This window comes from Leptodactylus fuscus, chromosome 6 (genome assembly GCF_031893055.1).
Source record: "Leptodactylus fuscus isolate aLepFus1 chromosome 6, aLepFus1.hap2, whole genome shotgun sequence".
Lineage (NCBI taxonomy): Eukaryota > Metazoa > Chordata > Amphibia > Anura > Leptodactylidae > Leptodactylus > Leptodactylus fuscus.
In genome coordinates this window covers 119,247,168-119,319,256 of record NC_134270.1, presented here as the reverse complement: position 1 = coordinate 119,319,256, position 72,089 = coordinate 119,247,168, and the positions used below count along the sequence as shown (strand labels likewise).

The 72,089-nt window shown below is 43.2% G+C and overlaps 1 protein-coding gene across 3 annotated transcripts; it reads right to left on the bottom strand.

The window, feature by feature from the left end:
- Positions 1-13,665: 13,665 nt before the first annotated feature.
- GPATCH8 (G-patch domain containing 8) lies at positions 13,666-66,631 on the bottom strand. Of its 3 annotated transcripts, none has more exons than XM_075278248.1 (8): positions 66,535-66,631; positions 48,073-48,147; positions 39,811-39,883; positions 29,063-29,130; positions 26,212-26,298; positions 22,774-22,917; positions 19,554-19,684; positions 13,666-17,899 (listed from the first exon to the last, which is right to left on the bottom strand). In XM_075278248.1, exons 1-8 carry the CDS (start codon positions 66,580-66,582, stop codon positions 14,323-14,325), a joined length of 4,203 nt encoding a protein of 1,400 aa, XP_075134349.1. In that variant the 5' UTR covers positions 66,583-66,631; the 3' UTR covers positions 13,666-14,322. The 3 variants fall into 3 exon arrangements, with proteins under 3 accessions (XP_075134349.1, XP_075134350.1, XP_075134351.1); XM_075278249.1 differs by having other exon boundaries at positions 13,666-17,896; XM_075278250.1 differs by lacking the exons at positions 39,811-39,883; positions 48,073-48,147; positions 66,535-66,631 and adding an exon at positions 32,974-35,335 and having other exon boundaries at positions 13,666-17,896.
- Positions 66,632-72,089: the final 5,458 nt, after the last annotated feature.

Sequence of the window (72,089 nt, the reverse complement as noted above, 5' to 3'; positions counted from 1 at the left end):
CAAAATTGGGAACCCAAGTCTCCTGTAATCACCTTGGGTCTGAATCCCAATCATCACTAGCAAACCCTTCGGGAGGGTCACTCCAAACCAGGAGCCCCTATGACTTTAGAACTAAACCGCTCCATTTCAATCCAGAATACCAACCAAAGCAATCAATCAATAGAACTAGTTGACCATCTCCTTAACTTACCCATTTCAATACACACGATACCAATCCACCACCACAACAACAGACATTATGGAAATCTCCCATTTCTCCTCTTATGATGATCCTCCATCAGCTCAGGTGATTCCCTACCTTTGGACCAACTAATTGTTCCATTCCAACCATCACAACCTCCCCCTCATTGATCATCTTGTCATCATTCAGAAGAATCTCCACGGACTCTTTTTTACCCTTTCTCTTTGAACTAACTATGCCTCCAATATTATAATCCTTCCCAACACAACAATCACCAACCACTGCACTACCATCAACCACTAGCTCAACCACAATTACAGGAATCTTACTGTCTCTCCTTTTGCCCCCATGGTCCCACCATATGGCTTTCAACTTTTTTTGAATCTCAACACTTTTATCAGACAACTGACATTTATGTGACACTTCTCCATTACTGAAACTAACAACCACTCTACCACAACTAACCACTCCACCACCAATGACTTAAGATCCACCCTACAACCTATCCCTGTTGAAGTACATCTAACGTTGAACTTCAACCGAACCCAACCTATGACAAGGGCCCAGTCATAGATACATTTTTTTTCCTTGGTTAATGGAGAATCTGCAACTTAGCGTCCATATGAGAACTCCTACCCCCCCCCCCCAAGAATCTTATATCGATGTGTTCTTTATATGGGACAGTGACCAAAAATCTGCAGAAGACCTCATCAGTTCGCTTATCTAGAGTCATCTAGGTCTATCTTTTACCCATTATTATGCCACCACGATGATAGAATTTCTTGATCAAATTATATCTAAGACACATGAAGGGTCCTCCTTCACTTCCATCTTTTTCAAGATGGTAGATGTAAATAGCTATCTGGATTATAAGAGTGCACATCATACCCCTTGGCTAAATAATATTCCTGTTATGGAATTGCTAGGAAAGCAGTTCCCCAGTAGCTGCTGGAAACCCTGGGGCAGGGCACAAGAGACAGTGAGCCATAAGCTGAAGCCCCCCACTGTCCCTTCCTATTGCCAGACCCTATCCTATGTAATAGGCGGCAGCTCGAAGACGATCCCTTCCTATATATGTGACACACAAAACGCAGACAAGACGAACAACAACAAAGGGAGGTCAGCTAGCCAGGGTTCGGTAACAGTAGAGCAATGCAGTGCCAAATCGAAGTCCAAAAGAATAGTCAATAGGAAAAGCCAAGGTTAGGATTAGAATACAAGTAATAACAGCAACAGAAAAAAGCAAGTACGCACAAAGCAATAGCAAGCACCAGTGTGACTGTGAGCCAAGACTAAATAGGGAGGAAGAACCCGCCCAGAACCTGATAGGAAGGCAGGCTGTCAATCACAGGACATGCAAAAATTAACCACTTAATGGACAGAGGCACCAAGGGCAGAAGATGGGTATGGTGCCAATTCAATTACAGAACTAGAGCCGTGTTCACACGGTGCAACTAAAATCTCTAAGCAAATTATCAAACTGCACACGCCTCCTGCGCCGCAGCATGCGAGCAGAGGTTGGTGCAGAGACCTGAACAGGCAGAGGTGTTACAATTCCATTCAGCCAAATTAGGATCTGTAAAAACTCCTTTGATGACAAAACAATGGAAAATACTCCTTAGTGCCCCACATCTGAAAAAATACTGATCATCCATTTTTGACCTTTTAGAGACCAACCACCCTTCACTTGAAGTAGGCTCTGGACCCAGGTCTCAACCAATCAAAGCTGCTTTCTTTCCACTAAGGAGGTCCTTAAGTGTGGCCACCCTAAACAGCCTCTGCTGTAGCAATATCAAACATAAATCAACATCATTCAGCTCAAGAATTACCAAGGAGGAATTCTCCATCAGTTCCTATCTCATCTGCAACTCTGTTTATGTAATATAACTGCTGTAATGTCCTTGTAAACTACAATACGTGAGAAGAACAATGCAACTTCTACACAGCAGAATGAATAGCCACTCATCCAACATGAACAAACGATTCCTTAAACACAATTTATCCCAAAATTGTGCTCATAGACATAACTATGACTTCAATTGCATTTCCATCATGCTGATCGAACAAATTCCAATATCAAGTTGCAATTGCTCTCTGAAACTGCACCAATATGAGGTTTCTGGATTTATAAATTTGTCACCTGACCCGTAGCGGACTCAAAAATACTGTAAAATCTTCCTTTTAATTGTACTATGTATCAATATTTATTAACAGCTTATAATTATCATAATTATCATTCATTATAAACATCAGTTACTATAACCATTGTCACGTTTTTTGGGGGTTTTTTTGTCATGTTGTTGGTTTGTGTTGGACACCCTTCTATCCTCCATTTTATCCCTTTCTTGTCTCCCCTCTTCGCTCCTTTTTTCATTATTATTACTTTTATTATTCATTGTTGTTAATATATATTATTATATTATTTAGTCTATTATTTCACACCGGGTGAACTCACTGAGTCGTCATCTCTCCCCCCAAATCCCCCAAAGTCAGTTACAGGCGTCCACCCCCAATACCCCTCTCTCCTGGCTGGAATCCAATCAGTTTACCGCCTTTCTCTGTAAACTTTCCTTGCTGCTACTGCTCACCTTTTCCCCTTTGGCCCTGGAGAGTATCTTCCTCCAAGATGAGCCCCCGATGCATTCCCTTACTCTCCTTTATGGCGTCTTACTATTGATCGCTACTCCAGGTCTCCCCTCTTACGTCTCCTGGGAAAGGGATCTTGATTCGCGTCTCTCTCCTGCTGATTTAGTTTAAAATATTAGAAAAACACAAATCAATCATCGCCCCCTAAACTGCTTCAACATCCCCAATATTCGATGGGCCCTTTACTGCCCCCCTGTAGGCCTCCAGCGCCCAAAAGGGAGTGTTATCGCCCACTTTGTGAACAATTGCTCTATATAAACCAAATGGTACACTTTAAATATGTTCCTCTGACACCCAATATCCTATCAATTCTGGTAATATCCCACTCCATCTGCCCCCAGTTTACTGTTCTCCACCAGCTACCACCACGGTTTAATGTCCTCCTCAAGCTAACTGCACAGCTTAATGTCCTCATCCATCTACCCCCACCTTTTAATTTCCTCCTCCAATTGCCCTCAACTAATGTCCCCCTCCAGCTTCCCCCAGTTTAATGCCCCTCTTCATCTTCCCCCACAGTTTAATGCCCCCTCTCTCTGCCCCCAAAGTTTAATGTCACCCTCCACCTGCCCCCCAGCTTAATGTTCTCCTCCATCAGCCCCCAATGTTTAACATCCCCCTTTATCTGTACCCAAAGTTTAATGTCCCTCTTCAACTGCCAAACTTTATAAAAAACACTGATACTTACCTCTTCTCACTCTTCTTCTGCTCTGTCTAAGGTCTCTGCTCCCAGCAGCTTCAGGGAGCTGCAGACGCGATGTAAGTGATGTCATCACATTGCACCTACAGATCCCGGGGCCGGAGCACACAGGGAGCAGAGTGGTGAGGCAGGAGCTATCCACAAATGGCTCCTGCTTCACCACTGTATTCAACTCACCTGCATCCTCCAGATGCAGGTGAGTTGAATGTTTCTATAACTTCTGACCTCAGGAAGGCAGATACAGGATTATTCTATTCCCATCTCATCCATGAAAATCTACAATGGGAATAACCCTTCAATCTCCTCCTTTCCTATTAACCCATTTTATATCATATTACATTTAAAACTTAGAAATATATAAAGAAATCTTGTCTATGCAGCTCAAAAGCTCAGCCAAGTGTTCCCTCCATCCCAATGTCTTGTGTCTGGCTGTAAGACTACTGGCTGGAGCAGGAGCCTCCCTGCTGTGCTCAGCACAACAAAGATTATTCTACCTCACACCTCAGTGGTCTCTCTCCAGCCAAAGCCGATCAGTCGGAGATTAACCCTTCAGACAACTGTTTGCTGAGAATCATGTATACGCAGCAGTCGGACAAATAGTGGAGGTAACTATATTTCTATTATTTTATTCATTCCGAGGTTTAGTGCTCCTTTAAAGGCCTAGTGGGGCTTCCTTGCAGCAATATGGTCTTGGATCTAACTGTGACCAATGCAAAACCTATACAAAGTTTACATAGCTCTTCGATGGCCATTTTCTCTGTATTTTGGTCCTTCCACTATCCAAAAATATTCTTGGCCTCCAGTGCCACTGCCTTTAGAGTGAGCCTTTGAGATCGGATATTTAGATTATGGATTCAGCTTAGGAAGGGATAGGTGTACCGTGTACTGTGTTCGGTATACATCACCTTGGAATCTGCTGGATATAGTATTTAGCACTATGGCCATGCTTTATTCCTATCATAACCAGAGAGACTATGCTTCTGCTAAATAGAGCAGGAAAGATCTGTCTTTATCACTTGAGGCCAGCGCTGTATGCTACCAGGCAATAGATTAGTTAGGTTATTAATAGTCTTGTGTGCACGCAACCACAAGACGACAAAGAAACGTTCGCGAGAATATTCTGAAGCCAATTTAAACATATGTAAAATAAAGATACATACATCGGTTACTACAATATTATTCATATGATGTCAGGTTTGGCTATGGTATCACTAGTAACCATTCATATTATAAGTAGTGAATATTCTGTATACTTCATGTACTAAAATTAACGATTTTCTCACATTAATAAATATTACAACAATCTTTGACTTTGTCGACTCAAAAGAAGGAATAATAAATCCCTGTATCAATAACTCACAGGGCAGAATTTTGTCTTTGGTTCAAAATATAAAATCAAAGAGGTATCTGCTCCTCAGGGTCAGAGAACAGTTCATGCAGAAGCATATTATACAGAATTCTCCATTTATTACTTCCATAGGTGTGATGTAGCTCTATACTATAATGCCAAATGAGGCAAAATAAGCTATTTTGGCAGCCAAAGTGAATACTCAACAATAAAAAAACACAATAAAAATACAACTCCAAAAGAAAAATTTTCCCACAATGGAGGGCCTTAGCCTAAAAGGAGTGGTCTAAATATTCATTATATTTATTGATTATAATAATATTTATTACCTGCACACAGGATATCTGATCACTTGGGGGTGAAGTCCAACCAAGAGAATGGCGTCTGCTAGTGCCCTATGTGAGCACAACAGAAGTTCATAAATTCAACTATGGGACTACTGGAGTTTGCTGTTCTAGAAGTTTCACAGAGGTTAAAGGGGTATTCCCATGTACATAATCATATCTATATTTGTAGGTAATTAAAATTAAATTAAATCACCAAATTTGTTTGGGCTTCGAAGCCCCCTCGTATTGCCCATAACACGCTTGCCTGGTCCAAACGGTGAGGAGGTCTGGCGGCCCCGGACTCCGCGAGATACTATTTGGCGGCGGTCGCTACACGCATCCTTGATTGGCACCACTCGGCTAGGACTAAGCTCTGGGTCGACCTTGAGGACTCATTGAGCCCCGTTCCCCTCACTGCACTTCCCTGGCTCCATGAGAGATACTGGGCCGATGATAAACTGTATCCGCTTCCCTACGTGGCGCGTCAGACTATGGGAGTGTGCCACAGGTATAGTGCCATGCGCCTTCTCTTCACGAATGATGGTCCAATGACTCCCATATCGGGTAACCCGGACTTTCCTGCAGGGTTGAGCTCTTCCTTTTTATCTCACTGTGTGGGATCTCCCACCTTCCGCTTCAGGCAAGTTACTTCAACTTCCTCGCTTCTCTCCTGCTCTGAGATTCTGACTGGCTGGGATCAGCAAGTGAATAGGGCCCGTAACGGCCTATTAAAAAAAAAAAAAAAAAAAAAAAAAAAAAAAATGCAGCGGTAGCGGCTGTGACTGGGTCGCCTAATGGCCCGGGTCCTGTGGCAGCCGCCTCCGCTGCCTCTATGGTAGTTACGCCACTGCCAATGGATATGACCATGAATACAGAACCTTTCTAAGGTCAGAAAATCTACAATGATAGTAACTGCAAGGTGGATGGAATACTTACGAATCCCATGCCCACTTTGCAGTAAAAACTGCAGAGTGGACACGCTGCGATTTCCAAAATCGGCATGTCAATTATATCTACGGAAACGCCTGCGGCTTACCCATAGATATAATTGAAACAGAAAGTCTGCAGAGGAAAAGTCAGCGAACTTTCTGTTTAAAGCGCTGTGGGAAGAACCACGATGTGCTGCCACTGCGTTTTTCCCCGCAAGCGCTTTATAACTGTGAGTCGTCCTGTGGGGCCTTAGCCTCAATCTTCTTGTTTTCAGACATCTTGGCTGTAAAGCTGGTAGCAAAGACATAACTAAAATTAAACAATACAAATAACAATGGTAGACAGCACAGAATTTCTGTGTACACCCCACCTTATAGCTGCACAACTTTCTCTTTTCTTGCATGCAAGGTATTTAATATCTATACTCATGTAAAAACGGGAGCAAAACAAGTATTATGTTGAGCTGAGCTTCATACACTATTTCAAGGGAAGCTGTACATGAAAATGTAATCCAATCTTCTGGCATCATGTTATAGAGCAGAAGATGGATATACGGCGTTGATGGAAAACATTCCTTTATGACTTGTTATTCCAGACCTTGGAGTCCCGTTCATGGAGTGGCTCAATAATTCAGAGAATGAGCATGTAAGTAGAAATGGCTGTCGCTCACTTATTGGGACTGAACTCCTAAGCACAAATAAGCATGGATTTCTATCAATAAGGCACAAGTTGTACTGGATCTTTCCCCACAAGGTTGTATATCAATCTGCTCAACTCTCCCTTGGCTGCTGGCAGATCAGACTGTATGTTCAATGTGTTTGGCTGACTTTAACAATTAATAGTCAAATGTATTCTTATTACTATCGTAGAGAGTATGGAGGGATCCGTGAAGACAGACAAAAGTAGAACATGACCTATCTTTTGACATTCTGTCTTACAACCAGGAGTGAACCTGCCTTTTTTGCCGCCCGAGGCGGATGACAGGGGGTGGGGCAGAGCGAAGGGGGCGTGACGTAGCGGCGTTAGCAGGCAGAGAGCATGCACAGAGAGGACCTGATCTCTGGCTGAGCGTGAGGGGAGGCCGCTGGAGCAGCGCTGCTCCAGCGGCCTCCCCAATCCACCGCTCAGTGACGCTAAGCCAGTCCAGGACTGGCTTAGGTAAGCAAAAATGCCGCCCTCCCCGGGGCCCTGGCATAGCGCCGCCTGCCTCATTTAGAAACAGTGGAATTAATGTGGCCATGTGCCAGATGATTTTCGCTTTTGTGTGACTATAGGTTAAGGCCCCATGCACACGGGACAACCCAGTCAAGAGACTAGAATTCATTGCATCATAGTAATCTTTTTTTTTTTTTTTTTTTTATGTAGATTGTGAGCCCCATTTAAGGATCACGATTTACATTTTTTTTTCCTATCAGTATGTCTTTGTAGATTGGGAGGAAATCCATGCAAACATGGGGAGAACGTACAAACTCCTTACAGATGTTGTTCCTGGCAGGATTCGACCCCAAGACTCGAGCACTGCAAGGCTGCAGTGCTAACCACTGAGCCACCGTGTTACCCCTAGTGCATCATAGTGATCTGTCCCTACCCCACAGCTTCACAGTCTGTACTACATTTAGTCAGACCTGACTGGATTTGGGCTGTGAAATCCAACTGATGAAATACTGACTGGAGTTTCTGGTTCACATTGCCCAGTGTGCATGGGGCCTAAAGCTGGCCATAGACAACAGACAGGCTGTGATGTTGCTAATCGATGATGGGATTGTTCATATGAAATTTCCCACCATCAACATTAACTAAACTGCTTGGCCAAGGGGGAGTTTAGTTGTTTAGTGTTTAACCCTTTAAGGACTCTTATTCTGTGAGTCAATATGATTACAGTGATCCCATACTTACATAGTTTACTAGGTGTTTTATACATATTACACAATATTAACATTTCAGAAAAAATATTTGTTTTGTATCGTCGCGTTCTGAGAGCCATAGCTTTTTCATTTTTACATCAATGAAGCTGGTTGAGGGCTTGGTTTTTGTGAGGGGAGCTGTATTTATTTATTACTGAGTTACATAGGACTTTGTCATCACTTTTAAGTTCATTTTTGTGCATTTCTTTAGTTTTTCAAGCTGTATTATTTGTTTACATAATATAGAAGGTAGACATATTTAGAACTTTATTGTGTGCTTATTTGGAATTTTTTTTGGTCCCATTAGGGAACTAGATCATGGGGTCTTTTGATGGCTGGTAGAACACACTTCAGTAGTAAAGTGTTGCAGTATATTCTGGCTGTAAGACGGGCAATCAGGTCCTATGTAGGACCTGATGAAGAAGTAAAGATGGCAGACCCAGGAGCCTTGAACAGGCCTGGGTTGCCATAGCAGCAAATCTGCTCCCCCAATCACAGCACGGGGAACCAAAGAGGGCAGCCACAATAGTAAACAACCACTTAGATACTACAGTATAGACCATGGTATCTAAGGGGTTAAACACCAGGCATAGTTTTCTCCAAATGCTGATGTCACAGTTGAAACCACTGCTTACGGTGCACAGTTACTGAGCTGGCACTGAGTGACATCCCGTGTTGGATTTGGATATCTACGGCACACCCTAACACTATTGGTGTACAAGCCATAGGTTGGAATTGATGGACTGATGTCTTCATCCAACCTCATCTACTATGTAACTATGTAAAAAAAAGTCAGGCCACTTTCCTGGGCCCATTAGACCAATCATTTATGCCGATTTCTGGCCCTGCTCAGGGGTGCATTGGGGCCACCTGGTGGCTGAAGAGGATCTGGAGTTGGGGATCAGTAAGCTAATGGTGAAAGTTACTAGCTGGAGTTAGAAAAGCAGCGGCAATATTTACCTTCCTGCTGCACTCTATATGTACAGCGTAGAGTGGATAGGAATTAAAACAAAATGCAGTGAGTCTGTACAAGATGGCAGATAGATTGGCAGAACGGGGAAAAAAGAACCCCCCACCAAGTTCTAAAGCTTTCTGGCCCTGTAGGCCACCTTATGCCCACGACCCACAGTTTATCTGTGGTAGATACTTTACACTCTGCTCCAGTTTCAGGCGCACATACGTCACAGCAGTGGGTGAGTGTGACCCTGGGAGCAGTGAAGAAAAGGTGGAGGACAGTAAAGTTTTATAAAGTTTGTTAGAACGTTTAATGATTAAAAGTTTCATCAATAATCCACGTGGGTAATATGGAGCCACCGGTGGAGGACATTAAACTATGGGGTGACTGGTGGGGAGCTTTTAATAGTTATTTGAATTATCAAATAAATTTGTATTGTATCAAATTTTATCAATATGCCACCCATTTGCCCAGCCGAGTCTGAGACCACCATATTAGAGGGTCTCCTAATTATTTTATGGAAGCCACAAAACACTCACCCATTTCTCTTATTCAAGTTAAAAAGGTTTTTGGCCATTCCACCATATTATGAGCTAGTCATTAGAAAACTGTTTTTGTTGCATTTTCACATAAATATATCATAGCAAAAAAACTGAAAGTCCCATAAGAAGGAAAGCTTTTGGGTAAGTTAAAGAGGATTATACTGGTGTAGACTGATGATACAACAGTGTGGTTAGAGAGCAGCTGGTGTCTTAGATAAGAGCTCAAAAGTTCCTTCGCGGATCCCATCTCGCCATTACTGTTAGATCCAACCCACCCCACAATTTTTATTTTTTTTTACAATGCCAAAAATAGCAATGGCTTCCAGAAGAAGAAATAAGGACTTCATACCAGTTCTTGAGGAACTTTTTTTGTGAGCCAGTTTTAATAGTTAGATGTGGACACTTAATGTGACAAAGATCAAACAGTAAACTTACCAAGGTTAACAGGGTCTATTCATCTGTGCTGTCTGGATATCCTGCATCCTAAATCCCCATGTCAGAACCTAGAAACATTTGCTATCCCTTTCCCAAGTACCCTGAATTACACAATTTATTCTCTATGGGGTTCAGAAATGTTTGCAACGTTTCAAATGAGATGTAGACCTCCTCACCCAGGTTACAAACAGCCTGTAGTCTTTGAACATGTGGCAGGGACATTACTTGGAAGGTTTCCTGGCTTTCCTGCTCCAGCTGACAACTGTTTTTGCTAGTAGTATAGTGCCATACATTATGTAGTGGTTGTGTCTGGTACTGCATGTAGCTCATTCCCATTCAATTGAAACTGCAATAGCTGGTACAGTTCATATAAAACTGACGACATAGTCCCAGCAGAAAGGTCCATGACCAGTGATCTCTTTGATTTTGGCCATTTAACTCTCCAGCTACTGTCCTCAGAAGCGACCATAAGCATCATATGGGTTTACTTTTATTTTCACTTTGTAGTGAAAGCGCCTATGTTTCAAGATCCATTCTATTCCTATGGCCTTGTGAAGGCTCCCAGTACTATTACTAGAACATTACTATTAACCTCTGCCTGTTGCAGGTCTTATTAGTAATGCAGAAATCTCACCAAACATTGCAGTACAGTGGTGTGCAGGTTTCAAGTTCCTGGGGAAAGGTGGGGGCAGCACATAGTAGAAGTTGTACTTTCGCAACAACTAGAGCCAGATTGGAGACTGCTGTCCTGTGTCTCAACACTATAGCCCCCTTTTTACTACATGGTACCAGATCCCTCAGCTATGTAATGTGTAGCTCTGAATGTATTTTAGGGTCATTGTTTTGCTGGAAGGTGAATCTCCTTCCCAGTCTCAAGTCTTTTGTAGCCTCTAAGGGTCCATTCACACAGTTTTCTGGCGCGGATTCACGTCAGAATCCACACGGGGGAAAAAAATCCTCCCATTGACTTCAATGAGTTTCTTTTTTCCGCCAGGAACCCATTGAAGTCAATGGGGGGCTTTTTTTCTGCACGGATTTCACATCAGAATCTGCGCACAAAATCTCCGTGTGCATGCAGCCTAACAGGTTTTCTTCCAGGATTGCCCTGTATTTAGCTCCATCCATCTTCCCATCAGCTCTGATCAGCTTCCCTGTCCCTGCTGAATGGTGATGTTCAGGACGATGAGCCGTGTTACTTTTCTACCACACATACCGCTTTGTATTTAGGCTAAAAAGTTCAACTTTGGTCTCATCTGATTAGAGCACCTTCTTCAACATGTTTGCTGTATCCCCTATATGGCTTGTGGCAAAGAGCACTTTTTATGTCGTTCGTTCAACAATGGTTTTCTTCTTGCCACTCTTCCATAAAGGCCAGACTCGTGCACTACACAACTTATGGTTATCCTGTGGACAGATTTTCCCACCTGAGCTGTAGATTGCTGCAGCTCCTCCAGAGTGACTATGGACCTATTGGCTGCTTCCTCTGACCAGCGCTCCCCTTACTTGCTCTGTCAGTTTAGGTAGACGGCCATGTCTTGGTAGGTTTGCAGCTTTCTCCATTTTTTGGATGATGGTTTGAACACTGCTTCTTGGGATACTCAAAGCTCAGGATATGTTTTTATAACCTAACCCTGCTTTAAACATCTCCACAACTTTACTTCTGACCTGTCTGGTGAGTTCCTTGGTCTTCATGATACTATTTGTTCTCTAACAAACCACTGAGGCCTTCACAAAACAGGTATTTATACTGAGCCTAAATTACACACAGTTGAACTCTAATTACCGTAACTTTCAGACTTTAAGGCTGCGTTCACACGGATTTATTTGGTCAGGAATCCGCCTCAAAATCCTGACCAAAAAACGCCTCACTATACAGTCCTATGTAATTTTTTTTTATTTTTTTTCCACTAGCAGAAAAACTCTCTAGTGGAAAAAAAAGAATGAACATATCCATTCTTCAGGCAGATTCCACCTCAGGAAATCAATACAAGTCAATGGGAAGCGGAAAAACCACAGGCCACAAGAAAATGGCCGCTTATTTACTGTGTAAGAGACCATTTTTCTTGTGGCTGCGGGCATGCACAGGCGGCTGTGCCCGAGGCCTACAAGTTTGACCGCCTGCGCCGGAAGACGACGTGTGAAGAGGCCGTTCCTGAAGAAGATGGAGGCGTCATTGGAGAGAACTCATTTGCATACAGACAAACTGGGATTTCTACCAAACGATGTAACGGAGAAGACATCTAAAGGTAGGAGAAGAATAGACTTTAAGGCTATTCCTACGTGTCAATGAGAAAAAATTTGTTTTAATGGTAGAATCCCTTTAAATACTAGCAGAAGGACCCGGCTTCGCACGGGTATATCCCATTTTTTTGTTTGTGTAGTGGCCACATAAGAATTATCCAGTTTAGCACTGGTGTATTTTGTATGTCGTTTGTGTGTTTCCATAAGCGTCATGTGATCATGTGTATCTCATTTTGGATATCAGAAAAAACCTGTTATGGATACCTGGAGTAAAGATGTGTGAACTAACAACACTGATTGCAGAGGAATGGAAGGAACTAAAGAAAAAAAATTCCAACTGCATTGGAGCGGGGTGGCACTTATTGAGGGATGCAAAAAGTCCTCTTAGTCTTGGAAGGTCTGTTGTCTTACGGTATTGGAAGGGATACTCTCCTCTCACCAACCCCCTGCCACTCTGATCCCATTCAGGTTTTGACACAGAGTATGCGGTGTACTACGGTGTATCACTCTTGTGACCAGTGACTGAGTAAACCTCACCAGGCAATCTAAAGAAGCAGCAGCAGAGGGGAGATTATGCCTTTGTACATTTCCTACTGCTTGCTGAATAGTTTTAATCATTTTGTTTTGCTGGAAAAGATATTTGTATAAATAATTTGTAATTCAGGGCTTATTTACAGCTGACGCTGGGTTCACACTAGCGTTCGGGTCTCCGTTCTCAGCTTTCCGTCTTCTGCATGTAGAAGACTGAAAGCTGTCAGAGCGGGTCCGGCCGTGAGCGTTTTATGCTCTCCGCCGCAAAACCGTTTTTTTTTTTTAAAATCGGACACAGAGTACTGCATGTCCGACTGTGTCCAATTTATAAAAAAAAAAAAAAAAACGGTTTCGCGGAGGAGAGCATAAAACGCTCACCGCCGCTCATGGCCGGACATCTTTCAAACCCATTCAAATGAATGGGTATGAAAAACTCCTGCAGGTTTCCGTCTCCTGCCTCTGTTTTGTGCAGGAAACGGAAACCTGCAGAACGGAGACCGGGCGCAGATGTGAACGAGCCCTGAGGCACAATGACAACTGGAATCCATTTACCTTTCAAATACACTGAGATGCAGACTTACAAATGGATTACAAATGGGCATCAGGAACTACCTATTTCAATTCCCACATTGAAAACTACCCACTTATAGATTCAGAAAACTGACCCAAAGACATAATTGAGTAAAGATTGGATTACGCTAGGTTCACACCTACATTGAGGATTCCGTTATTCGAGTCCATTTGGGGGGACCTAAACAGAAACCCAAACCACTTAAAGTATATACCCGCTTGCAGGACTTTTCTCTCGGCATATTTCCCCGAAGGCTAATGAATCAGAGACAAGAGCCCGGCCTTAGCCTGCAAAATTAAGTATTTGAACAAAATATGACAAAAAATGTAACACAAACCGTTTGTTCTTTTTATTACACTTTATAATATTACATGTTTTCTGCAATCCTGAAAGGTTCTCTTTATTACTTTTTTGTACATTATATCATACATAAACCTCAACAAAAAAATGAGTCTGAAAATATACATGCCACAGCAGCAGAATTACATTTTGTTGCAAACTAGCTGAAAACTATAGTTTTGCCCTTCAGATTATTATACAACTACAGCAAGAGAAATTATGATACAGAGTGCAGATGTCATACTAGACCCCCATTGTGGACTAGGAGGAGTATACAACGTCATTAGCTACGTTGACATCTTTATTATCCCCAAATGTGGGGAAAGGACAGTCTCTTATTTCTGCTTGTGGTACGGTGTGGTATTTATACAGATATTATAATATAGTAGTTTAGACAGGGTATAAAAGAGAAAATGTTCACCTTCATGAGTATTTTTCTTCCATATAACTTGGATATTAGGTCCAGATCTCCCAAGACAACAAATGTAAAACAAAACTGCACCTGGAAAATCCACTGAAGCATAGAAGAATTGGGACAGATGGAGTTACATAAAAGTCGGTAGGCACCTGCAGGGGCCTCTACTCTACTGTCCTTTACAGTTGTGTTTGGGCAAGCTTCAGTCCTCCTCTACTGAACCAAGATCTGACAGGTAAAAGTGTGCATATCACGATCATCTCAAGTCCCATGACTAGGTGGATGTTGCAGGTCTTGGCCTGAGAAGATCGGATGAAGAAGAGGATGGAGGTGCAAAGCGGTGGCTGCAGCAGCTGTGGCTGGCCTTGGAGCAAGCAGAGTAGGATATAGGGCAGCATGGGGAACATGATGAAGGGTCAGAGGCCCGGCAGGGTGCAGAGCAGAGGCAGGGATTATATGTATGGGATGGCTAGCTAAGAAAGCAGCAGGGTGGGCAGGGATAAGAGAGTGGGTAAGGTGGGAAAGAGAGATGGGAGCCAAATGCGGCTGAGGGATGTGGTGGACCTGTGCTAATGGCTGCGGGTGAGGAGGGATACCAATAGCTGCTGCTGCAGCGGCATGCTGGAGGATAGCATGCTGAACAGTGGTTATGGAGGCAGCAGACACTGGGGGAGGTGCCTGCTGGATATGTATAGGCTGAAGGGTTGGTGTTGCAGGCTGCAGAGCTTGTGGGACAGCTCCAGCCGGAAAATTCTTAACTTGCTTGGCCAACAGCTGCTGTTGTATATGCTGCTGAGCTGCCTGCTGTAGCTTGCTGTATTTTTCCATTTCTTCTGGAGTAAAGGTAATGGGCTGGCTTTCCAGAGGAGCTAATGAACCTTCCTCCTCTTCTTCCTCCTCTTCTTCTTCCTCCTCTTCCCTATCAGGCTGAATAGAATTTGGCTCAACTGTAACAGATGGGTAAGTTGAAGAATGAAAAAAATCTGAATCAGTTGTTGCCGGCATCATTCTGCCATGGAGTGGTGGAAATGGAAGACTTCCATTACCCAAAGGGTTAGCTGCTGTTCCTTCTCCAAATCCTTCGGCTGGTGGCTGGAAGCAAACAGACTCCTCTTGGGACAGTGGTTCTGCGACAGGTGCAGGAGGTTCAGTATCTGGCACGTTCTCTACCTGGGACAAGGTCTTCTCTTCTTTCTCGAGCTCCTTATCTACAGTAACTGGTGTCTCTACTGGTTCAGTTTCACTTTTTTGAGGCACTGAGCCTTTGGACCCTGCTGGTAGTTTGCCTATTAATGGGAGCTGAGCAGTTTTAGTACCAAGAGCAGGAGGCAGCTTTGGGCCAAAGTATCCCTGAGGTGGGTCTTTTACTTTTGATCCTGACTTGGAGTTTCCATCATCTGTTGTGCTTGCAGCCTTTTCTAAACGTCGAGACTGGATTTTTTCTAGGAGTTGTTTTGCCGTTAACGAACATCTCCCTGTATCTTTTTCAGTACTACCGCGGGGCAAGTTAGCACCACTTGCTCCTCTCGTTTCTGACCCTCTACTACCTTCCCTTCGGCTGCCGGAACGAGAATAATGCGGGGACTGTGATCGATATATCTTAGAGCGGTTAAAGTCCCGTCTACCACTTCTACGGCTGTCTACACTGTCCCTTCCATGAGAACCTTTTCCAGAATGACTGCGGACGCTTGTACTCCGATCTCTACTGTAACTACGGCTGCGTTTCCAGCTGTGACCAGTTAGGCTTCGGCTCCTCCTTTTGCTCCGACTCCTGCTACTGCTACTAGATCTACCTCTACCCCGACTCCTACTTCTTCTTGAACGACTTCTACTTCTAGAACGGCTACGACTGTAATCAGAGGAAGAGTATTTATGTCTAGTGGAATGTCTCTTAGAAGCCACAGAGTCTGAATCTGAACCTGGTGACCGCCTCTTAGATCGCCTCCTTGATCCACTGCTATAGTCACTGTAGTCACTATCTGAATAACTACGATCATGACTATATCGGCTTCTATCAGAAGACCCTCCTGAACTGGAAGAGTAGGACCGCCGTCGCTTTCCAGATCTCGATCGACTTCTGGATCGGTCACTTGCAGACTCATATTCATCACTGTACCTAGATGTGGATTTTTTCCTACTGGCATCATCCTCGCTATCATACTCTGCACTACTTTGGCGGTTTCTGGCCTTGGTAGGTGTATTTCTGTGAGATGAGGAGGAAGAGGATTGTGCAGGAGGAGGAAGCGATTGCTTGGGCTCTGTTTTAGCCTTTTTGTTCTCTGGCTCTTTGGAGGAAGTATGAGGGTCCTGTTTATTACTTGAATTCCCCACACTGTCTTCTTTAGTTAGCAGCTTTCCTGGTGTGATGTCTCTTGAGTGCCCCCCAACTGCAGGAGCTGTACATTGCTCAGTATCTTCTACCTTCAGCAATGTTTTGGAAGAACTTTTTGACTTCTTGTGCTTATGCTTCTTCCTTTTCTTTTTTTGTTCAGTTCCTTCATCTCCATCTTTGTGTTTTCGTTTTCTCTTGCCACTCTTCTTGTGCTTTTTTTTCTTCTTCTGTTTGTGCGACTTTCGCGTAGCTTCACTTTTGTTCTCTTCAACAGGTTCAGATTTTACATCACTAGAAGAAGCCGTAGACACTTTAGGTTGTGCTCCACAAGTATGTACAACTGGGTTAGATTCCTTTTTAACGGTGACATTCAGGTCTTTGCTTAAATCTGTATCATTCACACTTTCTTTGCTTGTACCTGGGTTATCTTTAGGTTTCTCCACAGCTTTGGCCTTTCCATCTTTGTTTCGGGAAAGTTTGAAATCAAAGTATAATGGGTTACAGCTATAGGAGATAGAAGGTTCTGCCTGAGTAAATATCAAAAGCTCAGAGGGCCACTGCAGTGTTGTGCTCTCATCCTTGCTCAGGACTGGAAAAAAAGGACCAGTTGGGTGCTTGGGCCTTTCCTGCGGTTCTTTCGCAGGTGTAGGAGAGGTTTTCAGAGGTTCTTCTTTTGTAATAGTGTTAAATGGTTCTTTATCTACTGTATCATCTCTCTTGTCAACTTTGGCTAAAACTGGAGAAGCATTGCTTACAACTGGTTGAGGAACAGAAGTTTTGCCATCAGCAACAGTATTTTTTTCACATTTGCTTTCAATCTGCTTGACAGACTTAGGCTTGGTAGTGACAGCTGGTTTCTTCTCATTCTTCTGAGAGACATTCTCCACCTGCGTTTGCTCTGTGGATCTCATGAAAAGCAAAAATTGGAAATTTGGTTTCACTTTGCAGTGAGCAGGTGGCATATAGTGATAGTACTCTGGTTCACCAGCATGCGTCCCCCTTTCTTCATGCTTCATTTTCTTCAGCTTTGATAACGTGCTTGCAAGGGATGCGCCATTATCTTCTTGCACTTCCTCTTCTTCCACTTTACTTTCATTCTCTTTGCTGTTCTCCCCCTCTACTGACTTTATTGAGCATAAGAGCTCAGCAGGTGCTTTCTCTTCATCTTTTTCCTCTTCTGTCGATCCCACCTCTTCACCATGATCCTTGAAGACAGCCGCTGAGGACTCTAACTTCAAAGGTGTCTTTTTCGCAAAGGAGAAGGAGAACCCAACTTTCTGAAGAGAGGATGGGGCAGAGGTATTTTTAAAGCCAAAAGTTATGGCTGGGGAAGTGGGTTGAATAGGAGCACAGACAATAGCTGGGGGCGGTTTCTCTTCTTGGACAGGTTTAGGACTGTCTTGCGTTGCTGAACAAGTGCTGACTGGCACATCATCATCTTCCGCAGCTTCCTCATCCACAGCTACAGTAGTAGTCTTGAACATGGGGCCACTGCCAGGGGCGCTGCTAGAAACAAAATTTAGATAAAATGTATGTATACATCTGTATGCTACCTATACACTGATTTAAGGTCATGTTGTCCAATATGTAAACAACGTACTAAAGAGCAAGAGATAATAAGATTGATATATAGTTTTGAAATAAAAGATTAGTGGTCTGTTGTATGTCATCAATTTCCATCCCAATTATTTATTGGACCAGGTACTGATTCACAGATACCTCTTTATCTACAGTGTCAGCCTCTGATTAGGGCCACCCATGACTCCAGAGCCAAAAATAAGTAGGGATGTAAATGAATACATTTTTTCCACAAAACTATGTATGCACATGCTCATATCTCACTAACAGGGTTCTGGCAGATCAGATAGCATACTGAATGTTGCAAGATCAAACATATAAACATTATAAACTGAATGAACACACAAGTCTGAGTAGCTTTAAAGTGATCCATCACAGATCAAAAGGGTCTTACAACTCATTTAATTACTAGAGATGAGCGAGTACTGTTTGGATCAGCCGATCCGAACAGCACGCTCGCATAGAAATGAATGGACGTAGCTGGCACGCGGGGGGTTAAGCGGCCGGCCGACGTCAAAGCGGATGTACCAGGTGCATCCATTCTTTTCTATGGAGCGTGCTGTTCGGATCGGCTGATCCGAGCAGTACTCGCTCATCTCTATTAATTACCTATCCCCAGGATTGGTCATCAATGAGAGTCCACCACCCAGGACTTCCACTGATCAGCTGTTTGAAAAGGTAAGTGCCAAGCCATCTTAACCGTTTACATCGTACACCACCATATGTTTCATAGTGGCCTGGACAATGTAACTGCAGCTTAATCCGACTGACTTGTGAAAAGCCATAGGCGTCAATGGGATGAAACTGCAATTAACATACAATGTAAACTATGAAGAAGTCCCAATACTTGTATGACCCTTCTAAATAACTAGTCAACTGGAAGTCCATTGTGTCAGACTTCTCTGATCTCTTAAAGGGATCCTATAATTAAAATTCAATTTTTTGAAACCAACACGTAGGAATAGCCCTTAAACAGCACTGGGGGTGTCCCAAATGCTGCGAGAGAAATCTCCAGTGCCGCCTCCATCTTCTTCAGGAACAGCCTCTCTTCGAGTCTTCTTCCGGCACTCGCTTCAAATTTCTAAGCCTCGGCCTAGGGCCAAACCAACTGCACATGCCCGCCGGCCACGAGAAAATGGCCACTTACAATACTGTGTAAGCGGCCATTTTCTTTTGATCGGCAGGCATGAGCAGTAGGCTTTGCCTGAGGCCTAGAAGTTTGAAGCGAGCACTGGATGAAGACATGTGAAGAGGCCGTTCCTGAAGAAGAGGGAGGCGGCGTTGGAGAGTTCTCTTGAAGCATTGGGGACGTCCCCAGTGCTGCTAGAGAACACATTTGCATACCGACAAAAACTGGTATTTATACAAAACGGCGGCGCGGAGAAGACTTCTAAAGGTAGGAGAAGAGTAGCCTTTAAGGCTATTCCTACGTGTTAGTCACAAAAAAATTGAGTTTTAATGATAGGATCCCTTTAATGATGACATACCCTGAGCATAAGGCATCTATAAAACAAGAAACGGACAAATACCAAAAACAAAACAAAACATTGTTTTAGTATAAATTTAAATCCTTTCCATTCACCTTTCAGACTGTTTCCTCTGCTCTGCCAATTCAAGAAGACGTCGCAATGCTTTCTCTTGCTTGCGCTCATCTTTCCGTGAACGGGAAGAAACATTTCTAGCAAATTCTCTCTGTTTCAGGTCCTTCAATCTCTGCATGTAGAAAAGGTTATATATAAAAGACAATTTTTAGCATAAAAAAAAACAAAAAAAACTTCAAAAATAGTAAGTAAGCAAACAAGGTATGAGTAAGGTACAAGGTATGATCATTGAAGGCAGTGGGGTCAGTACGTTTGGGGAAAAAACAACCAACTTAATGTATGGAATGTAGTTTATTGTAACATTAAGTACTTGTTTGCAGTACTGATACCAGGTGCCACTTCTGATGATCTACTGAGATCCTAAGCGTTAAAGTTTTCCTTAAGTTAAAGTAAATCTCTTAACTTGCCATTGCCATCAGCTAGAAGTCCTCATAGTGAAATTCTTGTTAGATCCCTCAGACAGGCTGAAGGCCTCCTCGTACACAGATTTAGGTATGTAAAGCCAGGTTTAATCTCCAGTCTAAGGCTTATGTACTAAGCTGTCTGTGATGTCTGCAAGTTATTCTGGGAAAGTGAAACCACCATGCAGAAATACAGATGAGTAAAATAATAAATGTGTGGCCACCCCAAACGGGATACCATCTGCTACAATGGTCAGACATGGCAGCTAAGACTTAAAGGGGTTATGCAGGGAGAAATAGCTCACCCCTGCAATGTATAAGCTTTATTCCGAATATTTCGGGTCCCTGGAGCCTAAATGATTACCTTTTCAGAAAGCAAAGGAGCAGTGAAGTCCCTAAGCCAAACCACCAGCTCAGACTCCTTCATAAATGGCTGAAAGCCAAGGTCAGGGAGAAGCAATAAAGCTCCTCTAATTCTAACAACTAGCGACTGAATTCATATGACAAACATGCAAACTATACATTATACAATATTAATAATTGTATGGGGGGTGGGGGAGGGGGCAGACGAACATACTTTCTGCCTCCCTGACTGTTCTCTACAAAAGTATTCAGGGAACTAACAGAAGTGCTGATGGGCTACTGGGTCATTTCCATGCTGGTGCTCAGATGCAGCGGTGCCATCACCATGCGGCAAAGCACCCATTAAATTAAGGACCCACTATAACTAGGTTGCTTAAAGTGGCTAGTGAACGTATTATAAAAGTTCATTAAAATGTATATTCCAAACAAAAGATGATACATTTCTACAACTTTCAAGAACTTGGCGGGAAAAGTACAATTTTTACAACAGTGAACATAAATCTAATCCCTCCCTATATTGGAAAACTGATCTGAGTGGACATACACTCACCGGCCACTTTATTAGGTACACCATGCTAGTAACGGGTTGGACCCCCTTTTGCCTTCAGAACTGCCTCAATTCTTCGTGGCATAGATTCAACAAGGTGCTGGAAGCATTCCTCAGAGATTTTGGTCCATATTGACATGATGGCATCACACAGTTGCCGCAGATTTGTCGGCTGCACATCCATGATGCGAATCTCCCGTTCCACCACATCCCAAAGATGCTCCTCTATTGGATTGAGATCTGGTGACTGTGGAGGCCATTGGAGTACAGTGAACTCATTGTCATGTTCAAGAAACCAGTCTGAGATGATTCCAGCTTTATGACATGGCGCATTATCCTGCTGAAAGTAGCCATCAGATGTTGGGTACATTGTGGTCATAAAGGGATGGACATGGTCAGCAACAATACTCAGGTAGGCTTTGGCGTTGCAACGATGCTCAATTGGTACCAAGGGGCCCAAAGAGTGCCAAGAAAATATTCCCCACACCATGACACCACCACCACCAGCCTGAACCGTTGATACAAGGCAGGATGGATCCATGCTTTCATGTTGTTGACGCCAAATTCTGACCCTACCATCCGAATGTCGCAGCAGAAATCGAGACTCATCAGTCCAGGCAACGTTTTTCCAATCTTCAATTGTCCAATTTCGATGAGCTTGTGCAAATTGTAGCCTCAGTTTCCTGTTCTTAGCTGAAAGGAGTGGCACCCGGTGTGGTCTTCTGCTGCTGTAGCCCATCTGCCTCAAAGTTCGTCGTACTGTGCGTTCAGAGATGCTCTTCTGGCTACCTTGGTTGTAACGGGTGGCTATTTGAGTCACTGTTGCCTTTCTATCAGCTCGAACCAGTCTGGCCATTCTCCTCTGACCTCTGGCATCAACAACGCATTTCCGCCCACAGAACTGCCGCTCACTGGATGTTTTTTCTTTTTCGGACCATTCTCTGTAAACCCTAGAGATTTCATCTTTATTCCATTTTTTTAAAAGTTCATCTTCTTACAAAAAATAAAGTGTGCAAAAACTCCCCAAAGTGACTTAAAAAATCATCACTAGCTCTGGCTGACGAGTTTCTGGGCGTACTCGTACAGGGCTACGACTAAGGGGCGAGTACGCCCAGAAACGCGTCAGCCAGAGCTAGTGATGATTTTTTAAGTCACTTTGGGGAGTTTTTGCACACTTTATTTTTTGTAAGAAGATGAACTTTTAAAAAAAATGGAATAAAGATGAAATTTTAAGGAATACAGGAGTGTGGACCTCATCTTTTACATGTGATTGGACTTATTGTGCTCCAGGAGTCCGGAGCCATTTGGCCGTGCACCCAGTGGATTATACCTACATACCAACAGAAGCGGTGAGCTACAATCTTTCCTTATACTTTTTGAAATTAAACCCTAGAGATGGTTGTGCGTGAAAATCCCAGTAGATCAGCAGTTTCTGAAATACTCAGACCAGCCCTTCTGGCACCAACAACCATGCCACGTTCAAAGGCACTCAAATCACCTTTCTTCCCCATACTGATGCTCGGTTTGAACTGCAGGAGATTGTCTTGACCATGTCTACATGCCTAAATGCACTGAGTAGCCGCCATGTGATTGGCTGATTAGAAATTAAGTGTTAACGAGCAGTTGGACAGGTGTACCTAATAAAGTGGCCGGTGAGTGTATATTACATACAGGACTCCCAGTGATCAGAAGGAGTTTCGTCCAATGTTCCGTATGGAGCATTGGTCAGTCAGTGCAGGAACTACTACATAAAATTTAATGGGAGTGCGGGAGATGGCGCTTTAGAGATATATATGCACGTTCCGCTGTTTTATGTGAGCAGGTTTACAACGTATTTAAAAGGGAGGTTATGGTTGGCTACTCACTTAGAAAACAAGCATCTTCCCTTACCTGTTTGTGTGCGTGGTCATAGGAGTTTATGTGGTTGTCAAACTCCTGGTGCTTCTGATACTGCTTGTCACACAACTCACAGTAGAAGTTAGCCCGCAATTCTTCCAAGGCTTTTGCAATGGCTTTCTCCTTATCCACAAAATCCTGTACAGTTAAAACACATCTATGATTGGTATTTTCCATTGGAATTAGTTTATAAATATGACAAAATACATTCCAACCCCAAGCATAATAGCTAAAAACAACAGCTAAAAACAAACCCCCCTCCTTACACAAACACATACAATAACGGCCAGCAAAGCCCTTATCAAGTCTTGGCATTGCAAAAATAAAGTTTTGTATTCCTTTACCAGGGTGTGTCTAAGCATGTCAGGAATACATATACTCATTTTGGAAATATACAAAACTGTGTATTGTGGTGTGTTAGATTACAATGCCAGGAATAGCTATCAGCACTTAACCAAAGCTTATATAATTGGATGAGCAAACACTATACAGTCGACTCTCGATTTAACGTATTGGTATATAACGTATATAGGCTATAACGTATATTTTCTCAGGTCCCGACTAATCTACATGTATTTTTATCCCGTTATAACGTAATATGGTTTGCATATAACGTACTTTTTTGGACCCCCGCAGCCAATTGCAAGCCACATATAACGTAGAACGTTGTGTACAGGAGGGTCCCACCCAATCGCATGCATTTTCTGCCGCGTATAACGTAGTACGTTATACGTGCGAGCCTCTGATGAGTCTCTCACCACAGTGCCCTCTGGGTAGATTAGTTCACCGGAAGAAAGTCGTACGTGTCTCGTGTCGTGTGAAGTTCCGGTTTTGGTTGTTTATTGGCGTCAGAATGCCTCCCAAAAAGAGGACTAAGCTTACTGTGCAGCAGAAGGTAAGCGTGACATGGAGTTGCACACTGGTAAAGATGGTTTTGTGTTTATTGCATCGCGATTTCATTACTGTACGTGTCTATTCTCATCGATCAGGTTGAAATCATACGGGAGTTGGAAGGCAACTCTAGCCTCAGACAGACAGATCTCGCAAATCGCTACAATATGCCTCTGACGACGGTTAATACCATTGTGAGAAACAAAAAGCATATCCTAGAGCAGAGCGAGAAACTCGGGAAGATGTCAGGAAAATGTTCCAAATTCCGCAAAGCATGAGGAATTGGAAAACATTTTGATGAAGTGGATTAACCAAGCACGAGCTGCCGGAATTAATATTGATGGTTCGGTTGTCAGGGAAAAGGCAAACACTTTAGCAGCAAAAATGAATGTGAAAGACTTTGTTGCTTCCAGTGGCTGGTTCACGAGATTTAAGGAACGAAACAGTCTTTCGTATTGTGTTGCTGCTGGCGAAAGTGGGGCTGTAGATGTGGCTACTGTTGAAACTTGGACAACGGAGCAACTGCCGAAGATTTTAGAGAAATACGACCTAAAAGATGTCTTGAACACTGATGAGACTGGTGTATTTTTTAATTTGATGCCGAATCGCACTATCGCTGTAAAGGGGGAGAAATGCCACAGGGGCAAAATGAGCAAGGAGAGGATCACCGTACTCGTTACCACCAATGCGGACGGCTCGGAGAAGATTCCTATACTGGTGATAGGCAAGTAAACTAAAATTACAGTACAGTACTGTATAAACGAGTTTCACTAAATTTAATTTAAATGTTGAATTACTGTAAATTTGCCTTGCAGGCAAGTACAAGAAGCCACGTTGTTTCAAGAACGTACGCACACTGCCGTGTGAGTACAAAAACAACACCAAAGCTTGGATGACGGGCGATTTTTTCGTGCAATTTTTGAGAGCCTTCGACGCAAAGATAGGTACACGCAACAGGAAAGTGGCCCTCTTCCTGGATTGTTGCCCCGCGCACCCACAAGAAGTGGAGGGTTTACGCAACGTAGACCTCTATTTTTTCCCGCCTAATTGCACAAGTAAATTGCAGCCACTCGATTTGGGTGTAATTAAGTCCCTCAAGTACAATTACAGGCGTTTGCTCGTGCAGCGGGCACTTGCGCTGATGGAGCGCAACCAATTGGATCAGTTAAAACCGGACCTTCTCCAGGCCATGCACTTCCTGGTAGCTTCGTGGAACAAAGTGACCCCCGCTTGCATCAAGAATTGTTTCCAGAAAGCAGGGTTTGAAAGTGCTGGAAACCACACTCAACCTTCAGAGCTAGAAGCAGCTGGAGCAGCAGTGATTTTGTATCAAAATGAGGAAGAAGAAATGGAGCAAGCAGAAATCCCAGGTGACGCCGAAGAAGTTATTGATACACCAAGCTGGGAACTCATCGCAGGGTCTGGTTTAGATTTCGAAACGTACGCAACCATGGACGATGAGGTGATTACATCAGAAGTGCTTTCTGTTGAGGAAATATACGAAAACGAGCAGGAGGAGGAGTGTATTGTTGAGGAACCAAATTCTGATTCTGAAAGCAGCAATTCCATTTCCGAAACAATCGTGCCAAAATATTCTGATGTTCTCGATTCATTTCAAAAGGTGAAGACTTTCATTAGCGCTTTTGATGTCGGTGAACATATCATTAATCAGGTAGCAAACGTCGAGAGTGCGCTGTATGGGTTGCGCACCAAAGCTGTACAAAAACAAACCCGTATTGAGGACTTCTTCTGTCCTAAAAAGTGAATGATACGGACACACACACACGGACATACAGTACTGTATAAATAAATGTAAATAGTTTTAATTTGGCTTCTGCGTTCTGACATTCTTACATTCGGCGTTATGTGCATGACACACGCATGTACGTACAGTATTTTATAGGGCCGAAAAAGGTGCTATCGTGAATAACGTAGTCGGGGTCCGGCACAGTGAAATACGTTATATACGTATAACGTATTCGCTTTATAACGTATTTTTTTTCCCGGTCCCAGCAATACGTTATATCGAGAGTCGACTGTACTACTAAAAAGGGGACAAACAGGTCTGCATGGTGCTGAGTGGAACTGAACTCAATCAGTCATTTATTACCTTGCCATCTTGTGCATGGTGATAAGTGTATTAGAAGGAAAACCTTGGAAAGACTCTCTAGAACCCAGCCCTGCAGATCGACTCAAGATGACCCTAACCTGATGGAGTTTCCAATGTGGATTGAAGCCTCCATTGCTAAGATATCAGTCAGTCTCAATTTACAAACTGAACCCTTTGGAGCAATAAGGGAATTGCTTTTGCGCCAAAGAGGTAAGCAACAGTGACCTTGCCGCTTTAAAGAGCTCATTTGCATATTGAGAAAAACAGCGATCTCTCTCGCAATGGAAACATCACTTCATAAGGGAAAACAGTTCTATTAAGGTGACACTAACCTGTCTGTGGGGCTAGGTTGATATGTTGGGTTACAGTGACAGACTCCCTGTAAGACAGCTGCTGCAAATGTCTTATGAACATTAGGGAAAAAGCATCACCTTATACTTTTGCCTTAGTTCCTCAGTGTCTTCTTTCTCCACCTCCAAGACTCGTCTTCGTTCTGTGGCATCTTCTGCATAGTCCAGCTAAAACACATTAGCAGATAATATGTAAAACTGGTAAAAACTGTAACTAGTTAAAAATATATAGATAATTAAAAACCGTACAATAGAATTTGTGGCTAAAAACTTTCATAGGGCCTTTACATTATTACATTTCTTTTTGTCAAGTAACAAAAGGGCAAAGTCGCTGCAGTCTCCTCCTATTGAACAACAGGATTCAGACGGACCCTTTTTCATTGTACAACAGAATGTGTAGTAAGACAGACAGTCTTAAAAATATAGCCAATTCAAATTTGGGGGAGAAAACAAAAATAACCACAAACTACCCTTTAACAGTAAGCAGGACTTGGTATGTTCCTGCCCAGGCAATTCATAGTTTTCATTGTGTTGCTCATTTTGCCCAATGGCTACGTTGCAGGGAATGGAACATTTTCTTTCTAGTCACAGCCTGTTGCTCAGGGTCTAATGTGGTAACCTTCTAAAAAGACATTCCAACACTTTAGAAAAAATAAATAAATGCACTGCTCATCCCAATATAATACAATGAAATATGCTTCTCAGCTAAAATGTAAAGAAACAAACATGAGATGCTTAGTATATATTTTGATGTAGGTGTATAAGCCCAATATCCACTTCATGGCGATCCCTCAAGCGCTCGGCAAAACTACCCTCAAGCACAGAAATGGCAATTGCTATGCAGCACTGCACCACGTCAACAGATCTCAAAACAAATTGTCTCCATTATAGGACAGAGATAATTGGGGAATCCAGTTTGGCTGTTAGGTTTCCCCTATACAGAGGTCACTGTGAAGGGGTTAGAGAGCTTATACAAATTCATCAAAATGTATACTCCTAAAGAAAGATAATACCTTTCTGCAAGTTGTAAGATCTTAGTGGGAACGCTACAATTATTACAATGGTGAACATAAACATAACCGCTCCCTATATGCGGAAGCTGCCAAATCTGTGCTGAGAGGACGTATATTAGCACACACGTCTCAACTCGAGAAACAAGCTAGCGAGGTGTACAGGGATAGTAGCGAGTCCTTAAGTCAAGCCTACAATACTTACCTAGCATACCCAAACCTGCACTCTAGCAGCTTGGAAAGGGGCCAGAACAGCCATTTTAACTTCAGCTAGACCGAAGAGAGATTCAGTAGATCTGATTACGAGGCCAAACTTTACTGCTTTGGCAGCAAAGCAGGGAGAATAATAAATTTAGAATGGATGGCGAGACCATATTCACACCTAGCCAGGCAACAGGTGTCACAGGTTAACATCCAAGTATGATACAGGAGGTATATAGAGATATCTATCAAAAGCTTTATGATTATAGCAATGCTTATGACCCCTCTGGGCCCACAACAAATCTTGCTGACACATGACTTCTGATATTGACTGAGGAGCAGTTCACCCAACTAAATGCCACAATCAAAATAATTAAATACCATAAAGTGCCCGGACCTGGCGGTTTTAGTTCAGAATTTGACAAGGCCTTCAGACCGCAGATTTCTGGTCCCCTTGCAGCTTATTACTCCTCAATCCAACACAGAATGGGGAATATGATGGGACTTTATAAATAGAGAAAATAATTAAGTAAAAATGGTGTTTATCAAAGTCTGACTCATGCCAGGGAAGGGCTTACCCATGCCAACACAATTGCCCTGACACAAGAGGGCTTCATTAAGGACAGAGCGGCGGTATCTAATCTCAGGAAAATGCTGGTGGTACTGGATGGGAATAGCTCCAGCCATTGCTGTTGGGCAAGAGAGAAGATGTGGAGAAGGCATTTGATAATGTCTGCTGGCTGGACTATGTCCTAGACAAATTTGTGATCTGGGGGATTGATCAGGGTCTTCTTGAAGGGTTATACTCCAGCCTACAAACAGCTATATACACCATGGCATGCATCAGCAGTTGGAAAGGGAGAGGGTTGCCCACCGTCCCCCTGCTGTTTGACCTAGCCATCAAGCGCCTCACCGTTTACCGATTAGGCCTTTTTATTCCTGACTAACCCAGCTAACACTCTCTCCCAAACGCAAAAATATAGTGGAGTTTGGCAAAATATTGGGTTTCAGGTTAATCACAATAAAAGGGGAATTTCTTTGATTGGACCCCTTTCCCCAGGATAAGTATCTACTGTGGGTGTCAGGGACATTAAAAATAGTACTCACATGTATAACAAATCCTGGGATAATCATTAGGCATGTTGAATTATCCCCAAAAGATTAGGGAACAAATAAGAGATGTGCAAGTCATTCCTCTCAAATTTGATAGGTTGGGTACACGTCATGTTATTATATCTACCCTACCTGTCCTCCTGAAACACAACGATGCTAAAATATTAATTTTACTTATAGGTCAAAAAGAACCAAACATAAATTAGCCAAATTAATGAGAGAAAAAAATCACGCCAAACACTGCTAAAGGTATATTGGTGTACTTATTAACCCATTACTAGCACTAACAAACCTTTCTATAAAAAAAAAAAAAATAATAAAAAAATAGTATAGTAAGAACTAGAGATGAGCGAGTAGTATTCAGTCGAATACCTCACCGCCATAGGTTTCCATGTAAGCGGCCGAACACCAAGGGGTTAAGCGCATAGAATAATATTGGGATGTGCATTCCAGGTCTAGTTTCTAAAGTACTAAATGAGACTATCCACAGCAGAAGTTGCTTTATATTGTACAAATTTGTCCATGACGTAACAGGTTTTTGAGGTTTATTTTGTAATTTTCAGTATTAACCAAGCGACAGATTAAAGAAGCTTTTCAAAAAGACCTACCTCCATTTCCATACGTCCCATTCCCATAACATCATATTTAACCACAATTGGAATCGGGTCTGTCCTGCCTGGAGAAGAAACAGATAAGGGCTAAGGTTAAAAACAGAAAATCTCGAGAGGTGAACTGGTTATTCAATGGGTTTGAGTGGTTAGACAATTTTGCCTTGAAGTGCAGAGACCAGAAAGCTACAGTGGACCAAACAAGAGTCATTCTCACAGCTTACTCCTTGCAAGACTCATGAAGGCACATAGTTCAAAGCAGGGGATGGCCTTTCCCTTCTGAGATTTTTACCACAATGAAATGCTAGATTAACAATACTCTACAAAGATGAAAAGGACAACAAAAGATTATTGGCTGTAAGTAGCAATACACTACAAGTGCACAATGAAAGGGAAGGCAGCGCTGACCCAAATCTCTGCATCTGAACCGTTCATGGCATGCTCTGTAAGCTGTGAAAAAGACTAGATGCAAATAAAGAATTGACTCAACTAAATCAAACTAGCAGCAGATTGAATTTTATTTGGTTTTCTTGCTTCGAAGAGTATCCGAAATCCACTCAGAACCAGCCAAAGCAGGGTTGGGAAGGGGTAATGGAGGGGTGGGATAAAATAGGGAAGAGCAGACAGGCAATTCACTACCGCATCTGATCTCAGACTGGTGCAGATTCCAATTTAGATTACATCACAATGGGATGTAAGTCCAGGACACAGAAGGGAAATGGGGGACAACTTACCTGAACATGTCACCCACCTTGAGCAAAAAGACAGACTGTTAATACATGGTTGCCCAGGTACCTGATATGTATGTGGCACACACCTGTACTTTATACCATTGGGCTTGTGTTTTCAGTACAAACATTAAGGCTCAGGTTCCATTCAGAGATATTATCTATAAAGGCATACATAGAAGCTGTGGTTTGAAAACCATTTCATAGTCTATGGTGCAGTCCCAATCGATCAACATAATAAAAACACTCAGCTCTATGACAAGTCAGATCCTCTACCTACACTGCACAGGTATATGGCAGCATAGTGTGGGTAAATACACAGGCTGGTCAAAATAAATGGAAAATGGCGGATGGGAACACAAATCAGTGTAGGGTGGTTTCCAACACAAAAGCCATTTTGAAGGTTGCCATCTTGGAAGCCAGTCAATTTTTTTTTTTTTTCAAATGGAAGGGCTGTATGTGACCTACAATCTAACAGATACATACATATATATGACCCTAGTAACATGCTACACACAGAACAGCAACCCCAACTACTGTCTTCCATTTACATAACTTTTGACTACCTTGAACAGTGGACAAAGAACAACAAAACAAAAAAAAACAAGCCACTCGCCTACACTGTGAGGTCATTTATGCTATGAAACTGGAAGACAAGCTACAGGAATTTACTTATTTTTTTTGTGGCTGCAAATGTTTTATATAGCCCTTGGGGGGGGGCATCATTTCATAAGACAGATACCTCAGAGATCTGATGCGAAGTGACAAGCTTTCAAGCTACTGTATGGGATATTAATATGTATACCACTCCCAATACTCTTATACAGCAGTACCCTGTTGAGAACGTGGTGGGCACAAAAGACAAACATGAATTATAGAGCTAATGCTGTATCTGGCATCTCCGGCAATGGCTCTATAATGAGTTTACAAACTTGGGCACCAGTCAACAAAATAACACAACGCAATAACAGCGATTTAGTGCCAGATATCAGAAGCAATTCTCTAATATATGTCAAATATGAACACAGAGTCTTCTTCATATGACTCAACGCCATTGTCTCATTTAATGGAAAATGAAATGATTGAATACAGATGAGCAGTATAAGCAAACTGCACTTCAAGGGAAATCAATATTTCATGGCTGGAACCACCAAGAACACTTCAATTCCAGACGGCCATTAATAAGGAACCTTTTGCACCCAGTAGAAAGCTAAAATGGATTTTGCCTTTAACATTCTTTTATTCAACAGCTGTCACTGGGGACATGCACCATATACATTACCCTACTTATGAGCCTCCTCTCTTTGGTTTCGAGTAACCTACATGGAACGTACGCAAGTGTCTGGCTACTTGTACAGTAACATAAGACTGCCATACTAGGCAGAATACAGAATAGTGGTTTATGAGCCCAATGGTATAATACAGAACGAACAGTGGCCACACCATGAGGGAAAGGACTGAAGAGTGTACCATGCCTGAAAATAGTCTCTCCTACAATACTATTTTCAGATGGAAATAGCAGTCACACCTCTGATTTGTATTAAACCCACCAATGTTCCAGAGCTTGTTTCATGAAGATGACCTCTGTCTTATCAGGGCCATATGATCATCCTAGGTCACTGCACTGGAACACACACTATGAGCCAGAATTGACAGCCAATATGTTTGAGCAGCTCCCGTTTTAGCAAACTGAAGCAGCCATACATCTGTATGAATATACCATGTAACACTACAGCGCTGCAAGGAATATTGCCTGGCTGCTGCATGGGGCGCCAGGAGCAGGACCTATGGCGATAAGCTGCTCGTCTGACAGCAGCATCTTGATGAATCAACCTCCTATAAGCTTAGATTTGGGGAAATTACATTTTAATGGAGATGTTCAACTGTCTTTTTTTCTTGAAGTTCAGTAAATTCAGTACAGAGACAGGGTAACGGGGCTAGATAAAGTTAGACGCCTGTCCATACCATCCAGACAGCTTAGATAATAGAAAACAAAAAAAAATTGTAATTCTGCCTCAAACTAGTGTTCGTGTCCTGGATACCAGACTCTTCTATATTTCTGTATATAGGGCACAGAACAGAATATTTCAGCTTCGGGTCAGGTATATTTAACCATCTACTTTTCGGTCCTTTATTCTAAACTAGGAGAAAAATGATAGGTTTCAGACAAATGCCACTAACATCCAGGAGGCCAACGCTGGTCACACTTAGCCGAACATACTAGCTATTTTAGCCAGAACCAGCCATCCATCCATATTTGGTGAATGGTGCCTTGAACAACAATGACCGAGTAGTTAAAAAAACTAATTTGACAAAATGACCACTTGATCTCTTGTCATGACTGGTGGCCTGGTCTGGTGTTCCTTTAATGGGATTTGGAATGGTCATTTGGTATAAGTGGCTTTTTCCTTCTAAAGTACCTTATAACTGAAAAAAAAATCCAACATGGCAGACCAACTTATAAGTGATATATGCCAACAGCTGAAATCTGTCATGCTTGTTCATAAACAGCTGCCAGACCCAGGACACTGTCCGCCAAACCTAGGACACCTGTTCCAGCAGAAAGATGCCCAAAGATTCGACACTTATCCTCCGTCCAGTGGAACAACTCCTAAGAGAAAAAGAAAGCTGAACATTTCCTTCATAGTCATTGTTTAAATTTCAAGATAAAGCCTTTATGTGCCTCAATTTTGAAGACCACTTTGCAAACACCTTAAGTCCTTTTCCTCTGTTCTGAGTCACAACCTGCGTCCTATCATTACCCAGTTATTGCAAACGCTAGTATTCAATCATGTGGCGCAAAAAAATAGAAATAAAAATCAAACTCCACATTGAACAGTGTTAGAATTTCTGAAGATTCACTCTGTCTCATTTATTTCCCAGAGGCCTCCAGCTAATGTTCAGAAAACCAAAAGGGAGAAGGGAAGAGGAAAGGTCAGGAGGGGCGAAGGGCAAGCTGCAATTATTTAATTTAATGGAAACACAAAATAAATAAAACCAACACCCCCTTCAACATGTCCCTTATAATGGACGAGGACCAGACATGTGTGCATGGAAAGACAGAGGAAGAAAGGACGGTCCAAGCAATATATGAACGCTACGACAGAACAGAAAGAGAGGAAGCCTAACATTGGTGCACTGATGACAAAAAGGTAGTCAGTCTGAACAGAAAGTTTCAATTACCACGGCTAAGTTTACCATCACCACAACATGTCCAGGGGTATTATGCTGTAAAAAAGAAACACGGTTGGTTAGGCAGCAATCACGAGGTGAGAGGGTGGGAGGTGGCTAGCAGGAAGAGAAGGCTTCTTCAGGAAAGGAAGGGAAGAAAAGCAAGAGGTCTCTACAGCTTGTTCTCTTCACCAGAGGATAGGAGGGGAGGGAGCTACAGAATGATGGAGAGATGAAAGATCGGACAGATGTCACGAGCTGCTGCACCTATAGGGAAACCACCTCGGGCATCAATGGTTTTCATCATGACACAGGAACCGAATGATCACCCGCTACAAAATCAAGTCCCAGAATATACACAAAGGGGTTGAGTCACAATGACAACCATTATATGCACCATAAGACCATATAATGGACTCTGGACCTCCTTTAGGAACCAGGACAGAGAACCGCTCTATTAAGACCGATTCTGGCTGACTTTGCCACTTCATGCATCACTATTAAACATAACAAAATGTCCAGCAGCAGACTGGAGGAGGTCAACATAGTCCAAGACTTCATATGAAATGCCTACACTCAGTATCACACACCTGTTAGACAGCCACAATTCAGGGTTCATATATTCATATTCGGTTCTTTTAGGATTTGACCAACCACATGGAAAAGCATATGCAAAAGAGACCGCATAAACCAGACATATTCACCTGGATTCTTCCATGGGATGCCCACTATAGGAATCCTGCATCAGACTAGACCCAAATATCGGTGTCTGGCATGACAGGCTGCTTTTGGCGGATCACCAGCCAAGTTGTGTCACAAACTGCTCCCTAGATCAGGCAATTCAGCCGATAATGTTGATGGTAGAACTGTATACACAACAGATCACAACCATCCACAATCTAGTGTGTAAGGGCAACTGAAGCCTGGTAAAGTGTATGTCTCAACAAGACAATCACAGTCCGTGTCATTTCTCTTCATTATAGTGTCTGTGGTTTACTACTGCACTTGTACTGTGGTGGATAAAGAAAGTCTGCCACCAGAATCCTGTCCTGCAAATATATGGATTAAGGAGACCCTAACCTAACTTGTTTTCCCCTTGTGAATCAGTGCCTCCAATGCCAAGACATCACTATTTTTGTAAATATACAATTGAGCTCTTTGGAGCCTCAAAGGTGTTGTTGCTTACCTCTTTAGAGCATTGAAGATGTTGCCATTGCTCCAAACAACTCATATACATACTGACAAAACCAGTGACATCTTGGCAAGAAAGCCAGCGGTTCTCAATGGCAAAATATAGTTTGGTTCAGGTACCCTAAGCTAAAATTGCAGGCCTGGGTTGATACACTGGGTTCTGGTGAAAGACTCCCTTTAACAATGGGTTCTGGAGAACCACTCTATGGTGCATATTTCTTTTAAGAAAAAGGATCCTAGTATAAAGCGGATGTCAATCATTTCCTTCTGCTCAATGCTACAATCTATAGTCAAGTAGCAAAGAAGCCCCAACAACAATCTACAGCATGAAAGCACCTAAATGTGAGGTCAAATACCCTCGGACTGTACTCAGCGACTCTGGGATTGAAAATCAAAAGTCCATTTACTGCGTCCACTCCAGCTGCTTACACTTTAGTTAGTTGTACAGAGCAGATCACAGGGCTCGTCCTACAGGACAACCTATGTTCATATGATCCATTCAATCAAATGGATGACACAGTAAGCGTTCAGATGAGAGAGCAACTCCACTGCAAGGAAGTTGAAGGAGTGACGGCTTATTCTGCTTACTGTTGGAGAGGCTGGATGGGGACCTTTAACAATGCTTCAGAAATGTACCCCATCAATGTCACCAGCAAGATAATGTTTGCATTATGGAGCTTAATTTGCATGTGTTTCCCATTGCTAAATGCCTCTCTAGCGACTGGCAACCCTTTTTAAGGAAAAGCAATATTACAGAGAGAATGCTAATGGTAGTTTAATACACCAGTCTTAACTATTTGAGATTGCAGACAGCAGGAAGCATTTTTTCCATAGCATTAATGTGAAATGTGACCTCATATGTATAGTCTTTATTTAAACATGTGAAATGCTCAGGTGTCTGCTGTGAGACTAAATCTTCACCTATAAAGCTCCGGACACAGTGTAACAGCTGGCAGCATCTAATGCCAATAGATACAAGGTAACCTAAGCCTGTGAGGTCTATGTAGACTGTAGCTTTAAATATCCAATTGAAGTTTAAAGTTACATGCAGGCCATGAATATTCCACACGGGTCAGAAAGGGCTGCATCAAGTGTTGCAATGCGATGCATACCAAGAGAAAACCTCCATGTCCAAAACCAACATATGGGCCTAATACAGGTACGCTGTAATGTTTCACTGACAATTTGGGAAAATCTGCAGAGCTTATCTAACGAAATATGGTCCACCGAGGTTCTGTATATGCTGCACCACTATGGATGTTGGGCTCTGTGCACAAAACTTTTCAGTATGTATTTCAGCATCCGTGTATTTGACAATAGTACACTGACTCAATCATTTCTATGGGCCCGTACACATGACTGAATTACACGGTCACGTGTGTGGGCCAACAGTACAGGCTGCAAAATATAGAACAGGTCCAATTCCTGGCCTATTTTGCGGCCCTTGCATCCATTTAATGAAAGGGGCCACAGAAGCACGGCCAGTGCACCGGTGACATCTGCATGTTCACCGTGCGCTGCCTGTGCCTTTAATTCGCGGGCCGGCTGGAAGTACACGGTCGCATGAAACCGGCCTTAAAGAGGACCTAGCACATCATACATCAACTTCAGTTGTTATCACTTAATAGGTGTGCTCCCACTGATTTTAGCACAGTTGTCATTTTCACTCTAGCCCCCACCAACCCTGAGCTATCAGAGCAGTTAGTTTTGGGACCTGATATGCTACTTAGGTTTTGTACTGTCCTGAGGGTGGTGTCAGTTAGAAGCAGGCAAAGGGGCATGATATTGAGCTTTCTGACACTGCCAGCCTCTTAGATTAGAGCTCAGAATCATGCCCCCTGCCCTGTTTGGAAATGATGGGAGAAGAAAACAATTCTACCTATTAAAAGAAGCAAAGAACGGGAGCTGATGGAGGTAATTCAAGGTAGTATTTAAAGGGGTTGTTCCCAGGATAGGTGATAAGTATCTGATCAGTGGTGGTCCAACCACTTAAGAATTGGGAACCCATGTATCCCTCATGAATGGAGAGACAAGTCAAGTATGTGTGCTGCCGCACCAGTCATATCAGACATGACCAGAGTGTCAGAGGCAACCGCACCCGCATTAAAGGGGTTGTCCCCTCACAAGGATCCTATCTATACTGCTTGTTAATGTGGATGTAAGACTTTTCCTAAATACATTGCTTCAGCAAAACTGCTTTGTTTGTCCACTATCTTACTTTATTCAATTCATTGTTGACAAAGCCCTGACTTAGCTGCTCATGAGTCAAGTGATGTATCCGCTGCTCTCAGGGGGGAGGGAGGAGGGGCTAAGTGCACGGGAGCCAGTCTGTGTTTCTAGCTATTCCTGTATCTACACCACATGTCCTAGCTTCCTGCTGTCAGATAGGGGAGAGGAGCTGCTTTCATTTCTGAACTCGTCTTCTGTTCTCCCAGTTATCAGGCTAGCTAATTCAATTGTGTTCATTATGGCAGAGACAGGCAGTCTCTGTATGTAACACAGAATGGAGTTGCTCCTGCCTGTACTTCATAGTCCAATATTGTGCATATAGTGTTGTTTGAGGACCTTTGATGACATCACAGGCCCTTCAGCCGCCCCATAGGATCAAGCTGTGTGGTGGGCGGAGCTACACAATAATTTGGGGGCGGAGTTAAATGGCAGGTTGCATGTGAAACCCCGCCCACCAAATGATGCAAGAAACCAGGAAGAAAGAAGATTTTACAGCAGTGAAGACTGGAGAGTATGCGACGTGGGAATACCCCTTTAATGTCATCTGTAGGGGGTCTACAGTAAGACCTTCACAAATCAGAAACTTAATCATGGCATAAACCTTTTAAACATCAAAAGATACAAATCCATGATGAAAAGCTGGCAGAACCATTTAACAGGGTTTATTGGTCCCAATATTTATGGTCTATCCACAGGATCTGATCAGAGTTTGTTGGACCCCAGACCCCATACCGATTAGCTGAGCTGGTTGCCTTTAGGGACCACTCTACTCCTATTAGTGGTGAGATGCAGCCCTGTCCACTTAATAGCAGTGGCCCAGGGTTACTGCCAATCTACATCAAGCTTCAGACCCCCGACGATCAGATACTGATGACCTATACTGTAACACTATTGGGGCTAGAAAGCCCCTATTATCACTGGGTCAATCAGAATTCATCTGGACCTATTAATGGATTCAGGAATGCAATCAGAAGTGATAACACTAATGTGAACAGACCCTTACATTATAGAGACTAGGAATTTGAACATGTTTTTGACAACTTCTAATGGGTGTTTATGTAGTTCACGTAATAAGAAAACCACACTATTACTACTGTGTGAGAACATACCCTAAGTAGTCTTGGAGAACGTCGTCTTCACAGAACCAAACAAGTCATTTTTCCTTCACAAGGAACAGCATGTGATGAGGGCTGGAGATCTGCCATGAGCCTGGTAGACACTATGCCAGGAAATATGTCACATGGTTCAATTAATTAAGCTCCGAAATGTTTTTTACTCTGCTTCTTTAGCTGAAGGGCTTAATAAACCTTACGCAATAAAACCACCATCCTCTCATATCCACAAGGAGTCTGTTAACAGTTTCTGTGTCCAAAGGTGAAGCATACTTAGAAATCCATTAAACTAGAGTGGCCAGATACCCGGAAAGATTACGAAACGATTAAAAACCGGACACTGTAACAACTAATACCACTTTCTAACTTGTTGCAGAACAATCCTAGTAAAAAGCATGTATGGCCACCAAGTCAAATTGCACTGTGAATAGAGGCCTTTAAGAGGGAATCTGGGTTACAAAACCTGAAGCGCAAAGTGACGTGTGCTGCGGGTTTAAAACCTGCAGCATGTCAAGCTGTTGCCGGATTAACCCTTTGCCATGCAAAGGTTAAAAGTCTCTGAGGACTACAGAGAATATGCAGTAAAAACAACCCCATTTTGGTTGTTTTCGCCGCAGTGATTTTGCAGTGGAAAACATTGTATACAAGTCTGATCCTTAAAGGGATTCTACCATTAAAACCTTTAAAATAGCCTTTAGAAAGGTTATTCGTCTCTTACCTTTAGACGTGGTCTCCGCTGCGCCCTTCCTTAGAAATACTGTTTTTTACCAGTATGCAAATTAGTTCTTTCGCAGCGATGGGGGCGGGCCCCAGCGCTCAAACAGCGATGAGGGCGTCCCCACCACTGCCAGAGAATTGTCTCCTGTGCCACCTCCTTCTTCGTCCGCAGCGTCTGCTCAAGGCCTGATGCCTAGAAGTTACGAGCCTGCGCCGGAAGAAGACGAAGGTAAGAGACGAATAGCCTTTCTAAAGGCTATTCCGACGTCTTAACCACAAAAAAAAAAAAAAAAAAAAAAAAAAAAAGATTTTAATGGTAGAATCCCTTTAACTGCAAAAAACGGTAGCAAAAGGAAATGTTCCTGTTGCCATATTAGGAACGAAAGAGGTGAAGATTCAAATGTGCCCGACTCCATAGTAAATGAGGGTATGGACGTTCAATAGTGAAGTGGTTACTGATGTCTGACGGACACATATTATCCTACATCCGTAGCAATAATAACATTTAAAACAAGGCAAGCAATATCAATGGAATGGTCAGGGAAATTAACAGTATGCTAAATGATCAAACAGACCTATGTTGAACTTACGGCCATAGGTTTAATACAAAATACAATGTTTCGACTGGATCACAACAGGATGAATGGACTTCTATATGCTGCCCTATTAAAGGAAACACATTACAGACAAGACCAGTCTCCAATGGGTTTTTAAAACCATCAACATGACTGACAGCATTGAGGTCTATGGGCGGCAGACAAAATGGATTACTAATGGACAGTAATTTGTGATCAATTTGTGCCCATTTTGCAATCTGTTTTCCCCTCTTCATTCTTCTCTGTGTATGCTCACAGTGAAGCATGAAGATTGGGGGGTGCTGGGGTTGGGCATCGAGTTTTGATAGAGAGAAGAAAAAAAAAAAAAACACCCCCCAAGATAAAAAAAAAAAAAAAAAAAAAAAAAAAAAGATCATGGTATGAACAGGGCAACCATTTGTGTCCATTTTTTTTTTTTTACAAATTCACAAAGGGAAGATATAAGGCGCTGATGTAAACATAGCGTAATGTGAGTGCAGTCCACTATATTTATCAGAAAAGCACTACGTCTGCCTTTTACACAAGTGATAGATGGCTGCATATATAAGGCAGAAGAGAGTGGTCACTGATCCTCTTAAAAAACCAACAAATCCCAAGGGTTTTTCATAACACCTATCTTCAGGATAGGCCATCAATATCAAATTGTTGTGTTTTCTGCGCCTGGAAGTCAGACTCTCACGAATACTGTAGTCCTGAGAAACCCCCTAAATATTCACTAGAAAGTAGACAAGACCCAACTATCAACAGACGACACACAGACAACACTAGCCCAATCCTCACTGGCTCTAACTCTACAATGTATAAGGCACGGGGGGAGGAGGGGTATTTCAGGTGAATCTGACTCTCCAATCTGTAATATTCGGATCTTCTTGCAGTTGCAAAACAGAAGGGGGAATTGGAAAAGCAAAAAAAATAGGTGAGAAAAGGAGAGTGCAGGAAGCACATGAAGACTGAATGATAAACATTTCAGAAGACATTGAAATCTAAGATGGCATTTCACTTACCCTGAAGAGTTTTCCCCAGGCCTTGGCCGAGTTTCCACCCATGCTTCTGCAGCAAGCGATGTCCGATGTTATCCTGATGGATTGGGGAGAGAAGGAGGGGGAGAAAAAAAAAACACGAAAATATTCCAGTAATAAAATTGGCCCCCCCCTCCCCTCTGTCATTGATTCTCCACCAGTGACCGAGTTTTGTGAGAACTAAGTCATGCGATAAAAGTATATATCATAAACAGGTAGCTTGACCATTTCAAAGGAAGAAAAAAATAAATAAAAAAATTCTAGTGTATGGTGACATAAAACACTGTGCTCCCTACACTACGGACTTCTCATAAAATGGTGACACTCCTAGTGGCCCCTCCAGTTTTGTCAAACCAGGGGGAAGTCATCTGAAGAACACGTATTGGTGGGAACATACGTGGATATGAGTCCAATATGAAATTGAGAAAACACAGAGCATAAGACAAACATCTATCCACCACCTGGACCGCAAGGCAGGTGCTATCCCACAGAGAGCCAACGAGAAGGCACAGAAGACAGGGGTGGGGGGTGTATTACAAGAATCGTTCTTTAGTACTGAAATAAAAGCTTGTATCTATGCTAGATTCCAAGTATGCAACCAATAAAGTTTCCAGCAGTAGAGCTACGTGCCCCGGCATGTACTGCCAAGCTTAGCACTGTATGCCGCCAAGGCGATGCAGCATAATCATTTTAGCCGATGATAAAATGAGGCGGCAAAGATTATCACCGGGATCATGAGCGGAGCGGGCATGGCTCTGATTAGCTCTCCATGGGACAGCACACCCAATTTCCTGGGGACATTTCCAAACAAACAAGATTGTGGGAGAAGCCATAGTAGCAAAGTGGATTACTAAGGTAGATACCCGTTGGCTTCCAACTAGCCTCCATCATTACATTTCTCAGACGTAACTAAAAGCATGCAGCAAAACGTTATTTTTTTTTTTTTCGGAAGAAACCATTGTGTTAGTGTTATTTAGGTAGAGTAATAATAATAATAATAATAATAATCATGGGGGGTAGAAGTAAACAGGAGAGATACACCTGCAGGTCTGGCTTTATGAAATGAGGATCATGAATGATTGCATAGCATCTAATGCATCGGGTGAGACAGGACTAGAACAGGGTTAACAGCCAAGGATGTTCAAGTGCAAATGATAAAGCAAAACAGAGGCAAGGAAGGGGGGGGGGGGGGGTCCCAGCAGAGTGTCTCATCTCCCCTTTACACATTTAATTGATCGCTAGAAGATGAGTGACCTTGAAGTGACCTTGAGTGTGGAAATGCACAAGACGCAGTGAACAAAGCCCACCGTGGGGGAGGGGGGGGGGTGAGGTGCCTTCTTGAAATCAAAGTGTAGCTGCATGGATATCAGTGAATAAGGACAGGAAGACTTCTATATAGATTTTGGCATACAAGGCTAGTTTCATCACTACTTAACAGTTTAGGAGCCGCATACTGAATCTGCAGACTGCAGCGGAGACAATAATTCTGAGCAATGATGAAGGGGAGGCACTACAAGGCACGGGGAAGGGAGGGGGGAAACAATAGAGAAAGGCCGAGGAGGGGGGAGATGGGTGACTCATACTGCAGGGTGGAACATAGCAGGACATAGAAGGGAGTCTTGTTCTGCATTCCTATGCACAAAGGCGCATTGCAGACTGGCAGAGTAGGGAGGTGTCACTAAGTACCCACTAATAACAGCCGGGTCCGGGAATCATTGATCCGCTTGATAGTGATGCTAAATCACAGACCCTTCAAACAGTTCCCACTGATCAGAAAAAGCAGGAATCCTATAAACGACAACCAATGCCGTGCTGAGAGAGAAAATACTGAAGGCTGCCAATTTGTTACAAAAACACCGAGTCTGCCAACATAAGGAACACCACGCTCATTTCATGTGATCAGAGAAGGCCTGAATCAGGAAATCTAAAAAGGCAGCAATAAGGAGGGAAATCCCTAGGCGGCCTACTGAGACATTATTAGGCGAATTATAACCCTCCTGCAGTGAAACGGCCGTGCTCTTTGTGGGCATTAGGAAAAATGCACAACCGGGTTATTTAATTAAAAAATAAAAAACAATCTCATCTTACGCATTGGCCAGCTATGTTAGTGGAAAGAATGCTTGGTTACACTTGGCTAAAGCCAGTCCTGGTTTGGAGCGTAGCCAGCGCAGTACAAAGGGCCAGATTTCTACTGTCACAAATACAAATAGCACCTGACGTCTTCTTAAAGAACATCTGACACCGAGTGCACCGTATTGGCAAGTGTGGCTGCTGAGAGGAGGGGAGGCACTCTGCATGGGCACAGGAAAGGTCACTATGAATTTTCTACAAGAAAGGTTAAAAAAAGACAGACAAAATGGGGGAAGCATTGCTAGTTTCCAAAAGATAATACAAGTGGAGTGGAAATACGAACCTGGCTTTAAAAACAGGGCTGTCAAAGGAACAATTAAATGTAACACAGTAAGAAACACAGATTTGTTGTTTATTTTTGTATTTTTAATGTATTTTTTTTTTCTTGCATTGTCACCAAGCCACTGCTTGCAAGTTAAAGGCTTAATATATAAGATAGGTGAAAGCAGGAAGGTGAAATGAAAAGGCATAGACAAAATAATTGTAAAAAAAAAAAAAAAAAAAAAAATTAAAAGAAAATTTGGTAAATCGGAGGGGATGGACTGAGTGCTGGGGAAAACAGAGGAGAGGGGGTTTAAAAGAAAGACAGGAGAAATGAAGAAGTTAAAAGAAAACAAAAAATATGGCACGGAGGGGTGATGGATGCATTGGGCAGACATTTGCGTCACTTACAGAGCCAGTCAAGAGCAATGACTGCTGGGAAAACATTAATCCAGCCATTATCACCTCTTGCTAACAGTATAGCCCCCATTCTACTCACTGGGTTATGTGACAACCCAGTTGGAGTGCATGAATATCTGGTCAGCAGCAAGGCTGTTGTGGAGTGTGCCGTGTGAAGGGCACAATCTTGGCACCCTAACAGAATGACTTCTTGGTTATTGCTGGAATGGCAGATACAATGGAGAAGCATTGTGTATACTGGCATTATACACGCAGTCCTTCAGCACAATACATGTACTGTTATACAGTATAGCGGTTTGGGATTTCTCTTACAATACCATACAGTGAAGGGGATGGAGGGCAGCTGTGACTAAGCAATGGCCACCAGGGAAAATGCACTGTGGCCATCAGATGAATGACAGCTGTGTGGACATGTATTTAGGCCAAGTGCTGGACTGCAAGTGAACAGATGCCACCTCTATCCTGCACTCCTCACTCCACCCTCACCAGCTCTTGAGTGGGTGATAAGTTCAGCTTAGCGTGCTCTGTAGTAAGAACTAAATGCTCACTGTGGGATTCTCATGCATATTGCAGGGCTGAGAGACCCTGATCAGCCCCTCAAAACCAAACCCTGCAGCTCACTACAAGTTGACACCACCAAGGCCGGACAGAGAGGAAGCAGTGGAGTTAGGCTATGCCAAATGGCACCCAACTTGGCGCAGATGCCCTTTCTTACTGCCGGCTGGCCCTCACCTTATTCCTGGTAAGGCCCCCTGGCAGTGGAAGGGTTGACACTGGTCAAGTTGAGGCCAGCTGGTCTCAGAGTCCACAGATCCTGCCGGCTGCACTCAGAGGTCAATTGCTGAGCTCCCATTCATTCCCTTCAGTGGAGCAGATACACTACCAATTCCTCTGGGATTCTACACTGGAAGGGACGGGGATGCTCCATAGGTGTAATGTGTCCAGACAGTATGATCTGCTTTGCCAGCTTTCTGCTATAATAATCGAGACCTAATGCTTCGGAGACACTCCAATAAAGAAATCTGGACTCCATTACACAAACTAAACTAGTAACATACATTATAAAAGATACCAGGGGAGATTTGGGGCCTACAGAAATCACATAGTGAATATAAAACTGAAATTTACATAGCAAGCATGGGCAAGGGAACGTTATGAATTATAAGAAGGTATAGGCATGGTTTCTTCTCACATACTGCATTAGAATTCCTCTGTAGGGGTGAGAGCCCAAGACTAGGATCTGTAGACTCGTGGAGCAGAAGAGCCATAGCCCAACCCTGCACTCTTCCTCACAGGTATTGCTGCAGAGGCCGGCTAACACTCCCACAAGCACCCTCATTGCCCGGGCACCATAGTGTGCCCACTGTAGCTATACAAGCTGCGTCTTACTAATGACACTGTAGATAGGTCTCTCCATCTAATTGTTACACCGTACACTCAGGAAGGCTAGTAGATGACGGCTAATAATGCCTTAAGAGCCTGAAAAGTAGTGGACAAGGAAAGTTGAGGGAAAAAGTAGTAGGGAACAAGTAGGATCTATTAGCTACTAATAGTGGATAGTCAGAGAACCCCTGACATGACCCTCAAAAGTGAAGCGATTTTTTTGGGGGGGAGGAATGAGGCTCAGGTACTGGGTACCCTGCATCTAACAGTAAGGTTTAAGGCATAATAATGACTAGGTCAGAAATTTCTGTGACATCCTTAAATGTGTTGATCCATGAATAAATATTAATTTACTCTGTTAAAAGGGGCTCTATCAGCATATACGTGACTAGCCTTTAAAAAGGCTATTCAGGCACCGTAAATGTTATATTAAACTACCCCCCAGTTTTAAAATAAAATCCTAAAAAAGAATGTGATCTACTTACCGAACGTGCACGCTGGGCGGGCATTCAGGGTGTGTCTTCATCCACGACTCTTCTTCCTCCGATGTCCTCCGGTCCCCGCGAACTGACACTGATGTAAAAAAAATGGCCTGGGCGCATGCGCAGTAGCACGCGGCTTCTACTACAGCTATTGCGCATGCGCCCAGGCCATTTTTTTTTATCAGTGTCAGTTCGCGAGCGCCGGAGGAGGACGGGACCGGAGGACATCGGAGGAAGAAGAGGCGTGGATGAAGAAGACACACCCTGAATGCCCGCCCACCGAGCACGATGCGCAAGTAGATCACATTCTTTGTTAGGGTAGTATTTTAAAACTGGGGGGTAGTTTAATATAACATTTACGGTGCCTGAATAGCCTTTTTAAAGGCTATTCACGCATATGTGGGGCTCTATCAGCATGATTTTGCTGATAGAGCCCCTTTAAGTCACAAAACAAAGTTTTCAACTGGAACGTGACTCCTATGTCTAAATGTCCAGTGTTTAAATATTACTTGGGTAGAATATGCAACTAATGTGTCAGATCTGGTCGTCACACATACTTCGTAATCCTTAGTACATTTCTGCAAGTGTACCGAGCAACTAAGTAGAAATTATATACAAGGATTGGCTTCCTGTTACCATCATTGGACAGATTAGATGAGTTATCAGAGAATCATAGAACCACCAGGAGGCAGTATAAAAACAATATCAAAATATTCCCATTAAGAATGTGTTCTCTTATGTGTGACCTAACAGAGTAAATTAATCTTTAGTCATGAGACAAGTTGTCCTCTATACACTCCTGACTTTGCTCAATTTACAGGCTTCATAATAAATATAAGGAATGGTTTCACAGCACATCACTTCCACCTGCAAGATTTTCTTTAAATGGGTTTTCCAGGCCAACAGGAAAATTAGATAAGCCAGGGTTGACATAAAATAAATATATATCATTGTATCGTGTTAGCCATTGTATCCATTGTATCGTGGATATGAAATATAAAAAATTGAGTCTTCAGTAGTTGATACCTTTTTTTAATGGCTGACTAAAATGATGACAGATTACAAGCTCTCGAAAGCTTGCAATCTGTCATCATTTTAGTTAGCCATTAAAAAAAAAGGTATCAACTACTGAAGACTCAATTTTTTATACTCGGGTCCTCCAGTCCATGCCCACATAGTTGGCCTGGAGGCAGATGGATAGCTTGAAGCTCCTGGGCCCCAATACAAAATCTATAATGGGGCCCCTACCTACCATGTGCCATTTAGAGTAGTAGAATATTTAAAGAGGACCTTTCATCAGATCCGGCACATGCAGTTCTATATACTGCTGGAAAGCTGACAGTGCGCTGAATTCAGTTTTCCCGATCTGTGCCCTGGCTAAAGCGCTATTGGTCCCTGTACCGTAGCACTTTAGTGTTAGAAGGGCGTTTCTGACAGTTAGCCAGGGACGCCCTTCTGCCCAGCAGCGCCTATCGCGCTGTACAGTGTGAGCAGGGAGGAACACCCCCTCCCTCTGCTCACACAGCTCGTCCATAGACGAGTGTTATCAGGAGAGGGAGGGGGGAGTTCCTCCCCGCTCCACAGTACAGTGCGATAGGCGCTGCTGGGCAGAAGGGCGTCCCTGGCTAAGTGTCAGAAATGCCCTTCTGACTGTAAAGCACTACTTTACCGGGACCGATAACGCTTTACCCCGGGCACAGATCGGGAAAGCAGACAGTGCGCTGAATTCAGCGCACTGTCAGCTTTCCAGCAGTATATAAAACTGCCTGTGCCCGATCTGATGAAAGGTCCTCTTTAATGTGTGGAGGTGCCTTTAGGGCCTCCTCAGGGCCCAGTAGAGACGGCTACCTCTCAACCCTATTAGCTACAACCCTTGCTGGAAGTGAAGTGACTCAGGTGACCATTGCAGGGAGTCACTGGCCTCAGCTGTCACATGTTGCGTACCAGTGACCTCAGTTCTAATACATCACCGATATCCAACATGGCCACAGCATTCACCTGAGCTTCTTCCTTTTTGATCCAGCCAGTGCAGGCATGAAAAGGAAAGGAGGACCCAATACCAAAAGAGAGGACTGAGTGTAAATGAGCATCTCCTGGGTTTCCAGTTTGCTTAGAAAACCCTTTAAAGTCAGCTGACACTATGAAAAGCAAGTATATGGTAACAATGCCCACCCAGGGAACAGGCAGGATTCATTATTCCACAGTGGGTATACTCAACTAAATGCTGCTGGTCCCAGCTCTTAACCTCTGTGTGAAGTGGTGTCCTCCTCTGCAGCATTACCTTGTGCGCACTTTAGCTAGCAACATGCCAGCACATAGCAGAGAAAGGGGAGATAATATATACACACAAATATATATACGTGGTGTTCACTGGACCATAACAGAAAGGAGAAGGGTAGAGGAAAGGAAAGTAGTCCTAGAGTATTAACCCCTTCACTGCTGGGGGGAGCAGCAACACCACAATTGCCAGACCCTCTAGCAGTGAGGGGTTAGAGGAAAAGAAAAAAAAAAGAAAGGAGATGTATAAATATATAGAAATATATAAAAGAAAAAATTAAAAAAGGCAGAGCGTGCAATACAAACCAGGTCATGAGCAGCTTAGCTAATATTGGGATCAACTGCTGTGGAAGAGAAAGGCCAGATAGGGCCAAAGTTGTGTAAAGTTCTGTATTACCATCTACACACAGACACACACACACAAACACAACACAGACCTACACTTTGGCAGGGAGATGCACATTGTTACTTAGCCAGTTTCGCAGCTCTCAGGGAACCCCATCTGTGATTATGTGATACTGCCCCCCCCCCAATTAGATAACAGAGTGTGCTTTTAATGCAGCCAAGTTATATATCACAATCTGACCGCATCGAAAACACAAACCTGGGAAGAAACCCTTGCACCGTGCTGGGATTACAACCACAGGGGAACTCAAACTAAAAGAGGATTATAACCAGAGATCCACAGATTTCCCAAACATATACCAAGTCTTATAATGCCTTGAGTATCTGAAAGAGCTGGTATTTGAATCAGTAACCAAGCGGTACTGGTGTCACTGGTTCAGACTGCATGGTCCAACTGAGGTTCAATGTGCATTTCACTTGTAGCAGACTTATCACATACACACAGTGGAAACAGACATTTTTTTTTTGGCTGAACCACAACTACAGTAGTAGTTAAGAGCGAAGGAGCCTTCTCCAGACAAGAGGCTAATAGGACAGTATCTGTTAATCTTGCAAACTGTCTGCATCCGCCATGCATAGGTGGCAGGCCCACTGTATATAAAGAGGTGAATTTAGCCACACTGGGCTATATATAACCAGTTCTTTCCTGGGCTATCCTAAATATAGAAAAAAAAAAATAAAAAATAGCATGTCCCTAACCTCTCAAGATAAAGCAGAACTCTTTCAATACTGAAGGGCCAAATTACAAAAGAAAATAAAAATATACAAAACCAAAAAGGTTTCTTTAAAATAGCTAAACTCCTACATCTCCAAAATTCTAGTTCTCATCTTGTTGGGCAAACAAAAAGGAACAATGCTATAAACGCCTGCCCAAAGTGCCTCTTCTTACCGATTCAATGGGCTTGTCCAGAGAAGCTTGTTCGATCTCCAGATGTCCATCTTCATACTGGTCAAAATGGTTACCCTGAAGACAAGAGGGAAAAAAAAAAAAAAAAAGTTTAGTTATCAAAAATATCATTGGTAACATTGAAGCTTTTTTTTGTTCCTCTCTAAGTGTCTGCTGACATGGGCACAGAGAGGGAGGATTACGGCGCAGAATTCTCAGATACCGCAACATGTCGCTCGCGGAAAAAAGAAGCGAGCTGCCCTTTCTTCAGGCGGATTCCGCGGCCCATTGAGCTGCAGCGTCTGCCTTGCGGCAGCCCCCTCCGGATTAGGCCCATTCATTATGTCGCTTCCCGCATCAAAATCAGGACCTAAATACGCTATTACGGGCACATGCGAACTAAATGTAACTGCAGAACCAGCTTAAGACATATTGATCAGTGGATTTCAAATGTCTCCAATCCCTAAAAAGAGTGGTTGGCTTCTATTTGCTGTGAATGCACACAACTAGGGTAAAAAAAACATAATGGGGAATTTATTAGTGGCCTAACGCTACTTCTATGGTACACATTATAGTTAAAGCAAATTTTCAGAAATGACTGGCGCAAATGTACATAAGAAACTAACAGACCATAAAGATTTATTATACAGATTAGTTTATTGAGAGGGGAGGGGGAATAGGAGGCTACTGAAAAACAAATACAGACACCTGCTGCTGCGCTTAATACTGCAATGATTCAACATAAAAGGCTACCAGTGCACAAAAGGAGGCAATGAATAAGCACCCCCTTCTCCCAAAGAGTACAGATAGGGGACTATATAAAAAGACTGATAGAGAAGCATAATCAGTGGGAAAAGGAAACCTTCCTTTAATAAGATATTACAAAGAAGTTTTTTATATTCACTTGTACCATTCATTAATGAAAAGTAGTTTTATAACTGGTGGCACACATGAAGTCAGAATATAGAACTTTTATCAATGGGGTGTAGAGGGAACTGTTGGACCTCCAACAGACCAAAAGATTTAGGCCTTATTTACATGTTCGCACTTTGCAGACATGTGAGGTGCGTAACAATCACGTACTGCACACGAACCCATTTCTTTTATAGAGCACATACAAACCTCTGTTCATATCCACGCAAAATTTGCAGGGTGAGGTGCTGTCCCTGAATTCCACAGAAGTGTGAATAAAGCCTTACTATCATTCATGATAGACATAGGCTGTGGAGAGGGAACGCCAAACCAACGACTGATTCCTATTTTTCCACAGCCTGACTCAGACTCCTTCATAAATTCCTGACAGCCCTGGTCAGACAGAAGAGTAAAGATCCTCTAATTTATGAAAAAGTCAGTGATTGATTCATATGAAGGTAAATCTGTAACAAACCATGCATCTAATTATATTATATATTAATAACTGTGTAATCGCTATTTTGAAGCCAGATTTGGTAAATTTTTTCAACTGACTTAACCCAAAACTGGCCAGGAATCTCCACTCCACAACCCTACGTCAATTTCAGTTTTTGATTAAGTACAACTGAAGATGCCAAATTCATTAAGTGTATGCCTCAATAAATTTTCCACATTTTCTAACACAAAAATAAGTATTAGGACTCTTAATATATTCCTATTCTCAAGATTAGTGGGAGTTCCAGCTGCTATGCTCCAACAAAGGTGACATTAATAGCATGTCCAGCAATAGGACAACTGTACAGTAGGCAAGCCATAGGAAAGTCTGGACCTCTAAGTGGTCACCCTTAGAGAGCCTTCACACGGAGTTTACGCTCCGCTCATTCTGAACGTAAATTCATTCAGAATGAGCAGCGTTATAACAGATCCCATTGATGTCTATGGGTGCCGGCATACGCGTGTATCACATTGAATTTTGCCGCCCGAGGCGAACTACAGAAAGCGGGGCGAAGGGGGTGGGGCTTAGCGCCGATCGCAGGCAGAGAGCAGGGACGGAGATGACCTGCTCTCTTCCTGAGCGTGAGGGGAGGCTGCTGGAGCAGCGCTGCTCCAGTGGCCTCCCCAAACCACCGCTCGGTGCTAAGCCAGTCCAGGACAGCTTGTCCTGGACTGGCTTAGGTAATCAAAAATGTCGCCCTCCCTGGGGCCCTGACATAGCGCCGCCTGAAGCGCTCGCTTCAGGTCGCCTCATGGGAGGTTCGGCGCTGTCCAGCAGGCCTACAGATTTAGGCCTTATTTACATGACCACATTTTGTTTTAAGTGACCATTTCATGATAAGATTCTTCTACAGAGGTAAAATAATCAGATTTTCACCAAATCATTTGGGGGCTCCTGGTTCCAAAGACATCAACAGGCCTGCAAAAAATACCAATAACATCAACAGGACTACCTACAAAGTCACCAAGGAGCATTGGCAGGAACAGAAATGCTTGTGTATGTGTTTAGTACAAACCATGAGTGGGATCGCAGTGAGGATGAGGCTGCTGGGATGATTTTTTGCAGATATTTTGTTAGCGTACAGCATGTGATCTTGGCCTCCTACTCAGCAATTAAAAACAACAGCGCAGGAGGCTATTTTTCCAAGAGAAGTTCAGGACAAGAGTCTGCAGATGGCTTCAGCATGTTCACAATCTGGAGTTGACAGAGAACCCAGAAAAGCAGCCGCATGAGCGAGGAGAAAACACATTGCCATAAATGGTGCACTAACACTTATGGGAAGTGGAAATGGGGCTTAAGGCTTCAGTAACTAATATTTACATATGAACCACTGTAACAAAACAGTAACATTACAATGTACCAGAGAGAACGTGGGGGCTCAAGTTCATTGTGTATTGTATTTTATAGTAATTCCCCAATATACACTTATTACTAGAGATGAGCGAGTAGTATTCGATTGAGTAGGTATTCGATCGAATACTACGGTATTTGAAATACTCATACTCGAGTACCACTCACTGTTCGAATGGAAAAGTTTGATGCAGAACCAGCATTGATTGGCCAAATGCTATACAGTCGGCCAATCAACTCTGGTTCTTCTCCTACCTTTAGAAGTCTTCTCCGTGCAGCTTCCCCGCGGCGTCTTCCGGCTCTGAATTCACTCTGCCAGGCATCGGGCCTGGGCAGAGCCGACTGCGCATGTCCGCTTGTAGTGCGGGCATGCGCAGTCGGCTCTGCCCATGCCTGGCAGAGTGAATTCAGAGCCGGAAGATGCCGCGGGGACGCTGCATGGAGAAGACTTCTTGGAGGATCCAGCCCGACCCTCACTCGTGGACTTGGTAAGTATAATTTGATCGAATGTTGCCTACCCCTGAAACGAGCATTTTTCCCCCCCATAGACTATAATAGGGTTCGATATTCGATTCGAGTAGTCGAATATTGAGGGGCTACTCGAAACGAATATCGAACATTTTACTGTTCGCTAATCTCTACTTATCACCTTTATTAGCAGGAGCGAGGTGGGTAATAAGAGAACATCTATGGGGAAATCACATTCTGACAGAGGAAAGGAAGAGGGATAGAAAGCGCTGCAGCGGAGGGGGAGCCAGAATAACATGGCATCCCAGGGACAATTCTTCTAGAAGCTCTTCTGCTGTATACACCCAAAGACTCTCCAAGAAGTCCAATACAAGCACTATTAACGTGAGACTGTTTGAGGGAGCAGGCACTACATTCTGTCTGACTGTAAAATGCCACAGTTCTCGTTGCAGCATTTCCACCACATCCAAACCTCGGCGTTTATGGCCTTAGGGACTACTTAATAGAATATTTACCTAAGCAAAACCTACCTATACAAACCTCTTTCTAAATTATGACATAGCTATCTAGATTTGCCTTTCCAAAATGTGGGAAAGCTGTGCGATTAGAAGTAGATGAAAAACGCACACATGAAAACCTCTCCTCTCTGGTGTAATTCATGCTCTGGAGCTGCACTGTTTCCATTACACTCAATGGACCTTCATTACAGTGATTGAGGGCCAAGACACCCGTAACTTTTATATACTTTCGAGTAAGTAATGCATAGGGTGTCTTTTTGCAGGATCAGGTGTACTTTTTAGTAATAACAGCTTGGAGATTTGATATTTGACCAATTTTATTCAAATTTTTATCACAGGCAAAAAACTGAAAAAACTGCGGTTTGGCACTTTTGATTTTTTTTTTTTTTTTTTTTTCCCGTAGGGGAAAAATATTTTTATAAATTTGTAGACCGGGCATTTTTGTACACAGGGATACCTAATGCGAACTCGTTTCACAGTACTTTACTTTTATATATGTCCTAGGGAAAGACCGAAGGGGGGTGATTTGAACTTTAAAATGATATATTATACACACGCACACACACTGTATATACTAATATATATATGTATATGAATATATATATATATATATATATATATATATATATATATATATATATACATAAACACACACACACACACACATTGCTCAAAAAAAATAAAGGGAACGGTCCAATAACACATCCTAGATCTCAATGAATAAAATATTCTCATTGAATACTTTGTTCTGTACAAAGTTGAATGTGATGACAACAAAATCACACAAAAATCATCAATGGAAATCAAATTTATTAACCAATGGAGGCCTGGATTTGAAGTCACCTGAAAAATGGAAGTGGAAAAACACACTACAGGCTGATCCAACTTTGATGCAATGTCCTTAAAACAAGTCAAATGAGGCTCAGTAGTGTGTGTGGCCTCCACGTGCCTGTATGACCTCCCTACAATGCCTGGGCATGCTCCTGATGAGGATGCGGATGGTCTCCTGAGGGATCTTTTCCCAGATATGGACTAAAGCATCTGCCAACTCCTGGGCAGTCTATGGTGCAACGTGACAATGGTGGATGGACCGAGACATGATGTCCCAGATGTGCTGAATTGGATTCAAGTCTGGGGAACGGGCGGGCCATTCCATAGCTTCAATGCCTTCATCTTACAGGAACTGCTGACACACTCCAGCCACATGAGGTCTGGCACTGTCCTGCATTAGGAGGAGCCCAGGGCCAACCGCACCAGCATATGGTCTCACAAGGGGTCTGAGGATCTCATCTTGGTACCTAATGGCAGTCAGGCTACCTCCGGCGAGCACATGGAGGGCTGTGTGACTCTCCAGAGAAATGCCACCCCACACCATTACTGACCCACTGCTGAAGGATGTTGCAAGCAGCAGATCGCTCTCCACGGTGTCTCCAGACTCTGTCACATGTGCTCAGTATGAACCTGCTTTCATCTGTGAAGACAACTGGGTGCCAGTGGCGAAGTTGCCAATCCTGGTGTTCTGTGGCAAATACCAAGTGTCCTGCACGGTGTTGGACTGTGAGCACAACGCCCACCTGTGGACGTCGGGCCCTCATACCATACTCATGGAGTCTGTTTTTAACAGTTTGTGCAGACACATGCACATTTGTGGCCTGCTGGAGTCATTTTGCAGGGCTCTGGCAGTGCTCCTCCTGTTCCACCTTGCACAAAGGCAGAGGTAGGTCCTGCTGCGGGGTTGTTGCCCTCCTACGGCCCCCTCCACCTCCCCTGGTGCACTGGCCTGTCTCCTGGTAGCACCTCCAGCCTCTGGACACTACGCTGACAGAGACAGCAAACCTTCTTGGCACAGCTCGCATTGATGTGCCATCCTGGATGAGCTGCACCAACTGAGCCACTTTTGTGGGTTGTAGAATCCGTCTCATGCTACCACGAGTGTGAAAGCACAACCAAGATTCAAAAGTGACCAAAACAGCAGCCAGAAAGCATTGGTACTCAGATGTGGTCTGTGGTCCCCACCTGCAGAACCACTCCTTTATTGAGTGTGTTTCTATAAATTGCCAATAATTTCCATCTGTTGTCTATTCCATTTGCACAACAGCATGTGAAATTGATTGTCAATCAGTATTGCTTGCAGTTACATTGTGTTGCTTAAAGGGGTATTCCCACGTTGCATACTCACCAGTCTTCGTTGCTGTAAATCTTCTGTCTTCCAGCTTTGTTGCGTCATTGGTGGGCGGGGTTACATATGCAAAGCCAGCAGCGAGATGACGCTGGCCCTGCGTGCATGCTCATAGATGGTGAGACCAGTCTAGCCTTCACAATGCCAATACAGACCCGGCATCCGTTGTAATAGAGAGGCGGATGCCGGGGAGTGTAGACGCCGGCACAGATGCCTGCAACATCGCTATGCTTCTGCCCTGCAAGAAGCCAGCAGCGGCAGGAGCGATGCTGGCTTCATGCAGGGCAGAGGCATAGCGATGTTGCAGGCATCTGTGCCGGCGTCTACACTCCCCGGCATCCGCCTCTCTATTACAGCGGATGCCGGGTCTGTATTGGCGGTCCCTTCCCCCCAAAGGGTAAACTACCCCCCCCCCCCTTTCCAGGCTCGCTCCCGTGCACTTAGCCCCTCCTCCCTCCCCCCTCAGAGCAGGCAGATACATCACTTGACTTATGACCAGATAAGTCAAGGGATGTGTCAAAAAAAAAAAAAAAATTAATAAAGTAAGATAGTGGACAAACAAAGCAGTTTTGCTGAAGCAGTGTATTTAGGAAAAGTCTTACATTCACATTAACAAGCAGTATAGGTAGGATCCCTGTGATGGGACAACCCCTTTAAGTGTTCCCTTTATTTTTTCTGAACAGTGTGTATTATACCGTATTTTTCGGACTATAAGACACTTTTTTTCCCCAAAATTTCGGAGGAAAATGAGGGTGCGTCTTATAGTCCGAATGTGGGGGAGGAGCGGATTTGCAGCATGGCCGCGCTACTGCCACCGCTGGTTTTCTGCAGCGGCAGGAGCGTGACAATCTGCAGGCCCCGACAGCTAAGACACTCCCCAGCATCCGCCGGTCTATTACAGCAGATGCCGGGGACTGTCTTAGCTGCCGGGGCCTGCAGATTGCCACGCTCCTACCGCTGAAGAAAACCAGCGGTGTTATGCTGTAAATCCGCTCCTCCTCCGCAGGTCCCGGCAGTTAGTTAGCCCTGGGGCCGGTCCCCACCGGCCCCATACCTTTAGTGATGCAGGCCGGCTCCTGCACGGCGAGGCCGCAGGAGCCGACCTGTTCCGATGACAGCCGGGAATCCTAATGAAGGCTCCCAGGCCTGTCATAACTATATATTACTATCGCGGCTGGTCTATGACCCTCCGCGATAGTAATGTATAGAATCTCCCATAGACGGCAATACACTTGCATTGCCGTCTATGGGACTTGCAATCAAATGATTGCAGGTTCAAGCCCCCTAGGCGGGGGATAATAAAATAGTAAAAAAAAACAAAAAACACTAAAAAAAATATAATAAAAAAATAAAATAAAAGTTCACCTCCTTTCCCTAGAATACATATAAAAGTATAACATTACTGTGAAACATATACATTCGGTATCCCTGTGTCTGAAAATGCCCGGTCTACTAATAGTTTTATGTACAGTGAACGTCAAAATCAAAAGTGCTAAACAGCCAGGTTTTTCTCTCTGTTTTGCCTCTGAATTAAATAATAGGTGAGCTAAGCAATAAACATTTCCCAAAATGGTATAACTAAAAAGTACACCTGGCCCCACAAAAAAAACGCCCTATACATCCCCGTACAGCTGCAGGGTCACCTGTCAATGTGGCCTTGCAGCTGTTCCAAAACTACAACTCCCATATATTAAATATTTTACCATTTTTTGCCTGAAATTTTTTTTTCCCCTATTTTTCTCCTCTAAAACCTGAGTGCGTCTTATAGTCCGAAAAATACGGTATATATATTTTTTTTTACTTTTATTTATTTTTTGCATTTTATTAGACCCCCCCTTCCCCCTAAGGGTCTTAAAACCCAGGGGTCTGATCACTAATACAACTCAGCTTTGACTGAGGCGCCAGAGGAGTTAATGCCCGCAATAAGTGTGAGCACCAATCGTGGGCATTAGCACTGGGTCTCTACTGTATAAAACAGGAGACACCCAGCATCTAGAACGGCCGCCCGATTCCCGAGCAGCTAACATATGTAAACACCTGACATCCGCCGAACTAGTACAGCTAGTGTCAGGAAGGAGCTAAAGATAGGTCAACATGATTGAAGGGCGCCTGTCACAAGGGTGAAGCATAACAGTAACAACGTTAGATAGCTCACCAGAATGTAACCTTTTTCCCCCATAACTCCTGCCTCAGTTGAATAGATATTCATTTATTTCACTATATGCAAATGAGCAATCTAAAGCACTGAGAGCGGCTCTGTTGCTCCAAACTCTGCCCTAATATATTAGTGTGAACTCAAAAAAAAACAGGGCCAGGCAAAATTTCAACAAAGCTCCCTTTGCCGTGTCACTCAAAGAAAGGAGCAGGGAAGAAGAGTATTAGAGCAGCATGGGGCATAGCACTATGGTGCAACTGAGTCTCCCTCAGATCTCCAGACTGCTCATTTGTGCAGTGTTCTTAGTTTAATATGCTTTACCATGGTAACCCACTCCTCTTTAACACCCCAGAAAACCCCATTAAAGGGAGTCGATCATTGGCTATAGTGATTTTTAACTAAGCATATATTTGCATAGCCTTTAGAAAGGCATACCATGCTTAGTTAAAAATCACTAGAGGCAATAATATATTCCCTTTAAATTAAAATACATTACATTGGTGTAACATTTTGAGACCATTTTAATTAGCTTAGAAAATATATATATATATATATATATATATATATATATATATATATATACACACACACACACACACCTGCACACACATCACATTCTTCACAAATATTTATAAAACTACAATGAACACAAAAATCACTTTTAACACAGTAAGAAGATATAGCTGCAAAACAACCTAAGCCTAAACTAGGTAAACGTGTCTGGTCAGTGGCTGAATTTCACAAGTCGGGATTCTTCAGGATACAGGATCATAAAGCACAAACATGATATGTCCTTGACGCCCAAACTCCCCAGGGTTCATTGTTACATGGTGCCTCATCGTTTTATGGTCTCCAGATGTGTTCTGTCAACTCTCACATAAACCCCTAATATACGTATGAGCAGGAGTTGGACACTATACGAGGGTATAATATGGTTTTTTAGAAGATTTTTTTCACACAAATATACTCAGGCTCTCTCTGCAGTCAGCAACCATGTAGCACTTTTTCCACAAATTGGTGCGATTTTCTAATATGAAAGTCTGCTGGTTTTCCAGTGAAATTGATGGGTGAAGCACCAGCTACGGTATATTTATCCCCTCAGTGCTACCGAAACAAGGATATGTAGGGGAATGAGAAACACAGCACTCCCACTCCACTGGTAAATGCAGTGGAAAAAAAAATAAATATATGCTTTATTTTTTTTATTTTTTTTTTTATTTTTTTTTTTAAACATCAATTTGTACAGCCCTATTCACACTAGTATTTAGAGACTTTGGCTGTTTGTTTTTTTTTTTTGTCACTTTTGAAAAGGGAACAATAAATAAATAAATTTCAGCTCTTCGGGCACAGGCCTCGATGTAAATAAGAGATGCTTTAACCCTAGCTGCCAGTATTTATCACCTTATAAATATTCTATATGGATGAAACCCAGGGGGGAAAACACGACCCTGTGAATGCAACCAAAGGAATGATGCACATCCGGCAAAAGAAACCTCAAGTGAGCTGTTGATTTATGGTTGCAGCATCTAACGCTACGCACAATAGGATAGTATCACAGAGTCAAGATCTGATAAACACTTTATATACTTGTGTATATAAAGTGGCTCAGTTATATTTCAACAAATAACTAGGTCAGTAGCGTCCAAATATTTCATGATCAGGACTACGCCCATGTTGAAACTACTTGGCTCCAGTGTGCATGCTGACAAGAAAAATGATATCAAACCGAAGGAGGACTGGAAAGCAAAACAGGAAGGGCAGAGGGAAGGAATACTGTAACAGTATCAGATGCAGGAGATAAATCAACAAGTTAATATAGGAGGCGCGGGTACTTCTATACGTCAGATATTTAGAGGCCATCGTGATCCAAAAAAAGAAAAACATATGTTGGGGGGGGGGGGGAACAAACATTTTCTCTTTTTGGCAGACGAAGGGCATCTGGATGCCGCACTATCGATATCTGGCTGAGCATCTATAGAGGTTGTTTTATCACAGACATTGATGGTAAATCAATATTCCACCAGCGTCCAATTGGCAGTGGATAGACTGTGGCAACGTTCGTGAATCACCGAAGAAAAGGGTCAGTGGTGTAAAAAAAAAAAAAAAAAAAAAAGCGCTGTGCCCATGTGCCGTCTTTTTTCCAAGCAATTTTCCTAGTGCCCCTGCCAGTATACAGAAGTCCTCCACTGTAATAGGCCACAAGGAACAAAATGTCTGAGAAGTCAGCTACTTTAATAGAGAAATATTAAAGACATTCCATGCCTACAGCTCATTGAAGGTTATACATGTTTAGTCCGCACAGATTTCCCAGAGATATGTTGCAGATTTTCCATTCTGCGTCAAGAAACTATTACAGATCAGTTAAATCCAATGCTGTATATTCTTCCGAAAGATGAGCGACAACCTTACATAGGCCTGGAAAGTGTGTACATTGAGGTTAAAGGTTGTCCCACTAGAGATACTTATCTCCTAACCTGTGGGTAAGTATCTGATCCATGGGGGAGGGAGGAGGCTCTACAATGTCTCTGTGCTTACATCTCTAACTACTGGAGATAAACAAGTAACAAAGGCTACATGCTGCGTTATTTTTTTTAGCTATGGACATTTCTGCTTGCAGCGTGAACCCAGGCTAACAAGGTTTGGCTGCTTGCACTAAGTTACATACACTTTATGTGATCCATCGGCAACAATCCCCATTATGTATCTGTGCCATTGACCTTTACCAATAAAGAGATCACTGCTGCAAATAACAGACAGGACATGGATAGGATGTAAAGGTCAGACTCACACACACATATGTGGAGTTTATTACTTAGGCCTAAAATCCAAGGGATTTCAAGCATATTAATGTACAAATGCAGGCATCTCTTCTCAATAAGCAAGCTCATATAATCCAGAGGATTATGGTCTGCACTGCATATGCACAGGCCACATCACAAGCTGCTCCACACTGCAGGACAACCAGGTCCTTACCAACGCCACTGTAAACCGACAATGCCAGGCTAAGTGCTTTTAGCCTGTCAGATATGCATCGGCAGTTTTGTCACAGTAGACTGCGCTTTTCTACACAGAGAGTCTCCAGGGGTGACGAATGCTACTGTATGGCACCCATCACATATATGCTTATATGCCAAGGACAGCCGCAAAGGCAATACATAGAGCCTAACAATCATTACTTGTCCATTACAACAAACAACCGCTGAAAATATTAAGTATAGCATTCCTAAAATAGCAAGTGAATGCTGCCAATTCCCAAAATGGTCAGGCTTCCATCTCTAACTATTACACCAAGCGGCCTGGGAACTGGAGAAATGACATGTAGGGGTTGGATGCTTTTTTGTACAACACATTTCAAGTTCTTACTAAGGGCAGTGAAGGCACAAACACACAAAAGCTTGTTACAAGCACAGTACATCAGGAAACTGCATTCTGCACTATAAGCCAGTACTGTGATCAGAAACCTACAGCACTATAGATGAATACCCCATTCACTTTTGTGGGAGTTCTGTGAACAGCTAAGCAAGTGTGCATGTTGGGAGTTGAGGTTTTACAACAGCTGTTGCTGACCCCTGCCCCAATATATTTCTACCATCCACTAGCCATCTGGGAGCAGTTCAGCATGTGGTGTTCACACGGGGCAAGAGGGGGTGGATTTTGGCGTTGAATCCACCCCTTCACAATAGAGGTCTATGTAGACCACCAGCTTACTTTTTTCCGTGAGCGGCAACATCCATGGAAAAAAAGCAGCGAGCTGCCCTTTCTTCAGGCAGATTCCACGGCTGATTCAGCCCCAGCATTCGTCTCGTGGCAGCATCCTCCAGACTAGGCCCATTCATTTGGGCCTACTCCAGAGCAGGAATCCGCAACAGTCGTGGCAAGCACATTTTGGCCCTATTGTGACACAGCTTCCCACATCACAATCAGGACCAAAATCCACCAATATGCGCCCCGTGTGAACTAGCCCTAAAGGAAGTCTGTTAGATGGTATGGTCCTAACCAAACGTGTATGGCCACCTTTATCACTGTTTACAGCAACTTCACTCCATAGCATTTATCTATTATGCAAGTTCAGGTGGAAGTGCCAGGAGAGAAACGCCATTCCAGGCCTCGCTTGCAAGCTCTACCTAACAACTCCCTCTGCGCGGGGACTAACAGAGCCAATGTCCCCACCATTGCAGCTTTTTTCACTGAAACCTTACATATACACCTTTCATTTGTATCCAAGCTAATTCATGCTGTAGAGAAGAGTCTCACAGACTTCCTCCAGGCAACATTTGGGTTGAGCCTAGGCTGGCTCCAAACTTGGGTCACATGCTGGGAAGGTGGAGCGACTGGAGTGTCAGGGAGTGGTACTGATCATACGACCCAGGGTCAGAAGTTTAACCCTATCAGGTACTGGCAAAATTAAAAGTTGCTAACACAGGACACCAGCACCCACCACCGATCAACTTTTTGAAGAGCTTGCGGCACTTGGGCGAGTTCCAGTTTCTGTTGTCAGACCAGTGACATCACATATGATGGTCACATGGCCATGGTTCAACTCTGTTCAGGAAAAATTAATTGTGATGAGCTGCAATGCTAAACACAGGCACTATATAATGTATGGTACTGTGCTTAATAAGCATTAAAGAGGTCACCAGAAACAATATTATATTACCAACTAACCCCTTTAAGAACAACGTGCAGAGATCCAGAGCACTTCTAGGAGTGGAACTTCCAACCCAACATGAGTAATGGACAAAAGTTGACATTCTAGAAAATGATGGTGTGATCAGCGAGAAAGGTATCTGTACATGTAGCTTAAGGCCCTACCTGGGACTTGTTTGGTAGGACTAAATGATATGACAGACCATCTTTAAGCAAAACTTCTTAGATGTATAATGTCTAATCTCCCCAATTATAACGAAACAAAACAGGGCCAATGTGACACTCAGAAGTAACGCAATGATAGCCCTTCATTGTGGTTATTTAAAGGGATTCTACCACTAAAACACATTTTTTTCTAGTTACCACGTCGGAATAGCCTTTAAAAAGGCTATTCGTCTCCTACCTGTGGAAGTGCTCTCCGCCGCGCCGTTCGTTCAAAATACCGGTTTGTACCGGTATGCTAATGAGTTCTCTCGCAGCGATGGGGGCGTCCCCATTGCAGCTCGAAAACCGACCGCAGCGCCAACTCTCTGGTCTTCGGTGTCCTCCCCTTACATCTTCAGCGTCTGTCGGACGCCTGCGCAGTACGCTCTGTTCGGCAAAGATTGCCGAACGTACTGCGCATGCGCGAAATTGCGGTCCCAGCCATAGTGCGGGCACCGCAATTTCGTGCATGCGCAGTACGTTCGGCAATCTTCGCTGAACAGAGCGTACTGCGCAGGCGTCCGACAGACGCTGAAGCAGCAAGGGGAGGACACCGAAGACCAGAGAGGCGGCGCTGCGGTCGGTTTTCGAGCTGCAATGGGGACACCCCCATCGCTGCGAGAGAACTCATTAGCATACCGGTACAAACCGGTATTTTGAACGAACGGCGCGGCGGAGAGCACTTCCACAGGTAGGAGACGAATAGCCTTTTTAAAGGCTATTCCGACGCGGTAACTAGAAAAAAATGTGTTTTAGTGGTAGAATCCCTTTAACTAGATATATATTCCAAGGGCATCATTGCTTTCTTGCTTGGAGGTACCCAAATATTCTTAGGCCATTCTCTAACAGAAGGCATTGCATATGGATGTGGCCACTAGAGCTCCATAAACTACTAGAAAGTATTTTGCAGAAAGACGGGTACAGGGTACAGCCCCATGCCAATGTTACAATGACATTCAGTCCTCTGCACGGTAATATATGGATAGTCATATTCTAAAGCTTTCTTTATTGAGGACTGAATGGGCGCTCAGTGGAGCTTTCATTTATAAAACAACATACAGAAGAGAGAGCTTATGGTACATGTCATCATGCGCCCTTGTGACATTCTTCTACTTGACAAGCCAAAGTACAAAACTATTACTGGTAAAGGGGACATACCCGCGAACAGCTGAGAGCTAAGCTCCTCAAATAGAAGCAAAATGGGCACCTGCAGCCAAGTAAACGTGTATTATATTAACACATGTGCTGCCACTAAGCCTGTAGTGTCCAGGAGAGGAATAAGCCACAATGAGAGTCTTAGGCTGAGGCCCCACATTGCAGAAACACAACTTTTTTTGTTGCAGATTTTGTTGCGGTTTTTTTTTTAGCCAAAGCCAGGAGGGGATTGAGCAGAAGGTAGAAGTATAACAACTTTATATATATCTCCCATTCGTCTTGTAACCAGTTTTGGCTCAAAAAAACGTGGGGCCTAAGGGGGCATTCACACTACGTATACGGCAGCTTATTCTGAACGTAAAACACGTTCAGAATAAGCGGCGGATAAAGCAGTTCCATTCATTTCTATGGGAGCCGACATACGAGCGCTCCTCATAGAAATGAATGGGCTGCTTCTTTCACTACGAGCACTCCCATTGAAGTGAATGGGAAGTGCCGGCGTGTACGGCTCGGCATGAGCAAAGCTAGCCGTACACGCGGATACTTTCCATTCAGTACAATGGGAGTGCTCGTACTGAAAGAAGCAGCCCATTCATTTCTATGGGGAGCGCTCGTATGCCGACTCCCATAGAAATGAATGAAACTGCTTTATACGCCGCTTATTCTGAACGTGTTTTACGTTCAGAATAAGCTGCCATATACGTAGTGTGAATTAGGGTGTATTCTCATGTGTTGTATGGCAGTGCTTATATTTATGTAGCACTCTACGAGTGCTATGTGATACAGGAAAATACATCCTTAGATGGAGCAGGGGGCACAAAAAAAAAAAAACATGTAAATGGAAAATCTTTTTAGGCTGAGGTCCTACGCAGAGGGAGGTAATAGCTTTTTTTGTTGCAGATTTTGCTGTGGTTTTTTGAACCAAAAATATATTTTTTCCTTCTGCTCTATCCACTTCTGGCTTTGGCTTAAAAAAATAAAAATAAATAAAATTCAGCAAAATCTGCAACATAAAAAGCTGCTTTTCCCGCAACGTGGGGCCTTAGCCAAAGGAAAAGCTGCTTTTTTTGTTTGCAGATTTTGCTGCATTTTTTTGCACCAAACCTAGGAGTGGCTACAAAAGGAAAGGGAAATACATAGGAAGCTCTTATACGTCTCCCTTCTGCTCAATCCACTCCTGGCTTTGGCTCAAAAAGCTGAAGCTAATCTGGAACAAAAAAAAAACATGCAAAAGAAAAAATGCCACATATTTTTCATTGTGCTTTGCATTTCTGCCTCTTCTTTACTTATTACCAGACACTGGCATAAAGGGAGCACATCTAGTTTGGGGTGCAGATTCCTCTGTATTCTCCAGCTTTCTGTCGAGACTTTCACTTGCTAAAGTGCCTGATTTACATGTCAGCTGGAATCTGTGCTGCTGGTACGTTATGACATGGCAATGATATGTTAAAAGTAGTTTCCATCATCATTGATTTATGGTAGAGCTATTATAGAGATTTTCCTTGACTTTATTAGAGGCGCAGCCACTACCCAATGTATAGCAGTGTGTTTCCAGACGGTACACAGTATACGAAGATGTGCTTGTTAGGATGCACAGCAGGACCTGCAGTTAGCTGATCAGCGGGGGTGCTGGGGGTTGGACAGCAGTAACCATTGGGGGTCTGATACAGCTAATTGCTGTGGAGTTGGGTATCAGCCAACCTCAGATGCCAGATGAAATATAGAAGATTGAGCCAGAAAGAGAAGGCACTGGAGTACTGCAACTCTACTCCCAGAATAGTAGCTATAGCACTCTGGCACCCCCATGACACCATGCACCGTACCTTGTGCTTCTGGTTGCATCTGCTGTATGACATCTAGTAGTAGATAGTGGCTGATGCAGCATACAGGCGTCAGACCCTCACCAATATGATACTAATGATCTATAGTGTGGATAGGTCATCAAAAACATCAGAGATGAACAGCCCCTTCCTGTTACTGAATAATACTCCTGGACCAGGAACTTGAAAAGAAACTAACAATTTCAGCTGCCCCCCCCCCCCCCCCTTTATAGAGGATCATACACCATCTCCACTTCTTTTGCTTTAATAATTGCCGTTCCACTGATTCCAAGTGCAGTTTTGGCATCTGAAATATTTAGGCTCTTTATTGTCAAGTGGATGGTCATGGCAAAGGGGCCATGATTCTGAGCTCTGACACAGACCTGAATGGAGATCAGAATCCGCCAACCGCTCCGGCTCAAGATCTCCCCCATTTGACAGTAGAGAATCTAAAATATTGGGGAAGACTTATTAAAAGGGCATATCATAGATCAGAGATCCTTGAACAGACTGCGTCCACTTAATAAATCAATCAGATTTCCATGTGCTAGAATGAAAATCTACACCAGTTAGGAACTAGTCTAGATATCCATTATAATTCATGGCAGAAAATTCCCATATCCTTCAACAGTCACAAAATATGGTGAGCGAGACTTACAAAGGGGTTTTGCACCAGGTGTGCACAATAACTGCTGTAGAGGAATTGATGAATTTACCTCTGTTGGGTACTGAAACCAAGTGCGCTGATTGCTCAGGGATGGTGTGGGGCTAGAGAAAAAAAATTATATCGCCTAACAAAGGATGAAAATAGGTGGAAGTGGTGAAAGGTCCTCTTTAAAATGCTATGTAAACAATCATTTGTGATGGCCAAAGGCATAGCACAGTCACGTTAGAGTTTTTTGGTTGCTGTCAGTTGAAACTAGGGCATCTATATAACATATGGCATTCTTAGTAATCAGAGTCGTGAGTTTATGACCATGTGTGCTCCAAAAACATTGACTTTTTACAGTGCGCTGAAAACTCTCAGTCAGAAAGACTTCTTTGTAGGGTATATGGATCTGACAAGTTCCTCAATTCATTTATAGACGCAATAGCTGATACTGAAGATCCAGACTATACGTCATGTCTATGGTCCTGTATGCTTACAGGAAATACAACTCTAAAAATAGTATAATATATAGTAACTGTATGTAGGATGTCCCATAACAAGCTGCCATGCCGTGTAGCCCGAGAGGTTGTTTACAAGGCAAGATTCCCAGAAATAGAGGACCAAGGTCTAGAGTGAGGAGACGACAGCAAGAGAATAGTAACCAGAGGGCTGGCAGAGAAAAGATAGATGGACAATGGTACGGAAACATGCTGTGATCGAAACTGAAAACAAAGGGGGCAAGTAAATATTAGTACTAAAAAGAAGGAAGAAATACAGAAATATGTGAAGTGCAAGAGAAGGTTAGGGAGCGTTCACATGAAGTCAGCTAAAAACTGACCCAAAAGGCAACCAATGAGCAACCGTTTACATAGACTACAATGTTATTAAAATTGTATCCATTGCTGTCTTTTTTGGGGTTTTTTTTTTTTTTTTTTGATCTGACACTATTTCCCGCACTGAGCACAAATATTAACCCTTCTACTGGCTTCTGCAGAGAATGGAACAGAGACAGTAAGTAATACTAACATTTCTACACCAGTATGACTCTATTTACATCTATGCCTCATACTGTACATTACACATATGCCTTATGTATGTACCTCAGCATCAAGTCCTGAGAAAAGTCATACATAAGGCTAGGGCTACATGGCGACTTTGACAGCCAGAGATCACTGGGTCATTCCTGTACTCATGTTATTGAACGGACTCATGTTGAGATCTTTTTAGCAACACAAGGGGTAACAATGTGACTCCATTCACTAACAGAGAAGGGATTGAGGGGTAGCCTGACAATCCTTGGTTGCGGCCACAGTCATCCTGTAGCCTTAGCTTAATACAAATCCCAGGAGGTCCTAGTCTGATCACAGAGAAAATGCACTGGCTTCAGAGGAGAACGTGGACAACATGACCTGGGAATAGACAACTGGGGTGTACTAAAGAGAAAATGGGGGACATCTAACATAGGAGAAACTGGGGGGAGATGTCAAATCGACAGCTGGATGGGGATTACAATGGTGAGTCAAACACATTTTGTATGAATGGCCAGAGTGAGGATGAATACTAGCATATAGTGGGGGAGGGAGTGTGACTGAAGGATATGATATCAGAGCTGCCTCTGGAATTGGAGGACATTGGCTCACAGAAGGGGTCTCGGGCAATGGAGGACAGACACAGGGAGGAGGGCAGTGGGAGGAGCGCCATAGGACACTGACAGGACGAGTTCATATAAGGTAACGCAAACCCTGAGCTACGGGAAGAAAACACAATAATACAGGGCGCTACAGGGAACAGCAGCCCCGTCCATAACAGGTGACCAGAGCCGTGCGGACACCGCGAGAAGCAGCACCGTCACCGCCCGCCGCCTGATACCTCTCCCCGCACTTACTGCCGAGCAGCCTACAATGCCCTGTACCTGGAAGTCTCGGTCTTCATTAAACCGGGAGAATCTATCCGCGGCCATCTTCCTGCGTCTCCTGGAACGAGTATCGCCTCTCTACCACCCCGCCCACTCGCCGCAAGACGCACGAGATAAGCCACACCCACACGACGGCAGCACGTACTAATTCTTCTCAGGCCGTACGCAATGGGCAGGGCTCCGCCTACCGGCTGCTGCTGTGAGTTCATGTGATAGAACGGAGACGAGTAGAAGATGGAGAGTGTGAGAGCTGTGCGGCGGATCTGTGGCCTAGTGCGGCCTATTCACGGCCACCCCGAGCACAATTCACACTCCGTTACTCTGTTGTCCCTATAAGCTGTATCAGTTTTGCTTTTCTGTTAGTGTAATTGTATGAGGGCTTGTTTTTTGCAGGACAAGTATCATTAAAGGGGCTCTATCAGCAAAATTATGCAGATAGAGACCCACATATGTGTGAGTAGCCTTTATAAAGGTTATTCAGGCACCACTAACATTATATTAAACTACTCTAAAAAAGAATATGTTAATCTTATCTATGGTGGGCGGGCATTCAGGGTTCGATGTCATCTTCAGCCACGCCTCCTCTTCCAGCGATGTCTTCGGGTCCTGTATTCCTCCGGCGCTCCTGAACTGCCATTGATAAGAAATGGCGCGGGTACATGCGCAGTAGTAGTAGCAGCATACTGCTGCACATGCAAAAAAGCCCATCTGAACTTGGCCTTAGGGCCCCTTCACACAGAGTTTAGGCTCTGTGTATTCTTTCCATTTTACATGTGTATTTTTACACGTGTAAAATGTACAGAATACACGGAGCCTAAACTCTATGTGAAGGGGCTCTAAGGCCAAGTTCAGATGGGCTTTTTTGTCTGGAATTTGACGTGGAGGCCGCCTCAGATTCCGGACCAAAAAACAGCCTCGCCTGGATGCCAGTGCAGTGCACCAGCATTCAGTTGTGGCATTCCACTCCAGGTTAGGCCCACATGAATGGGCCTAGTCAGGAGGGAGGTGTAGCGAGGCGGATGTCCGCAGCTGAAGAAAGGGCATGTTGCTTCTTTTTTCTGCAATCGGGAACAAACCGCTTGCGGGAAATGACCGGCTCCTATTGATTTCAATGGGAGGCGTTTTTTTTTTGGTCAGGACCAAAAAAAAACCCATCTGAACCCGGCCTTAGAAGGCAGAAAAGAACCTGAATTATACTACGTTAACCCTTTATGGGAACACATACTACATGAACATTGTATTGGTGGAGTAGCAATTTACAAAATTTGAAGGGAAATTTGGGGCACACTGACATTTAAAAAAGTAAGAGAGTGTAGAAAAAAAATAAAAAAAAGATCCCTTTATGAGTGCACATGCTGCACCAAGTAGTGTAATGTGAATGACTATTACTACTGGTGTATCTACTGCCTACTAGACTGCCACCTAAAATCTTCAAAACCTAATCATATCAGGAGGTAGAAGTAGTTGTTCTTCCTCTCACAGTTATCAAGTCTACTGTGTCTGTGGTTTTCTGCATGCAGTACACAGGGGTGAACCTGCCTTTTACCCTCAGCAACTTGGCCAGGTGGAAGTTAAATCTGCAGACCAGCTGAATGACTTGGTGCAGATGGCTGTTTACTGAACACATTCATTTATGGATGATGACTTCTGTTGGTGTGGAGGAGGAGAAGCAGATGGAGATGATGATAATGATGATGATTATGTGCTAGGTGTGGATGTAGCCTGCCTGCAAAGGTGATCATGGGAAGAAGGGATAGAATAGTCTTGCTCAGTTGGTGCCACTGGCAATTCCATTTTGCCAAATCAGCTGGTGACTCCAAATCACGTGAGTACATAGAGACCTAGTTTCTTCACGTGTGCCTGCATGCCCATTGCTAATTATCTACTTTCAGATCAGGCACCTTGCCATCAATTTGTCATTTGGTAATGCACAAAAAAATTTCCTATGGGAGACAAGAGCATGTAGCTGCTGTTGCCAAAATCGGCAGCAGTGGGAATGTGTCTGTCAGTGCCACCACCACCTGAGTTTGCATTAGATTCTCCCCAGGAAGATCTTTTAAATATTGGGGCTGCTTGTCATGTGCAGTTCTTGCAATTGCCTCAAAAACCACCTGCAAAAAGGCCTCCCATTCATTTCCATGGGAGTCCCCCGTTTTTTTTTCTAGCGTTTTTTTTTTTTTGTTTTTTTTCAGCTAGTGGGAAAAAGAAGTGACATGCCCTATCTTGCCGTGGATTCCATGGCTCGAGACTCACTCCTGATTAGGCCGATTCATTCAGGCCTAAACAGGGGCAGGATGCCGATACACTGCATCGGCATCTCGTTACGGCTAGCTGCATGGAGGATGCATACGGAGGAAAAGGTTTCCGCCGTGTGAACATACCCTAATTGCCACCATCCTCTTCCTGTCATGTCACCCTGACCCGGTTGCCAGGTCTTATCTGTGATAGAATTATTATCAGATTCAGTAATCTCATCATTCTCCCCACTTTTTGTGACTCATCATGTCAATAAGATTTCTCTATGCCCTAACAATTCTTAACAGATTTCCCCCGAGTTTCCCCTAGCAGCCTTCAGCTGATAACACCTTCACCAACACTCATGTCTCCCTCCTCTACAAACTAGAAAGACTAGCAGTTCTCATCCTACTTGTCAAGAAGAGGAAGTCTTGGACTATGAGGAATATTTCTTTCAGCAGATGCCACATGACTCCTGGAGAATGGGATCTGTGTCAGGCAAGAAGACATGGTTGACAGCATGGTACATTACATGTTGAGGAGGAACAAACAGAACACCTAACTCAATATTTGTGGTTCACTACCTTCAAAAATATATTTTATTCTCAGTAATTAAAACAACACTGTGGCTGTTAGCAGGGCTGTCAAGCCCAGAAATATTATTTCTGTTGCCATCCACATTCTTATTGTTAGTACTTGCACGTGTTTCCACCTCCCACCCTTCTGCATGTCCCCTGCCTTGTTTTTTTCTAATCATTTAGCTGCACACCGCTTAAAGAGGACCATTCATGGTTTGGGGCACAGGCAGTTCTATATACTGCTGGAAATCCGCCAGTGCGTTGAAATCCCGTACACGACTAGCTAAAAAAGTTATGGGTGTCTGAATATGGCGACTCTATGAAATTTATTTTGTTTTTGTATCTCCAGAATCGTACCCATCCTTAGAGTACAGGTGACATGCCATTTTGGCTGCACAGTGAACGCCATAAAACGAAAAAAAGAAAGTCACATAAATGCACTTTTTCTCCAATTCTATACCGTTCTGAATTATTTTTCCAGCATCCCAGTACATCATACAAAATAATAAATAGTGTTCTGTGGACGAAAAAATAAAGAAGTTATGGGGTTTGGAAGATTGGGAGTCAAAAACAAATATCGAAAAATACCTGCAGCAAAAAGGGAATAAAAGCTGAACAATCTGGAATACTTGGGTCAAACCCAGTTCATGATGAATCGGTAGTCTCTAATACCAATGTAAAAAGTTTAGAAGATGGCCATGGAAAAACAAATTCTCTCCTTTTTTTAAGGCTAAGGCCTCACGTGGCGTCCCGCAGCAAGAAAATAGCTGCAGAAAAAGCTGTGGCGGCAATGCATCGCGGTTTCTTCCTGCAGCACTTTGCACAGAAAGTTCGCAGAGGGTTCTGCTTCAATTACATCTATAGGGAAACTGCTGGCATTTCTGTAGATATAATTGACATGCTACGTTTTCCAAAACCGCAATGGTTCGGGAAATCGCTACATGTCCGCACTTTGTATTTTACTGCAAAGTGTACATGAAATTTGCTAGAATCCCATCTCCATTCTGTGACTGTAGAACTGCGCATTTTTTTCTGCAGCGTTTATGCCACGTGGGTCCCCGGGCTAAAGGTGGTTTTGTTGTATAATATTTATTAGGAAAAATATATATATAAATTAGGTATTGTTGTGATCTTCTGTGTTGCACTGCATTATACTATTCAGCCTCAGACTTACGATACACCTAAGACAGTTGCGATGGCATGATTCCCACTGGCAGCAATGGCAGATCTTTTCATTGGCATAAGACGGCATTGTCACCACCCTATAATTAAGGCAGAGAATGTCGAGCATGTTGGCTTCCACTGAAGTACCGTAGCCCACCATCAGGGTCACGGGAACTGCAGTTTTGACTGCAATTTTTCTGTTTGTTTAATCACACTATTATTTTAATTTACCTCCTGATAATCCCTAAGAATTAGAGGGCTGAAACGCATAGAGGTGGCAAGTTTTTGAGTGTTGTATTACTCAATCTAGTGTGTGTTTAACTACCCTATAGTTGACTCCTTGTTATTCATCTATAGAGAGTCCCACTTAGCCTCAGAATCTATACTGCTTTCTCGAGTACATAGTTGGGAGTGTTCTCATACAGATGCCTTGCAGATAACACCTCAAGGCTCTAAGGAAGCCTTGATAGGGAGTTTATACTCCGCTCATTCAGACACATAAACACATGCCAAAGTGACCGCTGTAAAACACAATCCCATAGACTTCAATGTGTGCTGCTCTTACGCACGCTACCCATTGAAATCAATGAGAGGCTTTTAAACCCATTGATTTCAATGTGTAGCGCACATAAGACCGGCACACATTGAAGTCTATGGGATTATGTTTTACAGCGGTCACTTTGACACGTGTTTATGTGTCTGAATGAGCGGAGCATAAACTCCGTGTGAAGGCTCCCTAAGTGTAGTTTGAACATACATCAGGTTTGGGTGTGTGCTTCACTGCCATCAATTCATCTATTTGCCATTTGTTTATACACTCTGAATACTATCAGGCTTTATTTATATATCATTTTGTCAGACTAATTTTTATTTATTTTTCATTAAAAGCTATGTTTTTTATAGTCCCTCTCCTCCAGTAATATATGATTAGAATTGAGTGTCTACCTTTCTTTTATTATTCCTCTTATTTTAGTTTATTGCAAACAGCAGCCTTATACTAGGTTCACACTAGTGCTCAGTTCTCAGTCTTTCTGGTCTGCATGGGGACCTGAAAAATGGAGAGCCTGTTCACTTACAAAGCAGTTACCCACAGACATCTGCGGCCCCCATAGACTAAAACAAGGTACGCTGGTTTTATACTGGAACCAGTGAAGAGAAAAGTCCTCTGGGCAGAATTTTTCTCTCCATCGATTTTAGACGGAATCTCCTACAGAGACTCCAACGCAGATGTGAACTGAACCTTACAGATTCTTACTGGCACATAAAATGGCATGGGTGTTTCCTTTTACACTCAAATTGTTACCTATGGTGCCAGCACCAATTACAGCTGTTAATCCTATAGATGCTGTGGTCAAATGCCATCGCCACATCAAACCAATGCAGATGCCATGGGCACCACCATAAATTTAATGATCACTACCCTCTATAATTACTGTAGTTTTATGGAAGTCATAGAAGTCAACGGCTTTTACTATTCACTGTAATACATTCATATTGCTATATAGTGTATGCGTCATCAAACCTCCTAAGGTTCAAAATAAAACTATTAAAAAAAATTATGTAATAAAAATATAT

Excerpts from the sequence above, each read along its gene's own strand:
- GPATCH8 (XM_075278248.1), bottom strand. The coding sequence starts at position 66,582 with ATGGCCGCGGATAGATTCTCCCGGTTTAATGAAGACCGAGACTTCCAG. Across the intron at positions 48,148-66,534 it reads ATGAAGACCGAGACTTCCAG|GGTAACCATTTTGACCAGTA; the intron begins GTACAGGGCATT and ends TCTTGTCTTCAG. Across the intron at positions 22,918-26,211 it reads AACTAAGGCAAAAGTATAAG|GATTTTGTGGATAAGGAGAA; the intron begins GTGATGCTTTTT and ends TTAACTGTACAG.